This window comes from Mytilus trossulus, chromosome 2 (assembly GCF_036588685.1).
Source record: "Mytilus trossulus isolate FHL-02 chromosome 2, PNRI_Mtr1.1.1.hap1, whole genome shotgun sequence".
In the NCBI taxonomy this organism is placed as follows: Eukaryota; Metazoa; Mollusca; class Bivalvia; order Mytilida; family Mytilidae; genus Mytilus; species Mytilus trossulus.
Window position 1 is genome coordinate 33,724,636 of NC_086374.1, and position 61,153 is coordinate 33,785,788.

General features: G+C 31.2%; 2 protein-coding genes across 2 annotated transcripts; one reads left to right on the forward strand and one right to left on the reverse strand.

Moving 5' to 3' along the window:
* Positions 1-23,989: 23,989 nt before the first annotated feature.
* Positions 23,990-26,636, reverse strand: LOC134707058 (toll-like receptor Tollo). The gene has a single exon (XM_063566542.1). It carries the CDS (start codon positions 26,442-26,444, stop codon positions 24,591-24,593), a length of 1,854 nt encoding a protein of 617 aa, XP_063422612.1. The 5' UTR covers positions 26,445-26,636; the 3' UTR covers positions 23,990-24,590.
* A 4,256-nt stretch (positions 26,637-30,892) lies between these two features.
* On the forward strand, positions 30,893-56,678 carry LOC134707059 (uncharacterized). The gene is made up of 11 exons (XM_063566543.1): positions 30,893-31,463; positions 33,749-33,912; positions 36,910-37,094; positions 37,636-37,787; positions 38,695-38,832; positions 40,424-40,551; positions 42,145-42,313; positions 43,545-43,690; positions 44,121-44,236; positions 48,131-48,254; positions 56,275-56,678. Exons 1-11 carry the CDS (start codon positions 30,922-30,924, stop codon positions 56,538-56,540), a joined length of 2,130 nt encoding a protein of 709 aa, XP_063422613.1. The 5' UTR covers positions 30,893-30,921; the 3' UTR covers positions 56,541-56,678.
* Positions 56,679-61,153: the final 4,475 nt, after the last annotated feature.

Genomic DNA, 61,153 nt, shown 5'->3' on the forward strand with positions numbered 1-61,153 from the left:
TTGAAAAAGGAAAAAGAAACCGTATAAGGAAATGGAAATTGAATAAGGAAATGAAAATCCAATAAGGAAATAGAAACCGAATAAGGAAATGAAAATTGAATAAGGAAAAAGAAATCAAATAAGGAAACAGAAACCGAATAAGGAAATAGAAACGAAAAAGGAAATGAATATTGAAAAAGGAAAAAGAAACCGAATAAGGAAATGAAAATCGAATAAGGAACTAGAAACTGAATAAGGAAATCGAAACCGAATAAGGAAATAGAAACCCAATAAGGAAATTGAATCCGATTCAGGGAATAGAAACCGAAAAAGGAAATGAATATGAAATAGGAAATAAAAATCGAATAAGGAAAAAGAAATTGAATAAGGAAACGAAAAAAAATTTGAGGAAAAAAAATTTTGAGGAAAAAAAATTTCAGAAAATTTTTTTTTTGAGGAAAACAAATTTGATGAACAAAAAATTTGAGGAAAAAAAAAATTTGAGAAAAAAAAAAATTTGAGGAAAAAAATTTTGAGGAAAAAAAAATTTGAGGAAAAAAAAATTTTGAGGAAAAAAAAATTTGAGGAAAAAAAAATTTTGAGGAAAAAAAAATTTTGAGGAAAAAAAATTTTGAAGCAAAAAAAAAATTTAGTTTGGACTTGTAATATTTTTCAAAATTGAATATCGAAATAGGAAAAAGGAACCGAATAAGGAAATGGAAATCGAATAAGGAAATGGAAATCGAATAAGGAAATGAAAATCCAATAAGGAAATAGAAACCGAATAAGGAAATAGAAACCGAATAAGGAAATAGAAACCGAATAAGGAAATAGAAACCGAAAAAGGAAATGAATATTGAAAAAGGAAAAAGAAACCGAATAAGGAAATGAAAATCGAATAAGGAACTAGAAACTGAATAAGGAAATTGAAACCGAATAAGGAAATAGAAACCCAATAAGGAAATAGAAACTAAATAAGGAAATAGAAACCGAAAAAGGAAATGAATATTGAAAAAGGAAAAAGAAACCGAATAAGGAAAAAGAAACCGAATAAGGAAATAGAAACCGAATAAGGAAATAGAAACTGAATAAGGAAATAGAAACCGAAAAAGGAAATGAATATTGAAAAAGGAAAAAGAAACCGTATAAGGAAATGGAAATTGAATAAGGAAATGAAAATCCAATAAGGAAATAGAAACCGAATAAGGAAATGAAATTTGAATAAGGAAATGGAAATCGAATAAGGAAATGAAAATCCAATAATGAAATAGAAACCGAATAAGGAAATAGAAACCGAAAAAGGAAATGAATATTGAAAAAGGAAAAAGAAACCAAATAAGGAAATGGAAATCGAATAAGGAAATGGAAATCGAATAAGGAAATGAAAATCCAATAAGGAAATAGAAACCGAATAAGGAAATAGAAACCGAAAAAAGAAATGAATATTGAAAAAGGAAAAAGAAACCGAATAAGGAACTAGAAACCGAATAAGGAAATGAAAATTGAATAAGGAAAAAGAAATCAAATAAGGAAACAGAAACCGAATAAGGAAATAGAAACGAAAAAGGAAATGAATATTGAAAAAGGAAAAAGAAACCGAATAAGGAAATGAAAATCGAATAAGGAACTAGAAACCGAATAAGGAAAAAGAAACTGAATAAGGAAATAGAAACCCAATAAGGAAATAGAATCCGATTCAGGGAATAGAAACCGAAAAAGGAAATGAATATGAAAAAGGAAATAAAAATCGAATAAGGAAAAAGAAATTGAATAAGGAAACGAAAAAAAATGAGGAAAAAAAAATATTTGAGAAAAAAAATTTGAGGAAAAAAAATTTTGAGGAAAAAAATATGAGAAAAAAAAAATTTTGAGGAAAAAAATTCGAGGAAAAAAAGATTTGAGGAAAAAAAAAATTTGAGAAAAAAAAAAATTTGAGGAAAAAAATTTTGAGGAAAAAAAAATTTTGAGGAAAAAAAATTTTGAGGAAAAAAGAATTTTGAGGAAAAAAAGTTTTGAAGCAAAAAAAAATTTAGTTTGGACTTGTAATATTTTTCAAAATTTGAATATCGAAAAAGGAAAAAGGAAAAAGGAACCAACTTGTGTCTGGTAAAAATCCAGAATAGTTTATGAATCTAATAAAAGGTTAAAAACTATTAACTGCAGAATGTATGTAATGCTTACTGGAAGTCCATTCATAAGTAAAATACAGATACACAGGTAAAAAGTTTAGACAATTTCCTTCCAGATACTAGCTTTTGATCATAAACAATGCTTCTGTCCAAGTTTGGTACAAATCCAAAATAGTATAAGAAAGTTATTAAAATTTAAAAACTTAAGTTTTGTTTCCTGACAAATATAGGTCCATTTAAAAGTAAAAGTAAAAAATGGAATTTATTTTTACAAATTTACTCCTGGATACTCTCTTATGATCAGAAACAAGCTGCTGTTTAAAGAAGTAGGTTCAGTAAGACCCCTTTTTGTCCCAAAGATATAACAGTTTTAGAAAATTGTGAATACGTTATCGTTAAGATATTTATTGAAAAGTAGACTGCTTCTGCTACATAAATATGGGCTGTTTTTTTACAATACAGTGCACATATATCGAGTACAAGCATCATTTAATCATGATAAATTACTAAAATCTTCAAAATCTTAGCATTTTAGTTAAATTTTAGACGGTTTCCGTCTTAAATGAAAGTGGCCGCATTCGTGTTCATCAATAATATTGAAATGTAAGTTGTATTTGATGATACTACATAATATATATAAAGGTTGAAGATGAACACGGATGCGGCCACTTTCATTTTTGACAAGTGATTTTTCACATTTAAGCTTGAATCAGAGCGTTTTTAATGACCTAATTAGTTAAATCTTTCACATAAACTAATTGAATCGTTGTATAGTGCTGATTTTTTCTTGTGGTCAAGTGCGTGTAGAAAATTAATTCATTTATATATATTATATTCTCTTTTCCTTTACATAAAATTTTCATTCCCTCTATTTTAAATGATTTTAAATGGTTTCATCCTTTCAACATTCCTAACTTTGTATTCCTTAAGTTAATTTGAGAATCCCTGCTTTGGTTTAATTTCTGAATTCAAGATTTGAAAAAATTACCACCATCTCAGGGACCAATTTTAGGCTCATATCATTATGTTTCTCAATAAGAGTTTGTTTGCTTAAGGTTCCTCTTGATGAAAGTAAACAGGAATAAAATATATATCTCGTACATATACATAGCCACAGAACCAATAAACATGTCATAACATTAGTGTGTCCAAACACAATAATGGGTCTTCACAGAATTTAGATTTTCTACAAAATGTACAAATTGCTCAGGGTTCGTGAATTGACATAATGTCTAAGGGGATTGTTGCTTTTCTTAGCTTTACACTTTATTTTATATGCTTTTACAGGTAAAAACTATCCTGTAGTTTTAAAAAGATTAGATGCCCGCTTTGACTGTTTACCAAATCATGCAAGTATATTTGGTAATAATAGTTATCAAAGGTACCAGGATTATAATTTATTACGCCAGACGCACGTTTCGTCTTCATAAGACTCATCAGTGACGCTCAAATCAAAATATTTATAAAACCAAAAAAGTATAAAGTTGAAGAGCATTGAGGATCCGAAATTCCCCAAAATTGAGCCAAATACGGCTAAGGTAATCTATGCTTGGGATAAGAAAAAGTTTTGTGAACAAAAATTTTATAAAAATGACCACATTATTGATATTCATGTCAACATCGAAGTGTTGACTACTGGGCTGGTGATACCCTCTTGGACGAAACTTCCATCAGCAGTGGCATCGACCCAGTGGTGTTAATAGTTATCAAAGGTACCAGGATTATAATTTAGTACTCCCGTTTCGTCTACATAAGACTCATTAGTGACGCTCAAATCAAAATATTTATAAAACCAAACAAGTACAAAGTTGAAGAGCATTAATGATCCAACATTCCAAAAAGTTGTGCCAAATTCGGCTAAGGTTATCTATGCATGGATAAGAAAACTCTTAGTTTTTCGAAAAATTCAAACTTTTGTGAACAGGAAATTATAACAATGACCACATTATTGATATTCATGTCAACACCGAAGTGTTGACTACTGGGCTGGTGATACCCTCGGGACAAAACTTCCACCAGCAGTGGAATCGACACAGTAGTGTTAATAGTTATCAAAGGTACCAGGATTATAATTTAGTACGCCAGACGCGCGTTTCGTCTACATAAGACTCATCAGTGACGCTAAAATCAAAATGTTTATAAAACCAAACAAGGACAAAGTTGAAGAGCATTGAGGATCCAAAATTCCAAAAATTTGTGCCAAATACGACTAAGGTAAAAACAGTCCAAATGGTATTTGCAGAAGATGGTGGTAATGTATATTCAGCTGTCAATCATTCAGTTGTTGTGGTATCTAGTGAAGGATGTTCATATTCTAAAAAAGTTGGTATATTAGTATTAAAGTTCTGTAATACTGCAATTGGCTATATACCGAAATTTCTGGATAAAGAAATTTCACCTACGCTAGAGGGTCAATTGTTGGGGTTTGTTTGCAAAGAATCAGTACCTGTTGTTTGTAATTTTAATCCTTTTGTACCCAAAGAACAGTAATTTTGGTTTTTACCAATAAGTTATTGTGGTTAGTTATATACCCAATTAATCAGATATTGTGGTTGGTACCCAATTGATCAGTAATCTAAGTTTGTACCAAACATTTCCAAAAGAATCAGTGATATTTTTATTCATTTTAAACTGAATCATGACAACTTGAATAGGACTTCCTTATTAAAAATGGTATCCAATTGAAAAATATCAAAAAGAATCACACATTGGTGGAAATGCATACTCAGAGTGAATGGATTTCTCGTGTCAGCAAAGTTTTTTTTGGAATCATATTATACTTTACTTATTTTTTTTTAAACTACTATAAATTAAAGGGAATTGCTGATGAATTTTTCTAAAAGCATCACTACCTTACTATTTTTAATCAAAATTTAGGTTGGTTTACTGTAATTTAGGTTTAAATGATGGAGAAATCTGGCTCTGTTGGTGTTGTTGTAGTGGCGAGCAAAGGACACACAGTACAATATATGGAATATAAAGGAACAGATTGTCAGACTCAGCTATCCATACCAGCTTCTTTTGTTGAGTATTCTGATATTTTTACACAATGATTTTTTTAATTAATGTATAAAATACCTATTTGAACATTGATTACACTCATAGTCATTATCAGCTGTGAGCTAAATAAATTTAACCAACGAATCTGCAATCCGTTGTCTTTTTGTAAACTTAATAAAATGTTTTACTCTGAAATTACAGTCAATTTTATTGTCTCCATTTGACAGAGTCAAAAAGCAAGACAAAGGTATGCTGTTTATGGTAGCAATGGTGGCAGCAGCAGCATTGTTGTCAAAAATGAAATAATTTGTAATTAGGTCAGTTTATGGGGATCCACTTTTGGTAGGTCAATGATTTTTGGTATGCAGTTGCATTAGCACTGGACATATTTAAGTACTGCTATTTTAATTTTAACCATTTGCATTTTAATATCAATATACTTTTTAAATATGCAAAGTTTAACTGTCAAAGCATGTTAAAGTATTGCTATTTTATTTTCAATATTAGCATTTGACTACTGTATCAATGTAACAATAAGATGAGACATATCTCTGTGTCAACAGTTTACGGTATTATAATCAGCCTAAATCATCCTTAGTGTTCTGTTTCATAATTTGTTAATAGCTTCATGTTTCGAGTCTCGGGTCCAATACAGCTTACCTGGAATCTATAACAGGGCCAATACAAATTCAGCAAGTTAATAACACTATAATTTTACCTTCAGGAATGGTCAAATGAATATAACATTCCAGAACACTCCTACATCTAACTTCTTCATGGCTATAAATAGATTTGGTAAATTGGCAGAAATTGGCTGGTTCTTGTATCCATCTATGAACTTCTTAGTTTGGCAAGCTCAATGGTATGTACAAATTGATGTTGTTTGATACATGGTACTGATCTTTGTCCTGTGTGTGACACTTTTTGCAAGATTTTTATCAAATTCATATCAAAGGTTTAAATGAGCAATGTTTTTCAGAAAAGCTTTTTTAAAAGAGTTACATTTGTCTATAAACTATTTGTTAAATGTTTTATAGAATAAAATTGTCCTTGGAAAGATAAATATGTGCAAAGCAGGGGACATAAGAACTCCAATCTTTTATTCTATTTAATATGAAATTATATTTTTCTAACAATGACCTGATTTATCCTTTTCACAACCTGTTGATTTTTTTATTTAATCAACCTGTGGTTTGTTTGATCAAAGTTCTTCATTGGTCGGTTTAAAGTTTTCTTCTTTTCCTTTTGAATTCCATTTTTGACGCAACGAAAACGAATGGCCATATCTGATGGTGTTACCTAGAAAAAACACATCTTTTTGTAGATCATTGGTAAAGAAGTAATAAGACTTTGTTTGTCTGCATATTGTCACCAGAGATACAGATTCTACCACCAAATATTGTTTGCTAAGATATTTGTCCACTCTTTGACAGTTAAACTTTGCATATTTAAATTGCTTGTCGAGCTTTGGCGTTTTAACTTAAAATTTAATGGACTCTAGTGGCCAAATATCATATATCACAGTCTATGCATAGGTATAATATATATACATCAAACAAATCAAAACAACTGTTCATTTTTTTTTACAGGTGAGGATTGCATCTTTGAAATGCTTTCTTAATTTAGATTCAACTTAAAAACTGGATAGGTCATTGCATTGACCTTAATTGAATGTATCAAGATAGGTAGAAATGTTCACCTTGACCTTCATTGTATAGTGTTTCATTGTTTCATTGTATATTGTTTCATCCTTTCTGAGGAATGTAAAATTTATACATCTTAGGGATGAAAAGGAGTAGTTATGGTAAGGACCGATTTTGGCTTCAAATTTCAGGTTCATCTGACGAAAGATTTTGACCACTTTTTAAACACTTAAGTGTCTATTTCATTGGAATCGATTAGTTAATGTGAAAGAATTTAACTGACCTAGTCATTAAAAAACGATCAGGTTCAAGATCAAATATGAAAAATCTACCAAATATGCAGACAACTGTCACTTTTCAGATGGTTTTAGTCAAAAATGAAAGTGGCCGCATCCGTGTTCATCCTCAACCTTTATATATGTTATGTTTTATCATCAAATACAACTTACATTTCAATATCAAGGATAAACACGAATGCGGCCACTTTTGTTTTACACGAAAACTGTCTAAAATTGAACTAAAATGCTTGAACTGTGAAGATTTCATTAATTTAGCATGACTTAATGGTGCTAGTACCCGATATATGTGCATTGTATTGTCAAAAACAGCCATATTTATGTAACAGAAGCATTCTACTGTCCAATAAATAACTCAAAGTTAACATTTTAACAATTTTGTATAACTGCTATATTTTGGGGCCAAAAAGGGGTCTTAATGGACCTACTCCCTTGGTTTTTTTTCATCTGACACATACACTTATACACTTATACGCATAACACTTCTGAGGGTCTTGCAGCAGTAAATAATTTAAAATAATTACTTCTTAGGGTTTACAAAAATGCCTATGTCAGATCTTAGGAGTGCTTTTGAATGTAGACTGTTTCGTATCATGCATTATCTGGTATTGTATTTAAAATATCTGATGGGTACAATCCTTGCAGTATATAATTCTGATAGGTCATTTTTTCCCATGAAAGCCCATCCACCCAATATGAACAGAAACTCTACTTCTGATAGGTCTTAATTTTTAGATCTAATAGGTAGTTTTTCATTATGTTTTTTTGTTGTGATACGTATATACGAAATTCTCCACATCCATCCCCACCTGTTAGAAATTAACTTGAATGGCCCATTTGCAGAGAGTGGCGTATAACAAGTACAAATGTGAAGCTACAAATCTTTTGGAGTAAGGACACCTGTTTTGACAGGATAATAAATGCCTACCAGTGTTCATTAAAACCAAAAAAATATTTTAATTTTAAAAAACCATGAAGAGATAACTTTTTGAAAAATACTTGAAAATTACAATAAGGTAGGAAGTTAAATTACAAGAACTTTACTTTTTAAAATTGAATATCAGTTGTAGCAAAAAGTATATTTCATGACTCTATTGATAAAATTGAGAATGTAAATTGGGAATGTGTCAAAGAGACAACAACCCGACCATGCATGGAACAGAAAACAGCAGAAGGTCACCAAGAGGTCTTCAATGCAGCGAGAAAATCCAAAACTCAGAGGCGTCCTTCCGCTGGCCCCTAAACAAATATATATACTAATTCAGTGATAATAAATGCCATACTAAACCCCATATTGTACACAAGAAACTAAAATTAAAAATAATACAAGACTAACAAAGGCCAGAGGCTCCTGACTTTGGACAGGCGCAAAAATGTGGCGTGGTTAAACATGTTTATGAGATCTCAACCCTCCCCTATACCTCTAGCCAATATAGAAAAGTAAATGCATAACAATACGCACATTAAAATTCAATTCAAGAGAAGTCCGAGTCTGATCTCAGAAGATGTAAACAAAGAAAATAAACAAACTGACAATAATACATGAATAACAACAGACTACTAGCAGTTAACTGACATGCCAGCTCCAGACTTCAATTAAACTGATAGGAAGATTATGTCTTCATCATATGAATATCAGGCACAATCCTTCCCGTTAGGGGTTTAGTATCATACAATCATAACATATATGAGAAGAACATAACCTGTGTCATGCCAACAACTGTTTTTTAAATAAATGTGTTTAGTTCCGATGCAAAGACCCTTATAATTGAATCAATATTAACGCCAAAATATGCAATTTTTAATGACCTGACAACAGTATCGTAACTATATCCCATCTAAGTAAGTCTATTTAAAGTGTTTGTGAGCTTCTGAGGTGAAAACTGACAGTTTTGTGCTTTACAAAGAATATTTCCATAAAATATGGATGTGAAATACCTGAGAGTATAAGAAGTCTGCATGTTGAGCTATATTTACGAATGATGTCCTTATACCGATGATAAAATTTAGTAAATGTTTTGACTAGTTTGTGATATCGAAAACCGTGGTGTAATAATTTTTCAGTAATACATAAATTTCTCTCGTTAAAATCTAAAACAATGTTACATACCCAAGCGAATCATACAAGTTGAGATATATAAACACCGCAAGATGGTGACAAGGGAACGTCACCATCTAAAAAAGTATAATTAACGATAGGATGTTGAAAAATGGTGAACAATTGTTTGTGGCTTAATATTTGAATTTTACTTCCATGTTTGATTATGAGGTTAATTTAAACAATAAATTGAACGCTGCAGAAAAGGTTGTTGAGATTTTTAAAGATACAGTCATGCATGGGAGATGGGGAGTTGTTGTGAATGTATCATTGCCTGAGCTGAAAGGTGGTCAATTTTTATACTGTTTATTTGTTTTATAAAAGTTTTTTAATGACCTACATTAATTATTTGGTGATTCAGTATGAGGAACAAAGCGATTTATTATTTTATTTGTTTATCTTGCTGTGTTAACATGTCTATGTAATTCTGATATGTTCCAATCAATGTAGGTCATCATAATGTTAATTTCATTTATCACTGACTTTGGTAAAAGCTCCTATGCAAGTCTAATGACTTCCAATAAAAGTAATTAAGTCATTCTAATATGTTAAATTCTTTTATCACTTACTTTGGTTAATGCTTACATCATCATCATAGTAACTTTTATTACTCTGATACTTTTAGACATATAATCCTAAAACTTAAAAGAAAACTGTATTCTATTTTAAGTTTTTTTGGAGTTATGCCCCTTTACAATTGGAAAAAATGCTGGGGTTTTTTGGTATTTGTTCTCTTGCTTAAGTTTGCCTCTGTTTTTGTTTTATCTCTAGTAAATTTCCATAAAAAATAGACATTACAGATCAACCATTAAACTTTTAAAAGGGGGTCATGATCTTTTTTGTCATACCATTCAAGCATTTTTTTGTCATTCAAAGAGCAAAAAATATTTAAATAACTTAACAGTAAATTTAATGACGAAAGCTCTCTGTGATCAAAATATTTGTTATATCTTCAAGTTAGATATTAAAATATTATTTTAGAGAAAAAACCTTAATAATAATCAGCCTGATAGTTAAATGGTTGATCTGCTAAATTAAATTATAATCCCATAAAAATATCAATAAATGTTCTAGTCATCATTGTGATTATAGATGATAAAAAGAATATAAAAAGAGGATAGTATATGAAGTTATAAAAATAAATAAAAACTTCATATCTTTCAGAATTGCAATCATTTTCTAAGGTTGAGTTGGACATGTCCTTATCCTGCCCTGGTACAAAGGACACAACTTGTGGTCACTGGGACCATACAGTAAACCTGAATGTTTGTTGTGATCTAAAGTCACCTTTATGTGGAATGGAACTGGGAAGATGTATAACATCCTTCAGAAGGTATGGTTAGTCCTTTCTTTGTTAAATAAAGATTTAAAGAAAGGAAAAATATAAGTATTTCTTTGTTGTATAGGTAAATCAAGCAGTGGTATAAACATACCAAACGAAAGCCTGGACACAAGTTTACATTAATTTATGTTCAGATTGTACAAGGTGTACACATTCATTGGTTTCCTTTTCCTATTCTGGTATTTCAAGATATAATTTGATTGAAATGCACTAAAAACAATCAATTAATGGGAGATAACTCTGATATTTGCTATAAGTATATCAGTTCCAATAAAAAATTATCTAGATATTACTCGAATGACCAGACACTTCTAACCATGTGGACATCTTTATAATAAGAAGGTTGGTTTGGTTGTATTTTTTCTGCCATATTTTGAAATTTTTCTGAATTGCCTGATTTGTACAAAGACTGTTATTTAATGAATCAATTAAATATTGAAAACTTTCAGATGGGTGCTTTTTCCTCTACATTTCAAATGTCTCCTTTTAATCATACAGGTGTTATATGGTATTTTGAACCCAATGAAAAGTGAACCAAGGGTCAAAATACCATATGGAAAATTGTCCATGGGTCCTTGTTCTGCATGGTATTTGTGAATAGGAGAAATTCTAATATTTCTTTTAGGTAATGATTTAAAACTTCATTGCACCATTTTGATCTTAAAAGTATTTCATGTGGTTTCAATTTTTGAGGATTGGTAATTTACATTTTGTCTTCTTTAATCTTGAAAGAAGGATAGGAAGGTGGGTGACTGATATTTCTCCATTGTTACCTCTTTTCACAACAAACATTTGTACCTTCACAATGAAAACATGGGCAATGCCATGGATACCATCACTCAACTTCAGATTTTCTCAACCACGGTCATTAGGTGAGACAACTGATTTTTACAAATTTTTGCGATCGTATATTGGTATCACGTCGTCATCGTCATCAGCGTCGTCCGAAAACGAATGGTTTCCGGTTAATAACTTTAGTATCAGTAAATAGAAATAAATTAAATTTTAACACAATGTTTATAACCACAGCAGGAAGCTTGGGATTGATTTTGGGGGTTATGGTTCCTAAGGTTTAGTATAAATGGGCCGAAAGGGCCCAAAATAAGCATTTATCTAGTTTCAGGACAATAAGTTGTGTATAAGAATTTCAATTGCTCTGAAATTATACCACAATATTTAATACCATCAGTTGAAGGTTGGGATTTATTTTAAACAATTTAAGAATAAAGGGCCAAAAAGGGACCCAAAAAAAAGCATTTTTGTAGTTTCAAGACAATAACTTGTAAAAGTGTATGAATCTTTCTGAAATCATACCACAAGATTCTATACTTCTATTTTAAAGGGATAGTTAGGAATGATTTGAGGGGTTATGGCTGAAACCGTTTGTTGATTAGGGGCAAAAAAGGGGGATTGGTAAATGATTGTGAAGGATTGTGGAAAATTATACTTCAGCACTATTTTTATAATTTTGGTTCAAATTGGTTAGTGTTTCAGACAAACAGTGGGGATAAGCCAGACGAAAGCATTGAACACATCCCAGATTTTTATAAAGATATCATAAAAGGTTGGAAATTAACTGGTGGAGGTCTAACAAAAAACCAAATACATTTACAGATATGAGAAAACAAATATTATGGAACAATAAATTTATTAAATTTGAAAATAAAGCTATTTTTTCAAAAATTGGATCAAAAGCGATCTTATTTATGTAAATGATATCATAGAAGGAAAAGGCTGTATTTCTCAAGACATAATTTTAAATAAACTAAAAAATAAATCAAACTGGATAGCTGAAATTAATTTAGTGAAGAGATCAATACCAAAAGGTTGGGCGGTAATTTTAAAATCGGAAAACTCTGTAAAAAGTATTGTTAATATAAAAAGAAACCAATTTATATTAGAAGGTTTACCTATAAAATTTAAATCACTATCGAATAAATTTTTATACAAGTCTCTTATAAATAAAAAAAAAATGAACCAGCTATTGGACCCAAAAAATGGCTGCGTATATTTAATATAGATGATGTGTTATATCAAAACAATTTAAACAATTTTTTATTCAGATATTTAAAAGAAAATAAACTTAAAATTTTTAGATGGAAATTACTACAACATATTCTACCTACAAAGAAACTTTTATGCAGGTGGAAAATTGTAACCAATAGCTCTTGTAAAACATGGTTAGAATCTCTCCTTTATTCTGGGTTCGGAGCCAACTCAATAAATCTGAAAGTGAAGTGTAAGAATTTTGCGAGGTATTTTTCTTTTTGTACAGAAAGTGCTGGATTAATTCTGCTTAATATCACTGCATAAACAAGCCCCCCTTGTGGAGCACAATTAGTACTTATTGGAATACAGACTATCGGCTGAAATATCAATCCACCAAACTTAATAATTATGTTGTTGATGAAAAAAGATTCCAGCATTTTGATGCTTACATCTTTGGTGTATTAGTTGTTAGTATACTATGTAATAAAAGGAGTTTTCTATTTGAGATGACCCAAAGGCTTATTAGTTTGATGTTGAAATCCCTCTATTTAAGCATTATATGACTTTGGCTTATTGGTGATAGAAATTAAATTTTGGAGGGGGCTGGAATCCATAGAATAAAAAATATACATGTATTTTATATCATTATAGTATGTAATAGTGCTTTCATATATTGTGTAGTAAATTGTAATCTTACCAGTGGTAACAGACATGTTGTAAAAGCTTTTAACTTTTTGTAGGACGGTAGAACTATTTTCTGTGATAACTGGACAAGGCAGTAATGAGAATGGCTGTGGGGAATTCTGTGTGACATCACATTTTCTTAATGTCATCAATGTTACAAACAACATAAATTTCTCTACTGCTGGTAAATATTATTCAAATCTTTTTACTGCTAAGAATCCGTTTTCCATTTACTTTGTCTGTTTCCAATAGATTATCCTGTCCTAGCTAGTATTTATGAACAAGCTAATTGACCATTTCGCAATAAAGATTGTATTATTATATATCACGAGAAAATAAGCAAATTTCAAATGAATCACTATTCTCATTATATATGTGTGATCTATTGTGTCATAAAGAAAAACAAACATGTTTGAATCCCTTAGGACAGGGTATCTGTTGAGCTAACCTGGTATAATGCAATTACCTTGCATTCACAGGTCTGCTGTCAAAACTTCTCTACTTAAAATACAGAACCAAATTTAATAAATTTTGACATGAAATAATCAGGAAAATCTTTAATAGTGGTAAAAAAGTTGTACATTTTTGTTCCCTGCAACCAAACAACATGTCTGGCGTTGTTTAAGACACAGGAAAAATACTTCTATAAATTCCTTACAATAACTCTTTTGTATGTGATTTGGTTGCTATCCTCTTTAAATAGACTTGATAGATAAAGAAAACTTTTTGATTTTTTTACCATTTTTAGTGATTCTATGGTATAAAATAATTATGGTCTGAGTGTGTGTCTGTTTTTTGGCCAATACACTTTATCGCTATTTAGTCCAATCCGGGAAAACAGTCATTTATACAACTTCCTGTTAGGGTCAGGCCTCCGAAAAATAGAGGTCATCAGTAGTGAGCTGAAGGAGGAAAAACTTTAGGAAGTGATCATTAGAAAACTTTGATAGATTATGATCCACTTTTTCGAAATTAAAATTGAAGTAAAAAAATATTTTGTTTGAAGCATTTACAGTAGTTTAAACAGGTCTCATTAAAAAGTATCATGCATGATGCACTGTTTAAACAGGGTCCCAGATTACTACAACAGGATGAAAAAGTTGTGTAATACTAGAACGTATCTGGAATAGAATAAATAGCGATTAGGTGTATTATCAGAATAAAGTTTTGGTTTGAGATTTTTGACCCTGAAGTTATCGTAGTATTAATTTGAAACTTGTTGGTTTACAGATAAAAAAAAGATAAATGATTTTGAAACCATTTCTAATTTAAAAAAACCAACATAATGTTATTCTTATACAATTTAATGAAAAGTGAGCATGATTTTGTATGATCAGCTGAAATGAAAATGCACAAATGTAATTTTTTGCTCAATTTGATAACACATATTAGTACATCTATTTTCCATGATGTGCACTTTTTGAAATATATGTATAAATATATAGAAAAAAAATAGGATTTTGACTAAGGGGGATACTTACTCCCTCTACACCACTTAGATTTGCCACCAACCTTAGTCCATATTCTACATGTGATTATGTAGCTTTTAATTAAGATAATGATGTATCTTAAAACCAAGATAATGATGTGTTATTAAGGTCTAATTTTATCCAAAGTTTTTTTCAATACAAATTAACATTTCCCCCCTAAAACTGCAAATGGTTATTATAAATCAAAGGGCATGCTGAATGTAATCATAGCTCTTTGAATTTTTCAGAGGTAGTTTAATATAGTTATCGTTTGATCTATGAATATTGATAAAAGGTAGTTTTTCACCAAAATTGTTAAATAGTTTGTTTACATGATTTTAGTTCAATCAAGGTCAGTCACTATACAAGAACTAGTATTATGTATATTAATAAGTATCATTTCCCGGGATTACGTAGGTGCTTGAATAGATAATGTAAAGGATGTCCTGAGAAAACTATTAATGTTATCCTCGGATTACAGCCATAGTATTGTTCATAAAATGAAACCTGGCAGAAGGCCATATGGTGTAGGGCACGGATACCACTCTTTCCCTATAAAAGAGAAGGGTAAATCCTGAATCTAAGTAGTGAATACAATCATATAGTTATTGTATTTTTTATGCAATTTGGCTGAATGTCATATGTATTTATCAATTATTTTTTTTACATTTTTAGCTCACCTGACCTGAAAGGTCAAGTGAGCTTTTCTCATCACTTGGCGTCCGTCGTCCGTCGTCTGCAAACTTTTACAAAAATCTTCTCCTCTGAAACTACTGGGCAAAATTTAACCAAACTTGGCCACAATCATCACTGGGGTATCTAGTTTAAAAGATGTGTGGCGTGTCCCTGCCAACAAACCAAGATGGCCGCCTTGGCTAATTATAGAACATAGGGGTAACATGTAAATTTTGGCTTATTACTCTGACACCAAAGCATTTAGAGCAAATATGACGGAGGTGTTAAGTTGTATATCAGGTCAAGATCTATCTGCCCTGAAATTTTCAGACAAATCGGACAACCCGTTGTTGGGTTGATGCCCCCAAATTCGTAATTTTAAGGAAACTTTGCAGTTTTGGGTTATTATCTTGAATATTATCATAGATAGAGATAGACTGTAAACAGCAATAAGGTTCAGCAAAGTAAGTCAACATGACCAAAATTGTCAGTTGACCTCTTAAGAAGTTATTGCCCTTTATAGTAATTTTTTAACAATTTTTGTCAATTTTTACAAAACTACTGGGATTCATAGGTTCATCATAGATAGAGATAATTGTAAGCAGCAATAATGTTCAGTGAAGTAAGATCTACAAACACATCACCATTACCAAAACACAATTTTGTCATGAATCCATCTGTGTCCTTCGTTTATGATATGCACATAGACCAAGGTGAGCGACACAGGCTCTTAAGAGTCTCTAGTTTATTATTGTTTTCAAATAAGCTGTACATTTACTAAATAATTGTAAAAATTCAGCTATTTCTGTAATTTAGTTCTTTTTCTATTCAATATTACATATATTTCTACTATTCATTAGTTCAACAGAAAAAAAGAACATTAACAAAAATGTATGCTTCTTTTGGAGGCAGATTGTGAGCTTAAATGAACAGTGACCCCATTTTTTTATTTCATTTTTCTATTAAGTATATGATAAAGTTCATTTATAAAAAAAATAGAGTGAAATCCTATATTACAATAAAAATTTGATTTATACCCGCGAGCCCCCTTAAAAGCTATATATTTTAGAAAATGGAAGACCTGGATGCTTCATTTGCTTATATAGATGCCTTGTGTTATGAAGTTTCGATCGGTCACATGTCCATTGTCCTTGACCTCATTTAAATGGTTCAGTTACTTCAGTGAGTACTTGAAAAAAAGTTAAGATTTTTTGTAATGTTAATTTCTCTCTAATTATGATTAGCAGAATAACTATATTTGGTATGTTAATACCTTGCTATGTCCTCATGCCCAGCAGACAGTTTTCACTTCAACTCAACCTCATTTCATGGATCAGTGAACAAGGTTAAGTTTTGGTGGTCAAGTCCATAACTCAAGATACTATAAGCAATAGGTCTATTACATTTGGTGTATGGAAGGATTGTTAGGTGAGCATGTCCAACTTGCAGGTGTCATCTGACCTTGACCTCATTTTCATGATCCAGTGGTTATAGTTAAGATTTTGTGTTTTGGTTTGTTTTTCCTTATACTGTATGCAAAAGGTCTACTATATTTGATGTATGGAATGATTGTAATGTATATATGTCCAACTGGCAAGTGTCATCTGACCTTGACCTCAATTTCATGGTTCAGTGGTCAAAGTTAAATTTTTTGAGTTATGTTCTATTTACTAATACTATATGCAATAGCTCAACTATATTTGATGTATGAAAATATTTTATGATGTACATGTGAGTCTTGCAAGTTTTATTTGACCTTGACCACATTTTCAGGATTTATTTCATTGCTCAGTGTTAAAAGTATTTGTGTTTTGGTCCGTTTGTCTTAAACTATAAGCAATAGATCAACTATACGTGTTGTATTGTAAGCTGTACATGTCTGTCTGGCATGCTTCATCTATCCTTGAGCACATTTTCATGGTTGATTTGTCACTGTTTAGTTTTCTTGTTTAAGTCTGTTTCTTCGAAACTATAAGCAATAGGTCAACTACTAGTATATTTAATGTATTGAATGATTGTAAGGTGTACATGTATTTCTTATTTGGTTTATATGACCTTGACATCATTTTCTTGGATTAAGTTAAGTTAATGGGATAATTGTAGTAAAGCTTTATGTTTAGGACTATCAACATATCAGCAATGGTTAGTGCAGAAGGCGAGACATTTCAGCTGGTTCACTCTTGTTAAATTTTAGGTTAAGGAGTTGTGCCTTTTATTTACCTTAACATTTTGGAATGCATTGGTTTCCAGACGATGATAATCAAAGTATTGCTTGATTGAACCTTTTTTAATTTTCAACAATAGGTTATTGACATGAAAAAAAGGTCAAGTTTGATTTTGCTGTCAAAAGTTATACTCCTTGGAAACATTTAAAGCTGTGATTTCTTTGTTCCTTTTTATGTTAACTCAATGTTTACCAAAAATCAAAGTCTTATAGTATATAAAAAAGAAGATGTGGTATGATTGCTAATGAGACAAATATCCACAAAAGACCATAATGACACAGACATTAACAACTATAGGTAACCGTACGGCTTGGTAGTGCTATCACAGGTACAGTTCTTGTCAGATATTTATAAAACTTGTACTATAGGTTTATAGCAGCAATATCTCAGACAAGTCAAAAGAGTTATGTCCCTTGGAAATTTTAAATTTATGAAAAATGGCCTCTTTATTAAAGGTAAATAACAGCAATATCTCTGTCTAGTGTTGAAATGGTGGGCGATCAACTTTTTAAAGATAGTTTAGTCCCTTGGAAGTATTTTCTTATTTCCATGTAACTACTAGTAACTGTTTTTTTATAATGTTCGGACAACTGCATATAATGTTGTGACCAGTGCATATAGTGGTGTGATCACTGCATATAATGTTCTAACCACTGCGTATAATGTTGTGACCAGTGCATATAGTGGTGTTACCACTGCATATAATGTTCTAACCACTGCGTATAATGTTGTGACCAGTGCATATAGTGGTGTTACCACTGCATATAATGTTCTAACCACTGCGTATAATGTTGTGACCAGTGCATAAAGCGGTGTTACAACTGCATATAATGTTCGGACAACTGCATATAATGTTGTGACCAGTGCATATAGTGGTGTGATCACTGCATATAATGTTCTAACCACTGCGTATAATGTTGTGACCAGTGCATATAGGGGTGTTACCATTGCATATAATGTTCTAACCACTGCGTATAATGTTGTGACCAGTGCATATAGTGGTGTTACCACTGCATATAATGTTGTGAGCAATTCATATAATATTGTTGTCACTGCTTATAATGTTCAGACAACTGCATATAATGTTCGGACAACTGCATATAATGTTGTGACCAGTGCATATAGTGGTGTGATCACTGCATATAATGTTCTAACCACTGCGTATAATGTTGTGACCAGTGCATATAGTGGTGTTACCCAGAGTTGGGGTAATTGTTATTGTAATCGTTAATCAGCTGTATTTGATTACAATTTTTCAAGTAATCAGTGTAATCATTAATCAGCCAAAAATCTGATTACATGTAATTTAATTTAATCAATTACTTTTCAAAATACCCTGTAATCCTGATTACTTTATGATTACATTCTGATTACAATGAAAACAAATCTTAAACTGTGTTTATGGTCAATTAAGGAAACTTTTTGTTATTCTTATTAAATTTATATTGACCATGTTTTAAAAGATTTACTTTTTGTTTTATAAAGCATGACAATTGGTTTGTATACTTCAGTAAAAATATACAGTTACAGTATTACAGTAAAAGATATTGCACATACATTCACAATTTTAAGTTGTAGATAATAATATATATATTTGATAATAACTGTTATTTTCAAGTAATACTTTTCTTTAACCCTTAATTATAATCTTTTGTTAATATTGTGATTTTTGTCAACTTTGAATTGGCATGGTAGAAAACAAATTAAGGTTTGTTTTTATTGCAATTACCAACTGAGTATAGCTGAAGGACAATATATATGGTAAAAGATAAATCAGACATGTGATAATTTATCCAATAAGAACAAAATTGATCAAAAGTTGGACAAATATCTTAAAATAAGCAAATTTTTGTATCTATTTGTTGGACTGGACATGTAAAATGCAATGATTTTTCATTAAGCACTTGTATTTTGTTTACAAATTTATTAAACTCGTAACTTTATCTTATCCATATTTTAACTCCCATAAACTGCATCTTGAAGAAACAAATATAAATTAAAGTCTAGAATATGTCAGAAGACAAACAGAAAAAGCTATATTCAATTGAATTCAAAACAATTCAGAGATTAATGATGATAAAGTGCAATGGGTCGTAACCACAATGTTCATTTATGTATGAAGTGAACTTTTGAGCTTTATTAAATAGATGAAGTTTGAAGTTATCATTTTATGATATAGCAAACACAATACTTTCTAAAAAATGCTATAGTTATTAAACGTTTATACATTCACATCATGCAAAATGTTTGTTTTTATAATTCATTGTAATCAGATGTAATCATGATTACTTTGCCAATGTAATCATTAATTTAATCAGACACTTTCAGAAATGATGTAATCATTAATTTAATTTAATCGTACAAATGACAAAGTAATTGTAATTTAATCAATTACATTGAAAGTAATCGGACCCATCTCTGGTGTTACCACTGCATATAATGTTCTAACCACTGCGTATAATGTTGTGACCAGTGCATATAGCGGTGTTACCACTGCATATAATGTTCTAACCACTGCGTATAATGTTGTGACCAGTGCATATAGTGGTGTTACCACTGCATATAATGTTCTAACCACTGCGTATAATGTTGTGACCAGTGCATAAAGCGGTGTTACAACTGCATATAATGTTCTAACCACTGCGTATAATGTTGTGACCAGTGCATAAAGTGGTGTTACAACTGCATATAATGTTCTAACCACTGCATATACTGTTGTTACCACTGCGTATAATGTTGTTACCACTGCGTATAATGTTGTGACCATGCACTGCATATAATGCTTTGACAACTGCATATAATGCCATGACCACTGCATATAATGATGATCATCAACATGAGACAGTCATGGCGCGCCATAATAGGAACCATTTTGCTTTGTGATGCTGTAGTGTTTCTGCAATTCCATGGCCTTCATTCAAATTTTCAAAGTGGAGTATTGCGAGAAATGAATTCAATGCGCAACATGTGTGTCTATCAACAAAGTAATGATAACCAGCGACAATTACTTTGTCGGTTTATCTGTTGGGTATTGTAAATCCTCACGTCGCGTATTTCAAAGAGAAATGTTCTAATGCTTAAAAATACTGACTGTATTTTACCTGTTATCAATTAGTAATAGTTATAACAACACCTATTGTATTTTGTTTGTAGACATAGGTTGAATATATATATTTATCAAACGATGGCATAGGTTGAAGACAACATTTCAATATCTACATTTTTAATCCTTTTGCATAGTGTGGTTATTAATTATATTGTCTATACGTAATTTTCTATGGTATAAAGTTAATTCAGCAAATCTGTTACTAAAGGAAATATGTATTAGATACATTGATTTTGTCAACATGTGCATGTCTGATTTGAACACTTGGGGAAAATTTAATATAATTCAATCTATCCTAATATGGGATAGATTGCTTTAACTCTGTGAAGCTAACGTTTCAGTTATTCGAGTTACCTTTCTTTGTACAGTTTCTTTATAGTGTAGGTTTGCAATTTTCTGAAAATCAAACTATGTTTCTCGAAAAAGGGTCATGTGGTCTAGCGGACCAATATCGTCTGTGACGTCAATATTTCGCCTGCATTGGCGTTCAGAGATTTAAGGGCATACGATACAGTTTATACAGGGAAGGTAATGACGTTGCTAACGTAATTTGTTATTTTCGCGACGTCAAACTGTGACATATCGGGAAAGATGCATTTTTCGACTGATTTTTATCATTCAAACTGATTTAATTTGAAAACGAGTTCATGGACCCCTATTTTTCAAACCGACATTTTGTTTCATTTGGCAGGGAGATTATGTGACCCAAATTTTATAAAACTGTAAATAGAGGATTTTTTTAAAATTTGATAAACATGCAGTAAAAAATGACGTTTTTTCCTCAATTCATGAACATTTGATAAATATGAGTTATTTCTGAATAAAAAAATGGATATTTTTAAGGATATTAATAAAACACAGAATTTACCTATTATTTAACAAAAAACAATTTGTGTTTTCTTTCTTTCGAAAAAGAAATTACGCACACAAATCTGAATTTTGAGCAAATATACAAAATTTCGACCTCATTTTACTCAAAAAGTAGCACATGAAGGTATATATTTTATTACATATTTGATTTAATCAGGTAAAAAATAGCCTATATGCAAATTTTCATGAACTTGTAAATACAGGATCAAAACTGTATCGTATGCCCTTAAAAAGAAAAGTCAAACATTTTTCGTCAGAGTAAATTCTGGGTTTTGTATCAATATGTTTCTATGTAATGTAAGAAAAACCCACCCTCCAACCTCTTGATTTCAAAACGTGTATTTTGCAGATATACTGATGCTGTTTTGATTTATTTTTCAGGTTTTATGGACATATTTTACTTCCTTGCACCCAATGTTGTATGATGATTCGTCATGGCTCACCAAGTGTAGAAATTCCAAGATGACTCAAGAAGAGAATTTATTCTCTATATTCCGTTCAAATTTCGATCGTGATTCTATAATTGAATTAACTAATGGACAAATGTTGAAATATTTTGACACAGAAGCGTTGGGTTAATAAACTTTGCATTCTATTAATGTTTAACTAATTTCTTGAAGGACTATCTGAAGAAAATTGGCGGGAAAGCGACACACTGCCAACAATCTTGCACCATGTTCACATATTGGACTCTAATATCCGTTACTGAGCTTCTGTTCCCAGGGCCAGTATTTTTAAAGTCAATGTCAGTATTGGACAGTAATGATAACATGCTCTTTTTGTACAGATGGTTCTAATTGATCATTCTTGATCCATGCTAATGTTCTAATTGATCAATCGTGACCCATGCTAAAGTTTTTAATTGATTAATCGTGATCCATTCTAATAGTATAACTGATCAACAGTGATCCACGCTAATGTGTTAATTTTGATCATGTGTGACTCATGATCATGCTAATGTTTCATCTTTATTGATGATAAATTAATGCTTGATTGATTTGTGAGCCGTGGACTGGCCTTTTTTTTTTTTGCCAAATAAAATAATAATTCATTTATATCTCTTTGGTATTTATTCAAGCATGAAAATTAAGTTAAATCACTATAGCAAGTCCTCAGATGATAGTCATTGTCATTCATGGTTTTGGAACAAAGATTCTCAATTTTGACAAGGCCATTTATTTTGTATATATTTTTGAATGATTTCGATTGATTTTATCGCGGCCATTTTCATTTTTTCTGAGTTGCATTCATACCTAAAAAAAAAAACACACAAAACTCTGCAAAGTGTCAGGAAGCTTCACATCAAATTTTTATCATATTATATGGCTAAAAATGTGACAACTTCGTAACAGACGTTCTCTGACTTGTTTTTTCTTAATATGCTGGGTTGAATGGACTGTCGTTTGCCTGTTATGGTTGGACTTAACAAACAGCACACCTTACGGACTTAGGAGTATGGATAAGGGCATGAAAACATTTAAAACAAACACAGTGGATTTGGTTGTAAAACTTGTTTCTTCTAAAGCGCATTCGATAAATCATATATATTTAACACAATATAATAGTATATAACACAAATAATAAAAACATGTAATTAATATAAATGATCAAATAATATCTATAGTATACAAATTTTATGTAAATGCATGAGCATATGCATTTAAACTGACGAACACGTATGCTTATAATATTTCTTATAAATAAAAGCTTATTTAGCATTCAAATATATGAGCAAGATACGGACTTAATCTTAAATATATGAGCATAATGCGAGACCGACTATTTGAACCTAACAGAGCATAAAGCACGTAATGAACAGCATGAAATATTGAATATATAATATTTTGACAATGGGCATGTAAGAACATATTGAGATCTGGTATCTTTTGAAATATAAACATGGTAGAGCATATGGCGCTAGAAAAAAAACTAAAACTATAAACCTATCAACCCCAAAATAATCAATTCTGACAATGAGCATTGGTTGAGAAATATTCGAAATCGAGACAAACTTAGCATTACGAAACTAATCGTGAATGTATTCAAATAATATCAATATGAAACAATATAATATGAAATGGGGAAACTAGCTATTAAAATATACATGCTAACTTTGTATAAAAAATTCATGACTCGTAATAATATAGGACTAAACGACAAGAATTAACTAGTTTACGATAAATAATTTCTTATTAAATTAACTACACATGTGAAAATTACGCATAACGCGTTTATTAAAATAATATCTTATCTTTGCGGAACTGACCTTAATTCGTATTAAGTATGAACAAGCGATAAGTTAAAAGTATCATATCCAACATGCGAGCGTAAAACTTAATTCTATAACGCGTTTAAAAATACCCTTAAGTACAGAAAGTTTGTGAAGAATAAACCAACCTTTTTTGAACTTATATACATCTATTTACACTGATCGAGAAACAACAATTTGGTCTTGATTTCTTTCCTTGCAGAACTTATAGATAATTAACTTCAACTTTACTTAAAAGTTTACCGGACAATAGAATTAGTATAGAAAAAAAAGTCTAATTGAGTCCACTTAGCTTGTCGTTAAACATCTTAAATTGATAAAAATAATGCCTAACAAAGAGAAAATCTTAAGTGACAAATGCCAAAATAAATATCTGTTAGATTTGAAATTCTTATCCTAAATATTTCGAGAAAAAATAATTTCCTTCAACAATAATGAACGAAAATAAACTGACAAAAATATTTTTAATTAATACTGCAGCTTCGAAATTGGCTTAAAATATATAAACTATCTTACACTTATCGCGGCCTTTTTGCTGAAAACTAAATTTTCACTAAAATACAAACTGAGGTCTAAAATGACTCCATGACAACTGGATTATACTGGGGATTTAATGTTTTCCAGCGCTGATTTTCAATGCCGATAACTGAAACATATAAGATTAATTGCGTTTAAAAAAGAATTGAATGCTTCTCTTTTTTTAAGTTTATTTGGATATGCATTTAAGCATTGACGAAGTACATGCTGTATGGAGAGCATGACAATATTTAAAAAAAAAATCGTCACATACATAAATAAATGAATAAATGTTTGATTTTATACACATGAATCATAGTCTGGTGGAAGAAGTTGATTAAAAACTTGATTAGTTGAGTGACTTAATGTCTTAGCCTCATCTCTTGACATCTGTAATGTCCCTGCAAGTTTTTGCCAGAACAGTTTCTCGGAATATTTTAGATATGTATAGGTTTGGAGGAAAAATCTAAGATCATAGTCTAATAAACTAAAGTCAATGTCTTCAATGAGCAAAACAAGTAAGTGGCGTCGGTGTTTCAATGTTTGATGAAAAGCCTTCTGAAATTCCATTTGGCACCATTCACTTTCGATAAAATTTAATGACAATATAAGCAGAGTGTATCTGCTATTCTCAACGCTATTGATGATATTCTCTGCTATGCATGCACCTGGTATGAAATCTTTGTGGTGCAGGCAAAGATTGATATCTGGTAACAACGATTTCAGTTTCGTGCACAATACATCGTACACCCATCGTTCATCTGACGAGCTGTATGAAATAAAAGCGTCGTAACATTTTGGGTTATCTGGACAATGGCACTGATCGGTAGTTTTTACTCTATACAGTTGCTTAATTTTATATTTGTACTTAGAAATTAGACACGTGAAGACAATGGTTAGAAAAACTAGCGAAAATCCTATGAAAGAACATTTGTATATTTCAGAGATTCCCTCTTTGACACACACTACACTATGAGTTTTCTTACACATGCCCTTGAAGGAAAATTCAGATATGTTTTTCGAGTTTCTATCGCTTTCTTGATCTAAACACTGCATTGATTTAAGATATGTATATTGACTCATCTCCTTGTCATTAATCTTCGCAATGAATTCGTAAAATAATTTTTGGTAACATGTACATTTAAGTGGATTTTCTCTTAAATTAATTTTATTTCTGAACCCAGAAAACGATTTTAACTTGTTCGTGTCAAGATTTGATAGTTCAGTTATTCTATTCCCTGTCAAATCAACGTTTAGATTACCATCGAAATCATAATACATGTAAAGAAAGCTAATATCCTCAATATTATTCCTGGAAAGATCGATGTTCGAAAGTCTATCGATAGTTTGGTACATAGAGTCTGTGAACAAACTACTCGGTACCCGTTTTAACCCATTTTTAGTCAAGTTAATAACACTCAAGGAGTTGAATATGCCGTTCTGTAATAAATTGTTAATCGTTACTTCAGCGGGGATTCTACCAAGAGAAGATATTTCAACATACGTGAGATTGTTATGAGCACATTTCCTAAGCAGTCTCAGTTCATTATAATAGTCCAGTTTCAGTTCATTATCATAATCCAGTTTCAATTTCTTTTCTTTTCTGGTATATGGCCGTTTCGGGTTATAATAATCGATAGAACTATTTTGAAAAATAAAAGTACGTAAAGTATTAGATATTTGACATTTCTCATATGCCAGTAACTTTTTATAATTTTTCTGAACGTGGTTTATATGAACTAAGCTTCTGTATTCTATTTTGCAGTTGGTAAATTTCAAATTTTGCAGTACCGACTCGATCGACGAAACTTCTTGTGAAAAATCATAATCATAATAATCAGTAATGTAACAGTTCCTTACGGTTAATGATGTCATTCCCGGTAATTTAATTGGTTGTCTTATACTTATATTTCCACCACCATGACATTCTATTTTCAATGTATATTGATCGTCTCCTAAGTAAGACTTTTTTGTACCGTTCATAAGTTCACGAAAATTGTCCAGGCGCCATGTATCTCCACTGGTCACATTACAGATAACACTTATAGGAGAAATATCATAAAAGATCTTGCAGGATTGACCGACAAATCTTTGTCCATTTCCATACTGAAAATTCACTAGAATTAGTATATTAAAAATATGAATCCACGGCATTGTTAGTATTTAGATAGATTTTAAACAACAGAAAAAATAAAGTAAGACATTTACTTATATTGTCTCATCATTTTCTTTTCAAACATCATCTCCATTGTCATTATTTAGCAGTAATAAGTTTTCGGAAGGTTTATTGTCAACTAAAGCTAGCAAATGTCGGATATTATTTTGCTATATTTGTATAATATTAATATGATACAGAGGAAATGTATTTAACAATAAACAATAGGTTAATTTCCTGTGTAGATAAATAACTTATCGCTCTTGTTGGTCCAACATAAAAAGAAAAAAACAAGATTTACAAAAAATCCTAGCCATTTTATTTTCAATACATGTGATGTATATGAACAATGTGAATTATATGCAATTAAGATCAATTAAGATTTCTATAAATCAGCATTTGAAGGACGACCTATGCATTAATATAAAAATAAATGCTTCTTTTTATGGTTTTATTTGAGATGTAAAAGCGTGTGATGTATATGAACAATGTGAATTATATGCAATTAAGATCAATTAAGATTTCTATAAATCAGCACTGTTTGAAGGACGACCTATGCATTAATATAAAAATAAATGCTTCTTTTTATGGTTTTATTTGAGATGTAAAAGCGTTTACCAAGACAAATTTTGAATCGCTTTATATTTATCAATTTTACGTCACAATAAAATACTTTCGTCCTGATATGCATGTAATGTTTGCCACTGTTAACATAGCCTGTGTGTTTTTCTCCTCCAATAGCGACACTCACTCCAATGTACTGTCTTCCTATTAAATTATTAAGAATGTGTCCTAAGTACACGGATGTCCCATCCGCACTATCATTTTCTATGTCCAGTGGACCGTGAAAACAGGGTAAACTCTCTAATGGCATTTAAAAAAATTGAAAGATCACATCACGAGAAACATGTGTACTAAGTTTCAAGTTGATTTGAATTCAACTTCATCAAAAAATTACCTCGACCAAAAACTTTTAACCTGAAGCGGGACGAACGGACAGACGGACGGACGCACAGACCAGAAAACATAATTCCCATAAATGGGGCATACAAATTAGTTTATTAAACAACACCTGTTAAACATTTTGAACCAAATTTCTATCTCTTGAAGATTTATCTTGATTATTCAATCGGCTATTAAAATCTTGCTTCAAACCAATACGAGTGATTTATAAGACAAGTATAAACAAGATAAGACTAAGTAGTCTTGATTTAGCTATAAACGGAATGTGGACGATATTATACAATTCCAAGAAGAAAAAGACTGTACAGTTTTTGTAAAAATTCGTAAGGGTTCCGCCGAACCCAGTGTATCGTCTACTTTTACTGTTAATCGCAGGTCAAACAAAAATTAGGGAAAAAATCAATAAAACTATTCCTCTTGATATATCTTTTGATTTTAAGAAGCTTCTGTTCAAGTTTGGTAAAAATCCAGAATAGTTTATGAATCTAATAAATGTTTAAAAAAATGAACTGCAGAATGTATGTTATGCTAACTGGAAGAAAAAGTAAGTCCATTTATAAGTAAAATACAGATACACAGGTACAAAGTTTAGACCAAATTTCCTTCCAGATACTAGCTTTTGATCATAAACAAGCTTCTGTCCAAGTTTGGTACTAATCCAAAATAGTATAAGAAAATTATTATGATGTTAAAACCTTAAGTGTTGTTTCCTTGCAAAAAATCTAAGTCCATTTAAAAGTAAAATACAGGAAAAAATGGAATTTATTTTTACAAATTTACTTCTGGATACTATCTTATGATCAGAGCAAGCTTCTGTTCAAATTTGGTAGAAATCCAGGATAGTTTAAGAAATTTATTAAAATTTCAAAAACTTTAACCACAGAGTGAATGTTATGTTTCCCGGCAGAAAAACTAAGTCCATTTATAAGTAAAATACGGAAAAATGGAATATCATTTTTACCAAATTACTTCTGGATACTATCTTGTGATCATAAACAAGCTTTTGTCCAAGTTTGGTCGAAATCCAGTATAGTTTAAGAAAGTTATTAAAATTTCAAAAGCTTTAACCACAGTGTGAATATTTGTGGACGCCGACGGAATGTAGGATCGCTATGTCTCGCTTTTTCAACTAAACTGTCGAAGGCTCGATAAAAATGATATTGAAGATGATATGGAAGATGAGATGCATTTCATTTTAAAATGTCCCACTTATTGATTTAGGTTTTAGGTATTATTTTTAATAACCATATCATTGGAGAAAATCTTATATATATAGAAATTTATACAATTAATGAGTTCTAATAATCTTAGAAAATTGCGTTATTTGGGTAAATTTATATGTCGTGCACAATAATTTAAAAGATCTAACAAATTGTAATATGTTTTACACTTAGTCTACCTTCTGCTATCTATGTTTACGTTTTGTAGTATAAGAACACTCTATATAGCAACAAATTATACTTTTATTGACATCCATAACTCTCAACAGACCAATTAACAGACTGGCTTTTATACATCCGATCCATTAAGAGACCGGGTTTTATACATCCGACCCCGATTAACAGACCGGGTTTTATACATCCAACCCATTAACAGACAAGGTTTTTAATTAAAAATTGATTTATATCACCAAAATACAGATTTCCGTGATGAGTTTTCGCATAATGATAATAATTTGATTAACAAACATAATGCCTGTCTTTTTTCGATGTTCAAAATAGTGCATGCAAGTAAATTCAACCAACTTGTCATTTTGAGTACATTTTGTGTGTGTGTAAAATGTGTATAAATTTATTGATGAGTAACCCGGCTTTTCATTTTATAGATCTTTTATCGAAGCTAGGAAAAAAATAATTACGTGACCATTGGATTCAGTACACTGAATTGTTTTGGCAGACATGCATATATAGTTTTTATGATAAAACAATTGTTAAAAAGTTATTCAATGAAACATTTTGACCTTGCAATGATTTCCTCGATAACATCTTATTAACAGACTTTTGCCATGCAATCCGATTATCAGACCAACCGCCCATATAGCCGCATACTAATGTAGATTAACCGACCAATCTCTCGGTTAGCCGAGTGACGACCGTGTAGGTGACAACTACAATACAAAGCCATGCACAAAAGATGACAGATGCCAACATAAAGCAAATAACAATGAAAAATCTAGAGGATTCCTGATGGCATCACCCCCTGAAAAATGTAAATGCCAGGATGTCCGGATCTGAGAATAGTCAGCAAGCTGTTAGTTAGTGTGGACTCTGAGGGTGTGGAGGTTAGACAATTTAAATTATCGCCCATGCATGCCATGATATCATACATCCTATATCATACATCCTATAGCTAGTATTAACATACGAGATTTCCGCGATATCTAAATCTACCATTACCTTATTAATATACTTCCAGCTGGTATAAGGGACGACATCGAAAAAATCAAAGAAGGATAACAAACTTAATTCAAATAGTTTGCCCGCACTTGAGGTAAAAAATGCTGCAAGTTTTGTTTAATTGACATCGATTTTATATATATCCTTAATGGTCAATTACATTGAACTTTTGATGTCGTCCCTAAGACGTTGATTTCAAGTATCGATCGTAAAACTATCCACTGGGTAAAATAACTAGAGGCTCTAAAGAGCCTGTTTCGCTCACCTTGGTCTATGTGAATATTAAACAAAGGACGCAGATGGATTCATGACAAAATTGTGTTTTGTTGATGGTGATGTGTTTGTACCACTAATTTACTGAACATTCTAGCCGCTTATAATTTTAACCTGGCCCAGTAGTTTCAGAGGAGAAGATTTTTGTAAAAGATTACTAAGATTTACGAAAAATGATTAAAACATGACTTTAAAGGGCAATAACTCCTAAAGAGGTCAACTGACCATTTCGGTCATGTTGACGTATTTGTAGATCTTACTTTGCCAACATTTATTGTTTTTTAAAGGTTAATCTCTATCTATAATAATATTCAAGATAATAACCAAAAACAGAAAAATTTCCTTAAAATTACCAGTTTGATTTGGCCCAGTAGTTTCAGAGGGGAAGATTTTTGTAAAAGCTAACGCCGGACGATGACGACGGACGACGGACGACGGACGCAAAGTGATGAGAAAAGCTTACTTGGCCCTTTGGGCCAGGTGAGCTAAAAAGAAGTCAATAGTTATATTGCCTGTTATACATATTTTCTCAATGTTCCAAAACACAATATAACATAAATAATTCAATACACAAAAGCGGCAGCACAAATGACACTGAATACATGTATAAACAGTTATAGAGTTACCTTTACAGTATAGACCATAATAAATGTTCGTTTTTTTGTGGGTTTTTTGACACTGTTATCAGACATAATCTATGCTAATCATATGCATTCAGCAACATCCTAATTTGTATTCTGCTCTTGTCATCATGAAGTTAATGGGCGTCGTGATTGCGTATACTTATCTCTCTTTTTGCGGTCTTTAGATATATTTTTTTAAAGACAAGTCACATGATAAGAAAATGGTAGACATGCAACAAATATTTGTTGGATTTTTAGTTTTCAAAATAGCTTTAATCTACGGGAAAACAACTGTCCATGATCCAGTGATTGAGAAATTAAAATTTTCATATGAATTTGACGCTTCTGAATTTGTTTCGAAAAAATATAACAATATAATTCGACCCAGAAACATAATCTCTTTCAAGAATAGCGTCGGCAGAAAGAATTTGAATACCAAGAATGTTTTGAAAGACGGCGAAGTAATTCAATTCAATCCAGGAAAAACATCTCCTTCTTTCACAATATGGGGATTAGATCAGAAAGTTGTATTTCCTTGTTTAGACTGCAAAAATTACTCAATTATAATTCATGTGTTTGATCCAAATTCCGGATTTTTAGAATCCATGTGGAACACAGATTCTTCACTATCACCATTAGCAGATGAATCAATAAACAATACACATTTTATTTTTGTTCCAAAAACAGCAACTCTAAATGAAACATATGGTGCCTTATGGATGAAAAATAGGATTAAAACCATGTTAAATAAATTCAAAGGAAGGTATTCATTATGTTATAATAATGATAAATAATAATAATAAATAAATAAGCTTTATTTAGAGTCGGCATGGTATATAAAACATAGACAAACATAAGCTCTAATGAGCTTTTAACCGACAAATGAGACATCATATAACAGTACAACATTTATAACAATACAATACATAATATAGTACACATGCAATAAATATCACAGCACAAAAATGAAGCACTAAAAGCAGAATATAAGCATAAGCTAGGTATTTATATAAGGCTAAAAGCATATAAGTGTAAACTAGGCATAAAAGCTGGTAAAAATGCATAGCATAAAAATTGAAAAAAATGGGATATGATCTAGATGGTAAATAAATTTGCATAATAATATATAAACTAAAAGTCTGCACAAACTGTGCACTTACAGTCATTTCCATTCCATGACTTTAAAATATTTTTGAACTGACTAAAATTAGCAATTTTTCTAAAATCATCAGGTAGATCATTCCATAAAACAGCAGCTGTGTATTTAAAAGAGTTCTTACCATAGGTTGTTGTTCGGACCCTAGGTATATCTACAATATTAGAATGTCTAAAATTATATTTACAGTCTTTCAATACAACTAAATCATGTAAGCATGGTGGTGACAATTTATATAAAATTTTAAAACACTCAATAGCCATATGTTACGCATACGTCTTATTTTCAGTGATGGAACCTTTGCTCGTAAAAGTAGTTCATCATATGAACTAACATAGTCTTCATATATAAATCGTAAAGCCCTTTCCTGAATTTTTTCCAATTTGGTGGTGTTATTTTTTATATGTTTTTAATATGTTTGTCAGAAGTTCAGAACTATATTAAAACAAGTACAAAAATTTATTTATATATTACTGCCAATTTTGTATCTATAACTATAGATTTCCTTTAAGGTTTATGAATTCTTCTGTCATGTGTTTAAAGCCATGTGAATTACAAAATTTTCAAAATGCAATAGTATCAAAACAGTGAAGGATAATTGAGATCAGCTACAACGTATAGTGTACACATACCAAGGGGAAACTTCGTGTAAAGCATTATTATCTATTGTTTCATTGCATTTAATAGAAAACAGGGATTTTGTGGCAAACAGAACTGATATTTTTGTAGAAAATCCACAGACTTTTAAACAAAGATTATTGTTATAAAAATTTTAAATATAGATTTAATACTTACTTGCTTTTTTATGATGCGCTAGTGTGTATTGTTTACAAAAATTCCTTTAAAACCTTTAAATTCCAAAAAACCTGGTGCTGAGTGTCAGAGTCACTTAAGTCGAGGGCACCCTAGAAGGTGTACTTAAATTGGTCCATATTCATATTTGTTATAACAAATATCTAAATTTATAAACTTCTTTTAACAAAATCATTGCTAGCACTGCATACAATAATCCTCTATCTATCCAGCACCTATTTTCTTAATATGAGAGTACAAGTGGAAAGGCTGTGGAGTTTCAATAAAATGTCCACATGTTTTGCATTGAATAAACACAAGGGTACAAAATCCTTAAAAAATGTTTTAAGTGTAGGCATAAAATGATCTTATACATGTTCCAAGTTGATATTAAAAGGTTAAATAATGAAAACAAATAGGGTGTAATTACAAGTTATATTTTATAGCTGCTGAGAGATGATTTTTGGGTAAAGATTGCAAATGCAATCAAAACCCTATAAGTACTGACTTTATATCTAAATTTTCCAAGGGTTATCAGTACCTTTTTGATACACAAAATATAGTGCATTGTTGATCATAACTTTCTGTACATCCTATCTATATTCAGAAACTTATCAATATAATAAATGATCAGATATTCAAGTCACAAAATAATGCTACACCTGTCAAGAAAATTGCATAAATTTTGCAAGGTGCAGGAATCTAATATCTGTTCTAAAAATATAAATGATGTCATTATTTATAAAGTTATTTTTTTTTTTAAATTGGAGTTATCTCCCATTGTCCAGAATTGTTGTCGACCAACATGACTAATGTTTTATTGAATGCAATATTTATAAATTTTATTTCCATAAATTAATGCAATCTTTACAGTTTACCCTTCTGTGCTTACACATGTTACAAGCAATTTGCTTATACATTATTTATTATTTATTATTTTATTAAATAAATGTATATTAAACACCTAGTCTGAGTTACAACGGGAGTTAGCAGACCAGTAGACCAGTCCCAACATCATCATAATTTTGACAATGTCTGATGAACCTCTGGGGTCTTATACATTGCTATTTGTTTGCCCTTATCTATCAATTATATTACAGGTTAACACAGAAGGGATTCCTTTCTCTCATGGACAGGATACACTTTTCTGTATTACCAGATTCTAAATTGGGTAACTGGATTCCATCAGTTCTGCAACAATGGGAATGTGTAGATCATCTATGTGGTCTTGATCAAGTTGTAATACAAACATCATCATTCAAAGGTATACTGATTTACAGGGATTTGCCACTATGAAGGCTCCTTTATTTATGTATTCTATAAATTCTTAAAACAATTTCTGTATTCTTAAAAAAATGTAAATTATTTAGCTTTTTATCCTTTATTCTTTATACATGTATGTAAGCCCTTTATTACATATTTGTTTTGGGCGGATATTTTTCTTTTCTTTAATATTGTTTAGACATTTTTGTACTCATCGACCATTATACTATATTCTGTAATCCCTGCCCATACCTATCACTATTTAAAGATGAAATATTGAAGGCCATAAAAAGCCTGAAAAATAATAAGACACCTGGTGATGATCTTAATATTGTAAATGAGTATATAATATGCTTGTCTATTGAATTTTTTTATTGATGTTTATCATATACTTAGACTAAATAACATATGATTTTTACCGTATGATAATAGCATTAAATTATAGTATTTTCCATATTTTTCGAATTGGTGCTTAGCGGGCTGATATGAAAATTTTATCAAATGCTTCGATTGTTATCACATGCCTTTCTGTAACGTTATCACATTGCATTCCGGTGATTCTCGGCAAATTCCGGAAAATACACCTCAATGCTACGTTTTCAGTGAAAAACATTACAAAGTAGTGTACAAAACAATTATTTGAATACTGGAAAGTATATTCAATGTGTAAAATAATTAAATTGAATTAAAAAAAAAATAATATTAAATAAATGCATTTTTTAAGTTTTTCTGAAACATAATTTAGGAAGTTACATTAATAAAGTTGACTTTACAAACAATATTTATTATGTATATTGTTGAATTATTTTTTTGTCGATTCGTCCATATAAAAATGTGTTTTTTTTCTCTGTTGAGGCATATGATAAAAAGATTTCATATTGAATGTATCAAATTTTGAGTCCGATGTCCGTGAACTTTTTACTCTTTCAACTTCTTCTCGGGAACCACGTAAAAGGATCAATATATGAATCTGTTATTTTTCTCTACTGATTAAGCATATGATAAAAAGATCATAACATGTTTTCATATTGCATGTATTAACATCCCTCGGTCAATATCAGCCCTCGAGCCATGCGGCTCTTGGGCTGATATTGAACCTAGGGCTGATAAAACATGCGATATGAAAAATGCCATGTAATAATCTGATATATTATGTGTGTTTATTTAATCTTATTTTTAACACAGGATTGTTGCCTGAGGCATGGGTAATAGGAAATGTTATTCCATTGTTTAAAAACGAAGGCTCTGAAAATGATCCACAAAACTATAGGCCAATAACTTTATTGTCTACTCTGGGTAAACTTTTTACCTCAAAATTGAACACAAGATTATGTAATTATCTTGATGAACTATGCATACTAAATGAAAACCAAGCAGGTTTCAGAAGGGATTATTCTATGACTGAACATATTTGTACTATACATATTTTATTTGAATTATTAAAATTACAAAAGAAAAAGTTACATTGTGCTTTAATCGACTTTGAAAAGCGTTTGACTCTTTACAGCGAAATTTACTTCTGTTCAAATTATTGCAGAATGAAGTAAATGGGAATTTTTTTCGTGTTATTCAGAGTATGTACATGTATGATTATGCCAAATCTGGTATTATACATCAGGGTAAAAAATCTGATTTCTTCCCTTGTAAGATGTGGGTTCGGCAAGGGGAAAACCTTTCAACTGCTTTGTTTTCTATATTTTTAAATGAACTTCAATCTTTTTTTGAAAAGAAAAATATAACAGGCTTAATATCTATATCACAAGAAATCGAAAATGAGCTGACAGTATTTTTGAAATTGTTTTTACTTTTATATGCAGATGATTCTGTTTTATAAGCAGAAAATAGCACTGATTTACAAAACATGTTAAATACATTTTACGAATATTGTGAAGAATGGAAAATGAAAATAAATACAAATAAAACTAAAGTTTTGATCTTTTCGAGTGGCAGAATGCCAGCAAATCTTAAGTTCACAGTTAATTCACAGGGGCTTGTTTAGTGGGTCAGACGAGGTTTTATTGTCAATGGCAATAGGATAGCGATCGCCATTGACAGTTAAACCTCGTCTGACCCACTAAACAAGCCCCTGTGGTTAATTGTAACGAAATTGAAATTGTAAAAGAATACAAATATTTAGGTATTTTATTTTCTAGAAGTGTATCCTTTTTATCAAATAAAAAATATTTAAAAGAACAAGCCACAAAAGCTATGTATAGTGTTTTAAAAAAAGGTAGACAAAACAATTTGTCAATAGAATGTCAACATGATTTATTTGACAAAATGGTTTTGAAAATACAGATATACTTGAACGTTTACATTTACAATTTTGTAAAATGTTTTTACATTTAAAACAGTCTACTCCAAATTTCATAGTGTATGCAGAATTTGGCAGATACCCTATTACTGTGTCTGTAAAACTGTGAATGATTAATTTTTGGAGTAGACTTCTTAATGGAAAAATTACTTCAGTAAAATTTTAGTAATAAAAGTGCTGATTTTTTTCTTGTGGTCAAGTGTGTGTAGTAAATCAATTCATTTATAAATATTATATCCTCTTTTCCTTTACATACAATTTTCATTCCCTCTATTTTCAATGATTTCAAATGGTTTCATCATTTCCACATACCTTACTTTGTATTTCTTAAGTTTATTTGAGAATCCCTGCTCTGGTTTAATTTGTCTGCAAGATTTGCGAAAATAATACCACCATCTCAGGGACCAATTTTAGGCTCATATTATGTTTCTCAATAAGAGTTTGTTTGCTTAAGGTTCTTCTTGATAAAAGTGTACAGGAATAATACATATCTCTTACATATACATAGCCACAGAACCAATAAACATGTCATCCCATTAGTGTGTCGAAACTCAATAGTGGGCTTTCAGAGAATTTAGATTTTCTACAAAAGGTACAAATTGCTCAAGGTTTGTGAATTGACATATTGTCTAAGGGGATTGTTGCTTTTCTTAGCCTTACACTTTATTTTATATGCTTTTACAGGTAAAAACTATCCTGTAGTTTTAAAAAGATTAGATGCCCGCTTTGACTGGTTACCAAATCCTGCAGGTATATTTGGTAATAAGACTGTCCAAATGGTATTTGCAGAAGATGGTTGTAATATATATTCAGCTGTCAATCATTCAGTTGCTGTGGTATCTAGTGAAGGATGTTCATATTTTAAAAAAGTTTGTAAATTAGTATTAATGTTCTGTAATAGTTGGCTATACCAAAATTTCTGGATAGAAATTGTTCACCTTGGCTAGTGGGTCAATTGTTGGGGTTTGTTTGCAAAGAATCAGTACCTGTTATTTGTAATTTTAATCCTTTTGTATTTAAAGAACAGTAATTTTGGTTTTTACCAATAAGTTTTTGTGGTTAATTATGTACCCAATTAATCAGTAATTTTAGTTTGTACCAAACAATTCCAAAAGAATCAGTGAATTTTTGTTTTTCATTTTAAACTGACTCATGAAAACTTGAAAAGGGCTTCCTTATTAAAAATGTTATCCAATTGAAAAAAAATTAAAAAGAATCACACATTGGTTGGTATGCATTCTCAGAGGGAATGGATTTCTATTGTCAGCAAAGGTTTTTTTTGGAATCATATTATACTTTACTTCTTTTTTTTCAAACTACTATAAATTAAAGGGAATTGTGGATGAATTTTAATAGTATCACTACCTTACTATTTTGTATCAAAATTTAGTTTGATTTACTATAATCTAGGTTTTAATGATGGAGAAGTCTGGCGCTGTTGGTGTTGTTGTAGTGGCGAGCAAAGGACAAACAGTACAGGATATGGAATGTAAAGGAACAGATTGTAAGACTCAGCTATCCATACCAGCTACTTTTGTTGAGTATTCTGATATTTTTACACAGTGAGTTTTTAAATTGATGTATAAAATACCTTTTTGATCATTGATAACACACTGATAGTCATTTTTAGCTGTGAGCTATTGATTTCAGCATTGACTCTGCCATCTGTTGTCTTTTTGTAGACTTAAAAAAACTTTTTACTCTGAAATTGCAGTCAGTTTTTTCTCACTTTACAGAGTCAAAAGGAAGACATAGGTATGCTGTTTATGGCAGCTATGGTTGCAGTGGCAGCATTGTAGTCAACAATGTAATAGTTTTTAATTAAAAGGACAGTTTTTGGGGTCCAACTAGTGGTAGGTCAGTGATATTTGGAATGCAGTTGTATAAGCACTGGGACATCTTATTTGCATGGAAGTTGTTTGACCTGCTCCTCAGTCATAATCTATTGGAATATTTTGCATGATTCTACATATAAAAGTATTGCTATTTTAATTTCCATATGTGCATTTTACTATCAATATAAAAAAAGGGGGAGATGTATCTCTGTGTGACAGTTCATTATTGACTTTGAAATTTTTTCTTAGTTTCTATGTATTAGGAGTTTATGAGGAACAACTATTGGTAGGTCAATGATATTTGGTATACATATGTGTTTGCATTAGCATATCTCATTTCTATGGAGATTGTTTGGCCCTGTACCTTCAGTTATGGTTCATTGAATATTTTGCATAACTTTACATGTTTAAGTATTGCTATTTTATTTTCAATATTTGCATTTTACTACTCAAGTGAGACATATCTACGTGTCAGCAGTTCATTAAAATCAGCCTAAATCATCCTTATTGTTCTGTTTCATAATTTGTTAATAGCTTTGTGTCTCGAGTCTCGGGTCCAATACAGCTTACCTGGAATCTTTAACAGGGCCAATGCAAATACAGCAAGTTAATAACACTATAATTTTACTTTCAGGAATGGTCAAATGCATATAACATTCCAGAATACTCCTACATCTAACTTCTTCATGGCTATAAATAGATTTGGTAAATTGGCAGAAATTGGCTGGTTCTTGTATCCATCTATGAACTTCTTAGTTTGGCAAGCTCAATGGTATGTACAAATACTAGTTGATATTGTTTGATAAATCAGGTACTGATTATTGTCTTGTGTGTAAAACTTTTTGCAAGATGTTTATCAAATTTATATGGAAGGTTTATATGAGCAATCTTTTTGGAAAAGCTTGAAAAATCAGTGCCAATCAAATATTTTTAAAAGAAATATGCCCCTTGGAAATATTCATTGTATTGGAAATTGCATTATATTTGCTCTCAAGCCTTCATTTCTCTATTTACAAAAAGTTTTAAAGAACAAAATTGTCCTTGGAAAGATAAATACATGTATGTGCAAAGCAGAGGACATTAGAAAACTCTGTTCTTTTATACTACTAGATAAAAAGATACATTTCTCTAACAATTACCAGATTTACCCTTTTTCCTGCATATCACCTTAAAATCACCAGAGATACAGATTCAACCACCTAATCTTATACTGCATAAAGATCCATAAAGGTATGCAGTTAAATTCAAAGAACTTAATTATTCTTTTAGAAGAGAATGTCAGTTGCTACATAAAGTATGTTTCAGGACAGGTTGAACAAGAATGTACCCATAGTACACGGATGCCCCACTCACACTATCATTTTCTATGTATAGAGGACCATGAAATTGGGTTAAAAACTCTTATTTGGCATTAAAATTAGAAAGATCATATCACAGGGTCCCTTTGAATTGACAGATAGGACACCAGTTAAGGATTGTTTTTATTGGCATTACCAATTGTGTATAGCTGTAGGGCATATATATGGTAAAAGATAAATCAGACATGTGAAAATTTATCTATTAGTTCAAAATAAATTAAAAGTAAGAAAAATAAACAAATTTGGTATGTATTTACTGGACATGTAAAATGCAATGATTCTTTTAATACTTATATTTTGTTTACAATTTGAATAAACATTTCTATTAAATTTTATCTAGTTTTTAAAACTGTTAACTTTATTTTCATCCACATTTTAACTTTAAGAAACTACACCTCGAAATACATATAGTCTGGAAGGGGTCAGAAAAAATCAATGATGATAAAGTATAATTTGTCATAACTAGTGACGCAATGTTCATGTATATATGTTGTGATTTTTTTGTGGTTTATTAAATAGATGAAGTTTGAAGCTATTATTTTATAACATATCAAATTAAATTAATTCCTAACGCTATATATATATTAAATGTTATTCGTTCACATCATTCAAATGTTGTTGTTTTTTCAAATTCATTGTTATCAGGTGTAATCATGATTACTTTGCCAATCAGATACTCTCAGAAATGATGTAATCATTAATTTAATTTAATCATACAAATGACAAAGTAATTGTAATTTAATCAATTAAATTGAAAGTAATCAGACCCATCTCTGCACAGAGAACATGTGTACTTAGTTTCAAGTTGTTGGGACTTCAACTTCATCAAAAACTACCTTGACCAAAAACTTTAACCTAAAGGGGGACAGACGGAAGAATGAAAAAACGGACGAACAAACAAATGGATGCACAGACCAGAAAACATAATGCCTCTCTACTATTGTTGTAGGGGCATAAACGTGGTGAAAAATTGTTTGTTGCTTAATATTTGAATTTTACTTCCAGGTTTGATTATGAGGTTAATTTAAACAATAAATTGAATGCTGCAGAAAAGGTTGTTGAGATTTTTAAAGATAAAGTCATGCATGGGAGTCAGGGAGTTGTTGTGAATGTATCATTGCCTGAGCTGAAAGGTAATCAATTCAATACTGATATTTATTTTATTTATTGTTTTATAATAAATGGTTCTGGGTAACTTCAATCATTTTTGTCGAGCCTGCAACTTTTGTTGCAGAAAGCTCGACATAGGGATAGTGATTTGGCAGCGGCGGTGTTAGCTAATTTCTTAAAAGCTTCATATTTTAAAAGGTGAAAGACCTGGATGATTCATACTTTGTATAAAGATGCCTCATGTTACCAAGTTTCTGTCAGTCACTAAATGTCCTAGATCTCATTTTCATGGTTCAGTGACCTCTTGAAAAAAAAGTTCAGAATTTTTGTAATGTTGAATTCTCTCATATTATAAGTAATAGGATAACTATATTTGGTATTTGCATACCTTGCAAGGTCTTCATGCCCGTCAGACAGTTTTCACTTGACCTCGACCTCATTTCATGGATCAGTGAACAAGGTTAAGTTTTGGTGGTCAAGTCCATATCTCAGATACTATGAGCAATAGGGCTAGTATATTTGGTGTATGGAAGGACTGTAAGGTGTACATGTCCAACTGGCAGGTGTCACCTGACCTTGACCTCATTTTCATGGTTCAATGGTTATAGTTAAGTTTTTGTGTTTTGGTCTGTTTTTCTCATACTTTATGCAATAGGTCTACTATATTTGTTGTATGGAATGATTGTAAGGTGTGCATGTCTAGCGGGTAGATGTCATCTGACCTTGACCTCATTTTCATGGTTCAGTGGTCAAAGTTAATTTTTCAAGTTTTGGTCTTTTTATCTAATATTATATGCCAAAGGTCAACTATATTTGGTGTACTGAAATATATTATGATCTAAATATCAGTCCCGCAGGTTTTATTTGACCATGACCTCAATTTCAAGGTTCATTGCACAGTGTTAAGTTTTTGTGTTTTGGTCTATTTTTCTTAAACTTTAAGTAATAGGTCAACTATATTTGTTGTATGGAAGCATTGTTAGCTGTACATGTCTGCCTGGCATGGTTCATCTGACCGTGACCTCATTTTCATGGTTCATTGGTCTTTGTTTAGCTATCTTGGTTAATGTTAAGTTTATGTGACAGTTGTAATAAAGCTTTATACTTAGGACTATCAACATAATATCAATGATGAGTAAAGAAGGCGAGACATTTCAGTGTGTGCACTCTTGTTGTTTTATGTCTAATAAATTTCCATCAAAAATAGATATTAAAGAACAACCATTAAACTTTTAAAGGGGGTCCTGATCTTTTTTGTCATACCATTCATTTCAATTCAAGCAAATTTTTTTTGTCATTCAAAGAGCAAAAAATATTGAAAGAACTTTAATGACAGTAAATTAAATGACGAAACTCTCTGTAATCAAAATATTTGTTACATCTTCAAAATTAATAATCAAAATATTATTTTAGAGAAAAAAAACTTAATCTGCCTGAGAGTTAAATGGTTGATCTGCTTTGCAATCTATCCTTCAAAGTTTTGAGGTTAAATTCTAATTCCCTTAAAAGATAAATGATTGTTCTAGTCTTAATTATGATTAAAGATGAGAAAAAAAATATGAACAGATGATAGTAAATGTAGTTATAAAAATAAATAAAAACATCATATTTTTCAGAATTGCAATCATTTTCTAAGGTCGAGTTGGACATGTCCTTATCCTGCCCTGGTACAAAGGACACAACTTGTGGTCACTGGGACCATACTGTTAATCTGTATGTTTGTTGTGATCAAAAATCACCTTTATGTGGAATGGAACTAGGGAGATGGATAACATCATTCAGAAGGTATTGTAACTTCTTTCTTTGTTAAATATTAAAGATTTAAAGAAATGAAAAATATAAGTATTTAAGGATTTTAAAAGAGCTAATCTGCCTAAAAATCAAGCAGTGGTATAAACATGCCAAACATAAACCTGCTCACAAGTTTACATTAATTTATGTTCAGAATGTGAAAGGTGCACAAATACAACATTCATTCTGGTATTTCAAGATATAATTTGGTTAAATGCACTAAAAACAATCAACTAAAGGGAGATAACTCTGTAAATTGCTATAATTCTAATCAAACGTTATCTAGATATTGCTTGAAATCAGACATGCAGAAATGAAAGTCCTTCCATTTCTAACAATGAGGACAACTTTATAATTAGCTGGTTAGTTTGGATGGTTTTTATCTGCCATATTTTGTTATTTTTCTGGATTGCCTGATTCTTAGAAAGACTGTCACTTTATAAATCAATTGAAATTGAATACTAGTACTTTTATACGGATACTTTTTCCTATACATTTCAAATGTCATGTTTATTGTTGATGTCTCTCCTTTATATTTTTATATTTCTTTTAGGAAAAGATTTAAAAGTTCATTGTAACATTTTGATCTTAAAGTCATTTGAATCCTCAAATTAAAAAAAATTTATGCATATGTTTTTTATAACTAAATGGATAGTTTTCATTATAAAACTTATGTACATATACTTTTTTCTGAAGAAAGTTCTTTAATTTTTCCACGTTTAGAAGAAGTTTCCTTTTTTGATTGCTTGCTTCTAGGAAGCAATAAGCCGGCATATTTTCTGTATGCAAGTGACCTTAGCATGACCCTTCTCGTAAAAACCTGGTGTTCATAATACGCATGGATCTGTCATTGAAATAAACTATTATCAGCTTTTTCATGTTATTCACATGCTCAATATCCATGCTTCTTTGTTGATTGTTTACTATAAGGTGACAATCGGTAAACTACGGCTTCAAAACACAACAATAAAATTGCTGCCATATTTTTACATCATAACAGACAGAGAGAGAAAAATTAACGAGTATACGATATGTTTGTGTAAAAGATGATAAAATCGTGCACAAAAGACTAAGTTTATGATATATGTATGCTTTCTTTCAAGCATTGGATACACTTTATTTTTCACCAGTCACTTAATTGTTTCATATGACTTTAAAAGTATTTTATGTGGTTACAATTTTTGAGGATGGTTAATTTAAATTTTGTATTTTTTAATCTTTGAAGGAGGATAGGAAGATGGCTGACTGATATTTCTCCATTGCTACCTCTGTTTACAACAAACATTTGTACCTTCACAATGAAAACAGCACCCTGGGCAATGCCATGGATACCATCACTCAACATCAGATTTTCTCAGCCGAGATCATTAGGTAAAGCAATTGAATTTTCCAGAGATTCACTTGATTTAAATTTAACCTCATAACTATTTATATGTATGCATAAAAGATTCTTTTTTTTTGTCTAAATTTGTATTATGACACTGTTAAATGAAGGGGGAAAAGTTCTTGAAGTGTTCATTTTTCACATGAAAATGCTAAAAAAAAATCCCTTGTGTTAATTTGGTAGTTACCTTAGTTAAGAAAGATTATAATCATAGACAAGAACAATGTGGAGGATAAAACTTCACGAAATTATCAACAAAGAATAAGTTTTCCATGTGCTTTTTAGAAAACTTTGACAAATCCACCTAAAAACAATTATAAACAAAATTACAATCCATGAAAAATGAATGAAACCACAGTACTTCAAAAGATAGTCATCATAGAACCATTGCCAATCATTGTTATCTTATGTTTTCAGATGACTCCTATCCAGCACATATTTCATCACTATATTTCCCAGGAGCCACATTTGACAAGAATTACAACGGTCACTTTAAACCCATTAACTTTACTGTCAATGATCTAATAACAAAAGTAAGTAGTAAGCAATTTTAAAATTTCATTTAGTTTTAACTTAATTATCATTTTCTAATTTTTAGAAGGGGGGTTCCAGGGTGTTGGAAATTTGAATGGGGATGTATGGTTGGAACATCCCTTTTATCATCCTGGGTTGGGGATCTCACCTTTTTAATATGACCGGATCCCCCCTGATATATCAAGGGAAAGATCAAGGATATGAAGAAGAAATTCTTCTTTCAAAAGTAGTCTCCTTCAACTCAAGTTCACTGGGATACACCAGGTTTTACATAATGCACTCAATATACATGATAAATTTGAAAGTGAAATTTAAGAATTTTACAAGATATTATCAAGTCAACCAGAGTGGTGCCCAATTAGTACTCATTGGAATACATAGGTCTGCTGAAATATCAATCCACCAAAGTCATTAACTATGTTACTGATAAGAAAGTCCAGCATTTTGATGCTTTCATCTTTGGTGTATTTTTTATTAATACTAGAACACACCCGCGAAATCGCGGGCATTCAGAGCGTATTTGAAAGGATGGAAAGTGTTGTAGGAAGAATTTTATAAAAGATTTAATGACTTGAGAATTTCAGGAAAAGTATCAAAAGTCATAGGGAAAATGTTTTTTTTTAACCCTCCTCCTTTATTTCCAAAATGTTTTCTATTAATTTCATTATGAACATACATTTAGTGTACATGTATTATGAACATTCCAGTCAGGAGCCTGTAATTCAGTGGTTCAGTGATATTTGTTTTTCGTGCATTTTTTGTACATAAATAAGGCTGTTAATTTTCTCATTTGAATTGTTTTACATTGTCATTTCGGAGCCTTTTATATCATACTATGCAGTATCGGCTTTTGCTTATTGTTGAAGGCCGTAAGGTGACCTTTAAATGTTAATTTCGGTGTCATTTTGGTCTCTTGTGGAGACCCTGCTTTCCTGACCTTGAATAATTCATGAATATTCATGAACAATTCATGAATATTCATGAATAATATTCATGAATGTTCATGAATATTCAAGGTAATAGTTCATGAATATTCATGAATATTCATGAATGTTAAATGGCACCTTGAATATACATGAATATTGTTTGAACTGAATAAGCTTGAATATACATGAATATTGTATGAACTGAATAACCAAGAATTAACATGAATAATTATCTATAGAATATTCATGAATATGAAATAGGATGTCTTTGAATAATGCATGATAGAATATTCTAGAATCACCATGAATGAAAAATATATATCTATCCCAATATTGAATGCTAAATACATACTCTAGAATAACCTTGAATGTGAATATTTCATGAATATTGAATGGTTGAATATTGTAGATTAACCATGAATATTGATAGGTTAATCCTTGAGAGGTTTTTTGAAAACCAAAAGCAAATACAGACATTTAAGTTTAAAATATTTTTAAATCATGATAGCTGTGAAATATGAATTCGTTGGAAAAATTTGGTTGATCATATAGGGAATCACTGAAGCATGACTGGAGTGCCCCCTCCTTATGAAAAGTTCTGGATCCGCCACTGTATTGATCCAATATCCACCCGTTTGTAGTACATGTATGTATCACATTTTTTTGAAATAGTAAAACACCCATGCAACCATGCATCCCGTATTGCTTGATAAGGTTGGAATTGGGATCCATACTATAAATGGGTGGCTATTGGATCTAAAATTCATGTAGATCAATAAAAGTGACTTTACAGATAAAATTATAAAAATTCATGATTTTAACACAAATTGAAACCTTAAATGTAGACTTTAATGGCCAGGTGGGTAATTTAAACATGTTAAAAGTTAATGATAAGCATACATTGTACATTTGACATGATAATGAGCTAACTTATATCAAAGATCTGTGGGGAAAAAACAAATGAGATCATTCTTATCAGAATGTCATTAAAACAATCAATGCAAATATTAGTATATTTTGTTTTTTTTCAATATTGGTGCTTTAATTGCCATGCATTATGGATTAAACACATTAATCGTTTATCTGATCATATTCAAATATTTAAATAAATAATAATATTAACATCCTATCCATGAAAAAAATATGGCCTGCATGGTTATCGGAATAAAACCTAAGAATAAAAACATTGACTTATGATGGTCAGCTTAATAAAACCTCACTCAAAAACTGATTTAATAACTATAATATTAAAACTAATGTGTCAGATATAAACTTCTCTTCCTTTCTGTAATTTAAAACTTGCTGTCTCTATACTTCCAACTAGAATTGCTGAATACAGGTGTTAAAATGTTGTCTGCATAAAATCTGTTTCATATAATTGCTGGCAGCTCATATTTAATCCCCTAAAAGTACAAAAATATCCACAAAGAATCAATTGTTCAAGAGGTTATGAAGCAATAAATTCAATAGAAACATTATTGCATTTTGCAGATGTATTGTATCTTACATTGGAAGCCTAAACGCAAATTAAGACCCCCCCTTTTTTATCCCTTGAAGATTATAGTTTTCACCAAGTTTGTTCACCTAATTTAATTTCTAAAAAAAAACCTTTTTTTTTGTTTGTTCTACATGAATAATTTTAGCGCTTATCTGTATATTATGAACATTCATTAAAGGGAGGGTCGGGGCAGAGGCGGATTTAGGCCCCCCCTTTCTGGAAAATAATTGGTTGCTTATATAGGGAATCACTGAAGCATGACCGGATCGGGCTCCTCTTTTGCAGTCAACGGGCCCCTGCGTATGCAAATTTCTGGATCCGCCACTGCGGAGGGGCCTTGATCCCAATATCCCGGGCTCAAAAACATGAAATCCGGAGGTTCTGAATTTATTATACAAATTAAATATCTCGACATCCCGAAATTCGAAAAAAGAAATCCCGGATCCCGAAATGATCAATCCTGCAATTTCGATCTTAAAAACACCCGTTCCAGACGTCCCGAAAGTGTAATTTCTTTTTACAGTCAATTCTCAGTTTAATAATTGATCCACAGCGGTCATTGATATATTATTCAGACCCTCTCTATTAGACGTCCCGAAAGTGTATTTTCTTTTTACAGTCAATTCTCAGTTTAACAATTGATCCACAGCGGTCATTGATATATTATTCAGACCCTCTCTATAAGACGTCCCGAAAGTGTATTTTCGTTTTACAGTCAATTCTCAGTTTAATAATTGATCCACAGCGGTCATTGATATATTATTCAGACCCTCTCTATTAAATAAACCCTGAGACTGCCGTGGATAGTAAACTTGAAAATGAAATCAGAAAGAAAATACACTTTATTCGTAGTATATGTATTTGTTTCAAAGTAAAAAGAAAAACGCAAACCGGAGGTCTAATCTGACTTAAATTTCGAATATAAGACAGAAAATACACTGTATTCGTAGTATTAATGTATTTTCAAAGAATACAGAAAAAAGCAAACCGGAAGTCTAATCTGGTTTAAAATTTCGCCAAATGACGGAAACATATCCGGACGTCTTTTTTCTTGTTTTTCACCCAAAATATATCAATCTGAATAATCATATGAATGGATGACAAATGGGAGTATGCACTGTACCCATAGGACACAGAGGCGTGATGATTAATTTATTGTGGAAAGAAGAGAAGCGACACCCAAAATGAGGTCTTCTCGTTTAATAGTATAGATTCTGTGTAATAAAAGGATTTTTTTTTTTATTATAGATGGCCCAAAGTTCATTAATTTGATGTTGAAATCCTTTTCTAAAAACATGGTTTTGGCTATAGAAATGAAAGTTTGGAAGAGACAGAAATCCATAAAGTCAAACAAGATACATGTACTTTCTATCATTATAGTATGTAATAGTGCTCTTATATCACATTGTGTAGTAATTTGTAATCTGAGTGGTTATAGACAAGTTGTAAAAGTTTTTATTTTTTTGTAGGTAGAACTATTTTCTGTGATAACTGGACATGGAAGTGATGAGAATGGCTGTGGGGAATTCTGTGTGACATCACATTTTCTTAATGTTAACAATGTAACAAACAACATTACTTTCTCAACTGCTGGTAAATATTATTCAAAGTTTGACTTCTTTACTGCTCAGCAATTTGTTTTTCCTTTTTCTTTGTCTTTTTCCAAGAGATTCACCTGCCCTAGCTAGTATTTATGATCAAGCTAATTGACCATTTAGCAATTAATATTATTATAGATCATGAGAAAATAAGCAAATTTCAAATGAATCACTATTCTCATTATATATGTGTGATTTATTGTGTCATAAAGATTAAAAAAACAAACATGTTTGAATCCCTTAGGACAGGTTATCTGTTGAACTAACCTGGTATAATGCAATTACCTTGCATTCACAGGTCTGCTGTCAAAACTTCTCTATTTAAAATACAGAACCAAATTTAATAAATTTTGACATGAAATAATCATGAAAATCTTTAATAGTGGTAAAAAAGTTATACATTTATTTTTGTTCCCTGCAACCAAATAACATGTCTGGCGTTGTTAAATAAGATCACACACGAAAAATTCAACTTCTATAAATTCCTTACAAGAGTCATTGCTATTAAGATGACAATGATAACTCTTTTGTATGTGATTTGGTTTGCTATCCTCTTTAAATAGACTTGAAAGATAAAGAAAACTTGTTGATTTTTTACCATTTTTAGTGATTCTATGGTATAAAATAATTATGGTCTGAGTGTGTGTCCGTTTTTTGGCCAATACACCTTATTGCTATTTAGTCCAATTTGGGAAAAACAGTCATTTATACAACTTCCTGGTAGGGTCAGGCCTCCAAAAATAGATGTCATTAGTAGTGAGATGAGGGAGGAAAAATTTTAGGAAGTGATCATTAGTAAACTTTGATAGATTATGATCCACTCTTTCGAAATTAAAATTGAAGTAAAAAAATATTTTGTTTGAAGCATTTACAGTAGTTTAAACAGGTCTCATTAAAAAGTATCATGCATGTTGCACTGTTTAAACAGGGTCACAGATTGCTTCAACTGGATGAAAAAGTTGTGTTAATTTTAGAATGTATCCGGAATACAATAAATAACGATTAGGTGTATTATCAGAATAAAGTTTTGGTTTCAGATATTTGACCCTGAAGTTATGGTAGTATTAATTTGAAGCTTAGGCAAGTTTTTTTTTAACTTGTCGGTTTACAGATAAAAAATAAATAAATGATTTTGAAATCATTTCTAATTAAAAATTATTCTACATAAAATTATTCTTATACAATTTAATTATTAGTGAGCATGATTTTGTATGGTCAGCTGAAATGAAAATGCACAAATGTAATTTTTTGCTCAAATTGATAACACATATACGTACATCTATTTTCCATGATGGGCATGTTTTGAAATATATGTATAAATATGATAAATAGGGTTTTGACTAAAGGGGATACATACTCCCTCTACACCACTTAGATTTGCCACCGACGTTAGTCCATATTCTACATGTGATGATGTAGCTTAAAACCAAGATAATGATGTCTTATTGAGGTCTTATTTAATCCAAAGTTTGTTCAATACAAATTAACATTTACCCCCCTAAAAGCTGCAGATGGTTATTATAAATCAAAGGGCATGCTGAATGTAATTATAGCTCTTTGAATAGTTCAGAGGTAGTTTAATATAGTTATAATTTGATCTATGAATATTGATAAAGGTAGTTTTTCACCAAAATTGTTAAATAGTTTGTTTACATGATTTTAGTTCAATCAAGGTCAATCACTATACAGTACTAGTATTATGTATATTAATAAGTGTCAATTTCCAAGATTAGGTAGGTGCTTGAACAGATAATGTAAAGGATGTCCTGTTATCATCAGAACAGACATATCATTGTTCATATAATGTTACCTGGCTGAAGGCCACATGGTGTAGGGCACGTACACCACTCTTTCCCTATAAAGGGAAGGGTATATCCTGAGACTTAAGTAGTATAATCCTCTCAATACAATCACTTAGCACAAACTTACAACTTCTCGTCCAATCAAATTACTGGAATTTGCCTTCTAATTGTCATAGTACATACTTTTTCTATGTACTAATTAACTACGCATGAATGACCACAATGGTAAGATTTCATTGTATCGTTATCAAGATACAAAAATGTATTAGAACAAAAATTGCTACAAGCTATTTTGAAATAAATTCTGTGATCCAAATTTACCTAAATAGTTTGTATTTATTTTTGAAACAGATTTTTAACATCCTACTAATCAATCTTTTAATCTAATTTTTTTGGGACAATTAAAAGTTGCTTTCATTAAAATAAAGAGTAACACTGGTTCTTTATACCTTGGTTAAAGTCTCCATCTAGAATGTGTAATCATTTATCTGCCATGCAATTACTTTGTACACAAAAAGAGTCAACCATGAATCCTTTGAAGGGAAATTGTTAAGTAAGCAATTTGATATATTTCGTCATAAATTGGTCCATTATTGGTTGCCTAGTGTCCAGTGACAAATATGTCATGCATGTAAATTATCCACTAGACTACCTATAGGTACATACCAGGGGCAGATCCAGCCATTTTTAAAAGGTGTTTCAACCAAAGATATGAGAGCATTTTCAATATAGTTTTAGTTTTATGTAAAATTAAAAAATGTTTTCAAAAATGTAAAGCTTTCACTGCAATTTAAGAATTGTCTGCTTTTGGTCAATTTATTTTTTCATCTTACCATGTAAATAAGTACATGTATAGTAAAACACTGCTGTATATCAGATAAACATACTTACACCAGCAGCTACCTTCTTTTCATTCTAAAGTCCAGGACCCTTTGAAATCCCATACTTTACAATGCTAGGATAGTGAGTAGATTTACAATACTATGTAAATGAGCTACATCTTATTCAACAAAAACATGGCAATAGACTTATTACAGGATTACTCAAGTTGTAAATATGTGCTAAATTGGATAATGTCTAGAAAGGTATATAATATGAAACTAAGAGCCCCTCGCTCTAAGTTTCATATTATATACCTTTATATACATTAACCGACACATAGTTATTGTAATATTTATGCAACTTGGCTGAATGCCATATGTAATCAAACTTTTTACACAACAACAAATTTTTTTTAATATTTTTAGCTCACCTTTCCTAAAAGGAAATTTGAGCTTTTGCCATCACTTGGCGTCCATCGTCGTCCGTCTGTCGTCGTCGTCGTAAACTATTTCAAAGATCTTCTCCTCTGAACTACTGAACCAATTACAACCAAACTTTAGCTGAATGATCCTTAGGGTATCAAGAATAAAGATTGTGTTTTATTTTCCATTTTTTGAAAAAACATGGCCGCCATGGCTAAAAATAGAACATGAGGGTAAAATGCAGTTTTTGGCTTATATCTCAAAAACGAGAGCATTAAGAGCAAACTGACATGGGATAAAAATGTTCATAAGGTCAAGATTTATCAGCCCTGAAATTTCCAGATGTATCAAACAACCCATTGTTGGGTTGCTGCCACTTAATTGGTTATTTACAGAAATTTTGCAGTTTTTGGTCATTAGCTTGAATATTATTATAAATAAAGATTAACTGTAAACAGCAAAAATGATCAGCAAAGTAAGATCTACAAATAAGTTGAAATGACCAAAATTGTCAATTGACCCCTTAAGGGGTTATTGTCCTTTAATGACAATTTTTCACAATTTTTTCATCATATTTGCTAACTTTAAAAAATCTTCTCCTCTAAAACTACTCATCCAAATTCAAACAAATTTCAAGTGAATGATCAGTAGGGTGTATAAAATAAACTTTGTGTTGTATTTTTTATTTCGTCAAAAAACATAGCCGTCATGGCTAAAAATAGAACACAGGGTAAAATGCAGTTTTTGGCTTATATCTAAAAAACTCCAGCATTTAGAGCAAATAAGACAAGAAGTTAAAGTATTTATTAGGTCAAGGTCTACCTGTCCTGAAATTTTCAGCCGAATTGGGTAACTGGTTTTTCAGGTATAATGCCCCTGAATTGATGGCTTAAAATAGAACACAGGGTAAAATGCAGTTTTTGGCTTATATCGAAAAAACACTCCAGCATTTAGAGCAAATAAGACAAGAAGTTAAAGTATTTATTAGGTCAAGGTCTACCTGTCCTGAAATTTTCAGCCGAATTGGGTAACTGTTTTTTCAGGTATAATGCCCCTGAATTGATGATATAAAAATATTTTTTTTGCAGTTTTTGGTTATTATCTTGAATATTATTATAGATACAGATACACTGTTATAGCAAAAATGTTGAGCAAAGTAAGATCTACAAATAAGTCAATTTGACCAAAATTGTCAATTGACCCCTTAAGAAGTTATTGCCCTTTAAAGACTTTTTTCACAATTTGTTCATCATGTTGACTTACTTTAAAAAATCTTCTCCTTTGAAACTGCTGTATCAATTTCAGCCAAACTTAGACTAAATGAGTTTCAGAGTATCTAGTATAAATTTTATATTTTATTTACTTGTATGTCAAGAAATATAGCTCCTATTGCTTAAATAGAACATAGGAGATTTTTTTTTTTTTTTGCTTTTGAAGAAAATAGGACGATTCAAAGAACATTTATATAAATTGAAAAGCCAAAATAATCATTGATGAGAGATTTAACCATAAAAATTAAGGTGAGCAATTCATGCTCTTGAGAGTCTCTTGTTTATATATCCTCAGCACATAGGGGTTTATGGTAATGCATATGTTTGTCTGTCCATCCATCTGAGTTTTGCCTTCTATATGATATTTAAATTGACTCTTTAACGACCAAATCTTATTAACTTTAAACACATATCATAGAACACAAAATTTAGGTCCAATTGGTCATTATGGTTTTTGTTGAGCGTGCAATATAAGATGCAGAAAGCTCTACATAGGGGTAGTGATTAAGCAGCAGCATTAACTTACTTAAAGCTTTATATTTCAGAAAATGGAAGACCTGGATGCTTCATACTTTGTATAAAGATGCCTTATGTTATGAAGTTTCCATCTGTCACATGTCCATTGTCCTTGACCTCATTTTAATGGTTCAGTCACTTTAGTTACTACTTGAAAAAAGAGTTAAGATTTTTTGTAAAGTTAATTTCTCTCTAATTATGAGTAGCAGAATAACTATATTTGGTATGTGCATATCTTGCTAGGTCCTCATGCCCAACAGACAGTTTTCACTTCAACTCAACCTCATTTCATGCATCAGTGAACAAGGTTAAGTTCTGGTGGTCAAGTCCATAACTGAGATACTATAAGCAATAGGTTTATTATATTTGATGTATGGAAGGATTGTAAGGTGTCATCTGACCTTGACCTCATTTTCATGGTTCAGTGGTAATAGTTAAGATTTTGTGTTTTGGTCCGTTTTTCTTAAACTGTATGCAAAAGGTCTACTATATTTGATGTATGGAATGATTGTAAGGTATATATGTCCAACTGGCAAGTGTCATCTGACCTAGACCTCAATTTCATGGTTCAGATGTCAAAGTTAAATTTTTGAGTTATGGTCTCTTTTCTAATACCATATGCAATAGCTCAACTATGTTTGATGAATGGAAGTATTTGGTGATGTAGATGTCAGTCTTGCAGGTTTTATTTGACCTTGACCTCATTTTCATGGTTCATTGCATTGCTCAGTGATAAGTATTTGTGTTTTGGTCTGTTTTTCATAAACTGTAAGCAATAGGTCAACTATATTTGTTGTGTGGAAGGATTGTAAGCTGTACATGTCTGTCTGACATGCTTCTTCTGTCCTTGAGCACATTTTCATGGTTGAATTGTCAATGTTTAGTTTTCTTGGGCCTTGTTCACATTGACCTAAACTCCGTGTTGTGTAAGTGTAACTCACACGTAAACTGAACACAATTGCGTTCCCATTGATAAAACTGAATGTTTACATGTAGTTTAAATCATGTTTTGTCTACATGCAGTCGATAGTCAATGTAGGCCTTGTGTAGGTTAAGTGTACAAACCAGATGCTCCTTAGGGTGCAACTTTATACGACCCCAGTGGTTGAACCCTGAACAGTTGGGGCACATTTGGTCACAATATTCAAGCTTGATTCTGTCTGAATTTGGATTGTGATCAAATTTAGATATAATATATGTTTTTGTCACAAAATTAATGTGGTCAAAGATCTTATAAATCTATTGCACAATACTTTGCAATTGAAGATTTCTTCTTGAAACTTTTCAAAATTTGAAATTGGACAATTTAAAAAAAATAGAGAATCCCTTAAAAAAATGGTAAATCCTCCCCCTTCCAACATATTGAAACCCCCCTTGGAGCAATAACCCTTAAACTCAATCCCCTGCTTTCCCTTGTAGTATTGAACCTTGTAGTACAATTTCAGAGTGATAGACACACTTTTAAACACAAGTTATTGTCATGATTGTTTGCAGGGGCGGATTTAGGCGGGGGCGTGGCGGGCGTGCGCCCCCCCTAAAATTAGCAAAGCATGGGTTGACTTCAACATATTTAAGTATCAGAAGAGACCATTCAATCTTTTTTAACATTCAAAGTATATATAAAACAGTCAGTTTCACAGAATCAACGTGATTACTAATCAACTGACCTACGCTTTATCAAAGTTCTATCAATAATTTGAAAGGAATGTGTCAATCGCGGAGCTGCGTTTGATGACAGATATAATAGGTTTTTAGCTGTTAAAGTAAAAACAGCTATAACATTGTGTTTGCGGTTTTTATAATCAATTTGTTTGATAATCGAAGTTCCAAAACATCCCTAAATCACATTCACAATTTCATCATGACACGGTCCAGAAAACAGTCGGCAGGTGAGATTCTTTTATAATATCCGTAATGAAAGATAGAAATACTGTTTTAAGCGAAAGGTTAGTTTATTAATTTGTATCTCTGGTCTATATTTATTTCTCCCTTGCAACCTAAATATTTAGCCGAATTCTGTACCGTATTACCGTATGCTTGGGATCCCAAGTAAATAAAAATATCTGCGTAAATGCATCTCATTCTGATTTTAGTTGTTTGTGGCGAACACAGTGAAGTCTGGCACGACCTCCGAAAATTAAAAAAGTAAAAAACAGATAGTATGAAAGGACAATTAAAAATCGCTGGTAAAAGTAGAACTTTTCGTTTGAAAAATATATTGGTTAGGTGAGCAATTGTGATCTGTCTCGTCTCACTTTGCGTCCGTCTGTCCGCCCGTCTATCTGTAGATTGTTGTCAGGTGTGGATTAAGGCTGTTTCAGCTTTAAACTTGAATTCCTCGCTTATTTTAACACACAATAGTTGGAGCTATCTACATTTCACCCCTTAAGAAGAATATTTCAATAATTTTACCTTCAAAAATTTTCGCCTCGCTCCTCTCGGCGAAATTTAAAATTTGCGCCCCCCCTAACTGAAAATCCTGGATCCGCCCCTGGTTTGGAAACTAAAAACATGCTACCTTTTGGCCGTTTTTTGGCCCTTAACTCCTATATATTTTTAGCAATTAACCCAAAACTTAATCCTCGCCTCCCATTTGTTATATATTAAGTTTGGATATAATTTTTGAGAGATCCATACAATTACAGACAAGTTATAGTCTGGAAACTAGAAAAATGCTTTTGTTTGCCCCTTTTTTGGCCCTTAATTTCTAAACTTTGGCCCCATAATCCCTAAAATGAATCCAAACCTTCTACTTGTGGTTTTAAACATTGCGGTATAATTTCAGAGCAATTGAAATACTTGTACACAAGTTATTATCCTGAAACTAGAAAAATGCTTGCTATTGGCCCTTTTGGGTCCCTTATTTCTAAACGGTTGGGACCATCATCCCCAAGATAGATCCCAATTTCTTTAGTGGTCATTGAACCTTCTGAATAAATGTCATAAAGATCTATTCACTTAAACTTAAGTTATTATCCGGAAACCAATGTGTCTTCTGTCGATGCAGACAACGCAGATAATGATGCAGACGACGACATCATACCATTATATGATCCAAACAAAATTTTGGGGTCGTATAAAAACATGTACTCATTGACTTTCTGCTTATGTCATTTGGTTTGGATATGAAAAGCTTCACATTTTCATCTTATTCGACACACATATTTTGTTTTTGATCGCAGGAACACCATTTGGATGCGCTGATTTAGTTAAGACAGGAGTAGAACCCAATGAACATGGAACATGGTTGTATGGTAGGAATGGTTGGTGTGATGGTAGAAATGTTTTTCCATGGGTTGTTGATGTAACAAAGCAAGTGAAAAGATCGGGATATGTCAACACAATCAAATATCATGGTTTTTTCAATGGAACTGACCCAGATCCAAAACAAAATCCAGGAATTATTTATATTTATTCTTATTTGATATTTTATGAGAAACATCTGTGATGTATTGTTTAAAGAGTTATTCCAAGCATTTATTTAAATTTCACCATTTTTCACACGTTTAATAAATTTATATTTACATATTATATTTTGTACATAATTTGACTTTATAAAAAAAATGTTAAAACCAGAAATAAAATAAAAAATCCAACTAAATGAAATAGTTTTTTCTATTTTATTTTAGAAAATAAGCAATCTCTGAACAGTGGTCTAAAGGGATGCTTATATGATAAAAGGATATTTTGGGTAGAACTTGGTTTGACACTTACCTTAAGTCAAGCTTTATCTGGATCAAAAAAAAATGTACTGTTTTAAAAAAAAATCAAAACTTAGTTCCTTAAATGACAAACAAAACATTCAGGGTAACTGAAGAATATCTCCTGTTCAGTTTCCTGACTCACACAGGTATATTGAGGGGTTTAAACTAGTTTCTTAAGATTTCAAGCTCTCCCTTTTTGTCAGGCATGCAATGAAAGTCCGAGAATAAGTGACTTAAGGATTACTATCTGACTGTGGCAGTGTAAACTATCATAAAGCTTTATATTTCAAAAGGTAGAAGTATACGTTGCCTTAGTTTACATCTGTAATATTTTTATATCCTTGAGCACATTTTCATGGTTACATGCATGACAAAAATACATATTTCTTATGTGAAATACTCCTTCATTATGTATAAAAGAATAATCATAGTTTGTTTCCGTTCTCTAACCTTAGCTTGCCTCAATCAAATGTTATGTAACTGATTTACAATGATTATTACCAGATCATGTTCGAAGTTTAATGGCACCACTTTTGCCATTCTTGAATAATGCCCCTTTATAAACATAAAAATTGCTATTTTTCATATTCGTTCTCTAGCTTTAATTTAAAATTTAACCATACTTGATTTCTGCCCCTTTTAAAGCATAAACATTGCTGAATTTTCCTTTTTCGTTCTCTTACTTCAGTTTGTCTCAACCAAATGTTATGAAACTTATTATCATTAAATACAGATCAAGTTTGAATTTAGGTGATGTCAATTTTACTGTTCTAGAGTTGTGTTTGTTTACAAATGGAAAAGTTGGATGATTTGTTTTGTTTCTGTTCCATAACTTTAGTTAACTCAACCAAATGTTATGAGACTTGTATACAGTATTTTACCACAAAACTCAGCTCAATTACAAATTGGGTATTGTCACTTTTTTCCATTCTGCATTTATTTTCCTTTATAACTTTATATGATACGCAAGCAGGGGCATTATCTCATTTATTTCTTATTATGTCTATATCTTAACATGGATGTATCATATTCATTTTTACTACATGATCTTAGATACTACACTATGGTTGTGTTTAACCTATATTTGGTGAATGGAATCATTATATTGTGTTCATGTCTGTCTGGCAGGTTTCATCTGACCTTGACTTCATTTTCATGATCATTTGAATAATGTTATGATTTCATTGTTGGGTTCGTTTATTAGATACTACTAGCATATGGTGTATAGAATAATTCTAAGGACGTGTTTTTCAACAAACAATCTGTGTTCCCATTGGAACCAACTGCGTCCCTCTTCTTGCCGAATATCTCCTTTATTTTCAGGATGACTTCATACATTAACTTTTAAGGAAGAAAAAAACAAGTTATCAGAATCCTGTAACTCAATTTTCTGCTGTATAGATGATGTTCTCTCACTAAATATTTCAAGATTTGGTGACTATGTTGAACGCACCTATCCCATCATGCCCATGGAGTTTGAGATAAAGGATTGCACAGATAATTTAAGGTCTCTCTCATATCTTGATTTGAAAAATTAGGGTCGGTTGAAAACAAAACTTTACCTTAATAGAGATGATTTCAGCTTCACAATTATGAAGTTTCAATATCTATGTAGAATCATACTAGAAGCTGAAACAGATTATATATCTCCAAAATGATACGAGATTCCAGAGCTTGTATGACCTATATTAAGATTTCCATAATAGGGCGTTGCTGCTAACAAAGATGCTAATAAACAAAGAGTTCCAAGTTGTGAAGTTGAAATCATCAATTCGTGTAAAACAGACATCTTCACGACTTGGTTGACCATTGTTGAATATCTGTGTTTTAGACTGATATGTTTCAATTGTCATAACTGCAATCCAGTCCCTTTTCCAAGAATGTGACATACATCCCGTGACTCCCGTCCCTTGACATACCTAATTAATCACCGGGTGTGTACTCACATGAAACACTACAATTGTCACATGTTGGGCAGCATATATCTACCCCGAGCATATGAGATTAGCCTGTTTTATTGGGGTTTGTGTTGCTCAGCCTTTAGTTTTCCGTGCCGTGTTTTGTGTCTTGTTGTTGTTTTTTTTTTGTCTTTTCTTTTTAGTCATGGCGTTTTCACTTAATTTTCGACTTTTCGACTTTGAGTTTAAATCTCTCTTTGGTATCACTGATGAGTCTTATGTAGACGAAACGCGCGTCGGGCGTACTAAATAATATCATAATCCTGATAACTATTTGACCTTTCTTCTAGATTGCATATCTAGCAGGGTTCATCCGACCGTGTCCTCATTTTCATAGTTCATTAGTCAATCTTATGTTTTCGTGGTCATATCTGTATATCTTAGATTCTAGTTGAGCAATAGGTTTACTATATTTGGTGTATGCCAGAATGTTTTCTTGATGTACATATTGTCTCGGAGGGTTAACATCGACCTCATTTTCATGATATACTGGTCAATGAGCAACTTTGGAGCCTAAGTTCTCAGGTACCTAGCTAGTAAAATCATTTATATTTGGTTTATGGTAGGATTGTAGGGTGTAAATATGATGTTGGTTCATCTTACATAGACCTCAACTACATGCCATGGATCATTGATTGTGTTATGTTTAAAGGATGTTTGAAGTAAAACCATTATATAACAGGCTGCTTCAACATAAATTTAATCACGATAAGCAGATGCACATATATTGTATTATAATTGTGTCTATTATATGTCTCTGTAATTAGCAAAGCAGACAAGAAATTTCATCGTGTACACGCTGACTTCTTATGGTAAAAAAGTACAAAAACCAAATTAAACGATATACAGTACCAAAGCAAGGAATACTTGTTATGTTGGAGTTCCACTGATTGTTTCTCTACTTTGGGACAACATGTCATATTTATTTGGTAAATATGGACTTTGAATAATCACAAAAAAGTTGATTGGACGAAATCAACGTCATTTTGTATCTTGTGGACTTTATCATTGTATACGACTGTATATTATTTTTTTTTAATTGTTTAATTATGAAATAATTTCTTTTCGAAATGAAACACATCATATTCATCAGCATACATGTCAAAAATGTCTTGTTCCAGTTCACGGGTATAATACTTAAGGATTTTTTCTTTAGCATTTTGTGCATGTGGTCTAGTAGCAATAGACACATTTTTGGAATTAAGCCATGTTTCAACATTATCATTCCAAGCTCCAATTTTCTTCAGAAGAAAAATTGTAAATGATTTTATTTCGGACATATAACCAATGGTTATATGATTATAGAAACACTTTGGTAATCTAACTTGTGACTCCCAATGTCGATCTTTACAAGTTTTTATCAGCTTTATGAATTCAGACAAGGACTTTACTTTTTTCTTACAGAAATATTTCATGAAATGATCGTCCAGACCTTTGTCCAGAAAAGAAGAGAGTATTCGCTCTCTTGGCTCTCTCACGAATGCAACTTTTGTCCAAGAGTCATTGTTCATAACTGACAAAACTTCAGAATCTTTGAAATGTGTTATTGTTAACAGACCATTTTTGAAGGCATGATGAGCATTTTCTTCTGTCATAATCATTTTTATTCCTTGGATATATTGAAAAATTCGTTTCCAATATGTGCATCCTGATTTTTCACTCCAAAAGAAAATCAATTTATATTTTAAAAGAACAATAGCCGATGTATACAGAGGTCTTTTAATCATTGCCATTTCACTATTGGATAGTTTTAACGTACTATTTATCTTCAGTCTTGTAGATCCAAATGTGTCAGTATATGATTTATCAATACAGTATTTAGTATTCGTAAGGCCATCTGTTTTCCATTCATTACTATCATCTGAATGGTACATTATTTTTTTTGTTTTTTTCTTCCTCTCGTCAGCAGTTTGATCAATACATTTACAGCTTTTTTTGTTAGCTAAGTCAGTAAGTTTTTCATGTGATCGAATACGTCCGCTGGCTTTAAATCTGTGATACAAATTTGCCCTCACGTCTTCTTTTTTTGACGCTTTATTTGTGTATCCATTGACAACTTTCCAGTGCTCTGCCGATGCAATGACTATATTCGCTGACATATAAACCCCATCTACATAATTGATACAGGTAAGATCTCCACAAACCTCCATAGGTTTGTCACACATAGAGAAATCCACATTCGGAGGCACAGCAACATCTAAGTTAAGTGTTGCAATACATTTTACGCCTCTTCTCTTTAAGATTTCGCAAATACCAATATTTAAAAGAAAAGCTCGAGAAAATGGCGAATTATTTACATCGTGTTGAACCACTATAGTTTGAATCTTCCATTCTTTGTGTTTAATTCTCAGCAAATTTTCCATGTAAGTCTCATACTTGTTTTCTCTCCCATCAAAAGG

Bases quoted from the DNA above. Each gene is read 5' to 3' on its own strand.
- LOC134707058 (XM_063566542.1), bottom strand. From the start codon at position 26,444: ATGCCGTGGATTCATATTTTTAATATACTAATTCTAGTGAATTTTCAG.
- LOC134707059 (XM_063566543.1), top strand. From the start codon at position 30,922: ATGGTAGACATGCAACAAATATTTGTTGGATTTTTAGTTTTCAAAATA. The intron at 37,095-37,635 runs GTTTGTAAATTA...ACTATAATCTAG, and splicing joins GATGTTCATATTTTAAAAAA to GTTTTAATGATGGAGAAGTC. The intron at 42,314-43,544 runs GTATTGTAACTT...TAATCTTTGAAG, and splicing joins TGGATAACATCATTCAGAAG to GAGGATAGGAAGATGGCTGA.